At 38.5% G+C, this 72,089-nt stretch overlaps 3 long non-coding RNA genes and 1 other non-coding gene across 4 annotated transcripts; all 4 read right to left on the bottom strand.

Moving 5' to 3' along the window:
• Nucleotides 1–30,656: 30,656 nt before the first annotated feature.
• On the bottom strand, nt 30,657–32,772 carry LOC141594312 (uncharacterized). The gene is made up of 2 exons (XR_012522114.1): nt 32,709–32,772; nt 30,657–30,897 (listed from the first exon to the last, which is right to left on the bottom strand). It is a non-coding gene; the product is annotated as an uncharacterized LOC141594312 (long non-coding RNA).
• A 4,271-nt stretch (nt 32,773–37,043) lies between these two features.
• LOC141594313 (uncharacterized) lies at nt 37,044–47,632 on the bottom strand. The gene is made up of 3 exons (XR_012522115.1): nt 47,515–47,632; nt 38,970–39,042; nt 37,044–37,170 (listed from the first exon to the last, which is right to left on the bottom strand). It is a non-coding gene; the product is annotated as an uncharacterized LOC141594313 (long non-coding RNA).
• A 1,200-nt stretch (nt 47,633–48,832) lies between these two features.
• On the bottom strand, nt 48,833–49,767 carry LOC141594311 (uncharacterized). Its single transcript, XR_012522113.1, has 2 exons — nt 49,672–49,767; nt 48,833–49,047 (listed from the first exon to the last, which is right to left on the bottom strand). It is a non-coding gene; the product is annotated as an uncharacterized LOC141594311 (long non-coding RNA).
• A 459-nt stretch (nt 49,768–50,226) lies between these two features.
• LOC141597858 (small nucleolar RNA R71) lies at nt 50,227–50,333 on the bottom strand. The gene has a single exon (XR_012523071.1). It is a non-coding gene; the product is annotated as a small nucleolar RNA R71 (small nucleolar RNA).
• Nucleotides 50,334–72,089: the final 21,756 nt, after the last annotated feature.

Genomic DNA, 72,089 nt, shown 5'->3' with positions numbered 1-72,089 from the left:
AATCCTGATCACGTAAGTTACCACTCAACCAAGGTTACCTGTCACCCGAGCTTAACTCGCCTGCCCCTCATCACATTCTTCCATTCGCATGCCCAACACCTTCTGCCATACATAACCATATAGCTAACACTCACTATGAGAAACCGCCTCCCAAGACTATGTCTTATACTTCCTCACAACCATACTTATCAATTTTGTCTCTACAAAATCCGCCTCTTTAGAATTACCATCTCTCTAACATACCGTCACTCTTAACCATTAGTCAAAAACCATAACACTACCACTATCCGGACATTGAACCCTTTTCACTCATCTCTAAACATCACGATTTCTTTCCTATCTTTGGTTAACATCCCAAACAACGAACAACAAACCCATCAACAAAATTACCTCAACATTATTCCCAATACTATCTTATTTGTATTGTCATCTAACTCTCCACCAAAATCTCATATCATGCAGGTATTCTACCAACTTCTTGCTTTCCTTAATTCCTCAAAACTCAAAACTAATCATGTTGTTCTGGAACTTCTATATAACCATTAACTAACATCCTCATGATAATATCATAAATCTTGACGATTCCTTACTTCTATATCACATAACTCTGGTCAACATTTTTCTCAGCTTACTTTTATCCTTCTTTTCTCTTTACACTCAACAATAACAATTAATAGCTCAACTCCTTATTCTTTCTAGCTAACTCTTTAGTAATCCAGTTACCCTTTCATTGCTCCAAAACTCAAATTCCATTATTTTCTACCGACATCATCTCACTCTTTCTTACCATAGATATCCTCTTATTATGCTATCACTCACCCTTGCCACTAATTTATCCATAAAATCAACGTTCACTGTTCAAACAATTGCATCTCCTTTGTACCTCTCTAGAAATCCAAATTTATTTCATACCATTAATTGCCCAAGGAAGTCACACATTAGTTTCACCTCTTAATGAACCAAATCTCCCAATCTCACTCACTATCTGCAAATCTACGTCGCGACATGCCTCCATTAAGTTCGCTATATACCACTATTTCCAAACGACCTTTCATTACATATGTTCTTACTCAACACTATTTCTAACCATCTCCCTCCATAATTTATTATACATATCAGGTTGCTACTATCCACATCCTTTCTTTCACTCTTTTCATTCTCACGTTCCTTAAACTTACATCATGCCTTGCTCACATTCACTTACATTTTTATTACTCAACATACAATCATGTCACTCATCTCGTCTCACACAACATGCTCTATGCCTCAATTAAGTCTTACCAATCCCAACACATATAAATCATGTCCTCCCCACCGAACTCATACTCATCATAGGTGCCACTCTTTACACCACAAAATTGGGTAACTTACGCGTCAAGACCAACATACATGTAAAACAATGCATAACGAAGCAAAATGACGCCTTTGAATTAAACATAATATGCAACGAAGTCAAAAGATAAGCATATGACCCAAAACAGGGGTCACTAGATCGAGTACAGGCCACTCGATCGAGTAAGTGACTTACTCGGTCGAGTAGGTGAAGATCAGAAGCACGTAAACAAATTACCAGGGCTACTCGATCGAGTACCCAAGGCTACTCGATCGAGTACCCCACTACTCGATCGAGTATCCTAGTTACTCGATCGAGTACCCCAATTCTCAGCACTGTCCAGTTTTCGTAAAACAGTCATAACTCACTCATTACTTGGTCATTTTGGGTGTGTGACCTATCGTTAGAATCGTAAAAGGACAAGCTATCACCTCCAATTGGAATCACATCAAAATCATTTATGCATCTCAAGTTATAGCAGTTTTAAGACAACCTCTTTATCATCGAAAAACACGACTATTGATTTTTACTTCCCAAACGACTTAAACAACAACAAGGTAGACAAAACGACCCAGTACTCATAAAACCAATATTGCTAATCTCATGTTACCATCTTCAAAAATCAAGCAACATCATCCATCATGCACATATATTATTCAACTTACCAATCACATATTACCCACATGTTATCTCACATCTCCCAACATACTAAGCAACATTATAAACGCAACATGTGATATAGCTAAGCATGAAATTTTATCAAGCTTTTCATATAATCAACGAAACAGTGACGTCATATTATCAAATGCCACATAGTAATCATCCAACATGCTTTTCTATTCCAACAACAATTCTATACATATATTACTTTTCTTTCACATTCTCACTTCTCCTTCAACATCCAACAATCACACACTTCATTACATTGTTAACAAGTTAACCAAGCACACATATACTTGACAAACACTTTCCCCCGTGACCGGTTCAAAGTTGTAGGGCGACCCCCGCGATTTTAGGACGTCTCCCAAGCCTTTGCACTAGCTCCTACAACCTTTACCCCGGGTTCATTTTAATTGACTCCCTATGTTCATTAAGTTCATTGGTTACAGGTTTCAGGATCGTCGCTCTGATACCATTTGTAACACCCCCATACTCCAAGTGCCTTACCAGGACCACTCGGGTATGAAGACATCACCATCTCGGTTGCCCGAGGTATGATAATCAAATAGACAAAACAGAAACAACATTTATTATAAGTAGTTTAATGAATAACTACAATCCTCAAAACCAAACTGAAAGTACAATACAATATTCTCAAAGACTGTTCTAACTGAAATGTAAATAAACTAAGGCTACAGCGGAAGACTCCTATCATCTGTCGTGGCATCCCAGCTATCCCAGTACTCATCTCAATACCTGCTCAATATCTGCTCACCATCCCCGAATGGATCACCGCAGGTTTACAAAACAACACCGGGGTCAGTACTAATCACACAATCAATATAGATAACAATAACAAGATACACAGACAATTTGAACCGAATCACACACACACACACACACACACACACACACTCCCATCATCTCAATCTCGATCGTCCTTTGGACCACCGCCTCGCCGATGGGGGACGCGGCCGTTCCCACCTAAGCCCCGCTCATCGTACGAGCGATAACCCTGTCCATTAATGTGCACATCCCCTTTCGTGGCGGGTTCCACGAAGGGCGAAACTAGGGCGTGAGATCACTCCCGCAAGTGACCCCACTCAGCCGAGAACGCATCTCGAGAGCCATAGAAACCAATCACAAACACAATCACAATCACAATCACAATCACAATCATCGTATCACACAACTAACTACAAAGACATCACCAATATCCCATTATGGGACTAATCGAGTAGGAAATCCTACCCGGAAAGCACAACACGCAGACGGTATCTACAAATTTGTATCAAAACGGCTCCTCTACGAATTCTCCTCCTACCATACAACACATAGATGCTACCATTCAAATACTACTCATAAAAACCCCCAATTCCTAAATTAGGGTTTCATCAATCTTAACAAAACATTATATAAATTATATTAAAAGCTTACCCTCGACGCAAGGAATCCAACGACGCGAACTACGATACGAACTGACCGTCTGAACTCCGGGAATTGTCAAGAACGCGATTTGGAAGAAGACTAGTTGCTTTCTCTCTTAAACAGGTTTTAGGTTTTGTAAAAAGTGATTTAAAACAATTACGAATATGTTTAAATACCTTAATCGCGTAATTAACAAAACCCGAGAAAACTCCCCCGTAAAACCGGACACTCGATCGAGTACCCAAGGTACTCGATCGAGTACCCCCTTACTCGATCGAGTACCCCAGCTACTCGATCGAGTACCCAACAGGTCAGAAACTATTTTATTTCGCAACTTGCCCATACTCGACAGAGTAAGGGCTACTCGATAGAGTACCCCAAGACATATAAATACGGAGTATTACAGTATGCTTAGCATCCGATTCATGACAATCGATGACTATAATAGTCAATATTGACCTCCCCTTAGGCCGTGTGTTTGACCGTGTTTTGTCTCGGCCTTTGTGTCACTTTGGTTTGATTTTGTTTCCGTTTGTTTAATTATTGCGGTTTTATTTCAATTGTTATTGTTATTTAATTGTTGTAATTATTTCATTATAATTTCTAACTATGTAATTTGTACTTTAAATATGAGTCACGTTAGTACTTTATTTTAAGTCAAAATAATTTTACAAACCTTTGCTTTAGTTAGTTAAATTGAAGTATTTAACTAATTAAATGGAAGCGAGTGCGCAAAACGATGATGAGGCCGAAGTCCATGTTAGCCGTGGCCTCACCATATGGCACGAATTTCAACGCCTAAGTAGGCTATTTTGTGTCGTGTGTCGTATGTCATTTTTAGCAATTGTATTAAGATCGAGTTGTATCTTTAATTCAATTGTTTGCAAATCGAATCGACGAGAATCGTCTGGGTTGTAATAGTTTAGCTCCCCCACTCCCATCTAAGCCATGTTTGTGAATGCTTGTTAGCATACTTCAAATCAACCTCACATGCTAAATCACTTGGACAAAGTAGATTAGGTGCATTAAACGATTAGAAACCAAGATCGCCTGATAGGTTTAAAATGGTGTTTTCCACTCTCATTCAACGATCGTAGTCTTGTCCAATTAGCCATCATAGTCCTAAGTAGAGGCCGTTGTTGCAACGGGCAAGGGTGGGTATTTTATTAACGAAGTTACCATCACGTACTTTCAACAACGAACTCAAATATCGTTTTTTAAAATGGTTCCCAAATTTCCTTAAATTTGGTGGCGACTCCAAACCATTTTCAAACCCGTGGATATCCAAATCCCCACATCCACATTTTGGCGACTCCGCTGGAGAGTTATAACTTGAAAAGGAATATGATGGCTAATAGGACTAACACTATGATTCGTTTTGCATACATGCATTACCCATTTGAGACTTTAGGAGGACCACCTCACCCATTAGGTCGATTTCAATGGTTAGGAGGTGACGTCCACTATGCCGATATAAATATCAAGATGGTACCGCCGAAATATTTAAGTACTTGCTCTTACCATATTGCACACTTCTACTTATGGGAGGCTTGACTTTCTTTGATAAGGTGGATCATTGGCATAGACCCAATTAGAAGAGCGACCGAGACTTAGAAGAGTCTAGGTTCATGCACGATTAATATGCGAATGCTTATGTGCTATGTGATCATCTTCCATGCTTTTTTCGAAATATCAACTGTTTTGTCAAAACCGTTTTATCGAAAACCGTCCTCAAATAAAGCATGTTTTCAAACTCGGAATGCCGCCGAAATAGATGTAGGTTTTTTCGACCAAAATGAGCTTTTTATAGCCGGCATGCTGGCCATTTAAAATCTCATTTTCAAATCATCCATTTTCAAATCAATTCCGAAATGATTTCTCACCTTTCCCGAGCATAGAATATGTTTCGAGTCAAGTCTAGTCATGTTTGAAGGAAAACTAGATCTATATACTCAACATATTCATATATGTTTTAAGTTAATTTAATCATAAAATTAATTGGTGATCTTATGCATGCAAACAATAAACAATATAAAGAAGAAATCTTTATCTTACATTGGATTTTCGGTTTATTAGGGCACAAGAGAGATCTCCTTCTCTCTTGTTCTTGTGCTTTCCTTAATGGAAGAACAAAGATCCAAGTATAGGATCTCTCCCAAAGTTTAATACCCAAAGCACACTCTTAATAAAATTAATATTATGAATACTAGTACAATATTAATTTTGTAAGAAAAATTGACCCAAAATTATTTGGTTTATCTCCCAAAACCGGTTGAGAGAGAGGAGAAAGGAAGGTGAAATATTTTATCTCTCTAAAATATTTTTGATGAGTGAATGAATGAATGATGCCACAAATTACATTTTGTGTATAATAGGTAAAATAAGAGGAAAAACCAAAGTGGTTTTTCCTCTCCAAAAACCGGGTGGAAGAAGGGGGGGTAGAGGGAGCCAATGCATGCTCTAGTTGCTCTTCACAATGACAACTAGTTTGCATGGCTAGTTTAGTAGGTAATCATTTTGCTTACCACTAAAATAATTAACCTAATGTAATTCCTCATCCTTCCATTATTTCGGTTTACATAGATAATATGGACTCCATATTATCTTTGTCAAAATGTCAATTTGTCTTATGTCACATGTCATATGTAACATAAAATTGTTATGTATTTTTAACATATTAAAAATCAACGTATTGATAAATATACGTCATATACAAAAATCGACTTAGCAATTCGCAATTACTTGTACCAAAATATTTTACCAATTATAAATCACAATAATTTGTATTTATAATAATTCATTCAATTTCAATTGTTTCTTTAAACAATAATTTCATCTGAGTAATGAAACAATTCGGTTACTCAGACCGTATCCCATTTAATCAAATTTCAATGAGATACGTAAATAATACTTCCAAAATCGTCCGTCAATTTTAAATAATTTAATTGACTCGTAACATTATACGATCAATTAATTGATCAATTAAGAGTGTTGCCCTTTAGGTATGACCTAGGGGATCAACTGATCACCACCGTCGCACGACAGTAATGTCAAACTCTAGCCAGCCAATCATTACCGATATGTGTGGACCAGTTGACAGTAAATATTACTTCCCAATTATATTCTTTATAATGAGACTTAAACATGTGATCATCATGATCAACGGTTGTGATCGCATTATTGTCGGAGGACACATATTCCAACAATCTCCCAGTTGTCCTCGACAAGTGTGCGTCACCAATTCTCTTGTCCTATTACTATCTCCCACTCAATGCAAGGTGTCTTTCAGGTCGTACTTTCAAGTGATCATATCGAGAGTGGTTTCCTCGATCTGGAGAATAACTGATTGACCGTATTTATTCACCATGGATACAATCCGAGCGTGGCCACGCATTTCCAGTTCATTACTCCTCGAGTGGCCCTGAGATATTGTTATAACCCTGACTAGGGGTGGACAATTCCTATCGCACTCATTCCCTTCAACTAGCCACAGCCATCATAACCCAAAATATGCCCATTTGACCCCATTTACGAAGGTCATAGTAACACAAATCAAAGTTAATCTGAAACTGTGCCATATTAGGCGAATAGTCTTTAGTCAAAAGAATCGACTCATTTGAATACTATAGCAGCTCTCGCCACGACCAGGCTATATAAATTTGCCAGAACTCTATAAGCGGTCATAAGGCCCGACAAAATGTTCCTAACAGTCCGCCTATGTGATCGACTAGTCATACTCATATGACTCTATGACACTTGAACTTGCCATCAATCGCATCACACTCTAGTCACTTCGAGACGTCACCTCATGTAAGTAACTATGGGCAAATACAATGTTAATCCATGTTCACTTTAACGTGGTTCAATTGTCTCTACAACCCGTTTGGATATAACAATGTATAAGTTGAGTTAATAATAACTCAAACGACAAATGTCAACATCACACTCGGGTAGTCAATACAATATTACAACCTTGTGATGCATATCGCAAGTGTGTAAACACTTGTTGATTGCAATAGAAGTTTAACATGTTACGTGTCCATGTGTTCAAACTTCTTAATCGTATTATCCTTTACATTCATGTTATTTCTCATAGCATGAACCTTACCAAGTACACATCAAGGTTCCCGACCTTGGTTTCGGTTCTTTATCTTGAAAGAACTTCCTTATCGATTATCACATAACGAACAAATTTTTGATGAATGATATAACTTGTACTGATCAAGTGCTCCATCCACACTCAAAGCACTTAGGTATATGTTTTGTAGACTCTTGCAACAATTTGTCAAGATGATTAGCCTAGCACTTCTCACAAGTCCTAGCATATTAGGAAATATTAGTTTTGAGTAACTTCTTATTCAACTAAGTATCTTTCCAAACTTCTTATTTCTCCTTTTGGCTTGAAACGTTTAGGATTTACATAAATCTTTACGTGTGTTCGAATTTTCTATAATATGTGCAACCTCTTGACACATAACAGAGTATTCTGTCAAACACTGAAATCGCTCATCGAATTCTCCTCGAGAATTCATGACGTTTCTTGTATGGCTTGCCAACGAATCATCATGCTCTCAGCATATGATTCACCATTGGACATGTGCATGATTATTCTAATGGCGGAAACATTAGTTACAAATAATCATGAGATCAACCGTTCTTAGGTTCAATGAACGACTATGACTGCTAAGGTCAATTCCATTTTCATTTACATGAATAACCTATGTGTATGTTGATACGATGTGTATTTCTTAATACTAATCCAATATGTCTTGATGTAATTGGATTCATCATAGTCCATATTTATCCAGAATTGAAAACTCAAATACTTCTTTGTGAAAGAAGATATTAGCTCGTCATTCCTAATGAGTAATGAGTTGTAAACATTCAAAGGATGATAACTCCCACTAAATTCCATGTCTTCACATGATAATTTCTAAACTCCCACTTAATTCCACATGTTTCGAAATTGATTACTCAATTGAAAACATTTCAAAATTTGGAATGTATGTTGCTTTGCAAAGTTATTAAGATGAAGCCATATATGTTCCCATCATATCCTTTCAAAATTCCTATTTTGAAGAGGTCTCATCTCAACCTTATGGAAAGAGATTTTAATCTCTAATTCGTACATGTCATAATGATACGTAGTAATGTCATTGTTTAAATATAAATAATATCTAATACTCGTCCTTCAAAATATCCCTTTCAGAAGGAGGTTTAACCAATTCATTTTCATAATGTGGTTAAGTAATGACTTTTGCGAGGTTAAAACTTAGCTATTGAAGATATCGGTATATCAATCCTTGCAACTTGTTTATAACTAGTATGTTACTTTGATTCATTTAGGCTCTTAAGTAAATCTCAAGGTTGAAACTATTGGTCAAAATTTTTCATAAACTAGTCAAAACTCTTGTTAAGACTTTATATTAGTCATTTTGTTCCAAAACTTTCTTTTGGTCTCCTCGTGTAGTTATCTTGAGAACATACTCTTATGATTACTTCACTTGGTCTCTTTAGTCATATAGAACTTACTTGAGACCATAGATCTCATCTATTGGGTATACTATATAAATAGATATACCTTCATTCAAATCATTCTCTCTTGCGTAGATCTCATTTACACAAGTACACAAACTTATCTTGGTGTGAGTTGTGTCCTCATTTTTCTCCCACTCTATCTTTAGAATAAATACACTAGAGATTCAAAGATAGCATATGAGACACGAATAATGATGTTTGAAGTATAAGGAGAACTATCTCATAGGTTGACTAATAGTTTTAGATTTCGCAAGTGTACTTGGTGATTGACATTCCTTTAAAAAAAAAGAGTTCATAGACTCAAATTCACTTTGTAAATGATCATACACAAGCCGTAAGCATGTGGACATATAATGAATCCCGTCATTATATTTGTCTATTAGATCACTTTAAGTGAATAATCATATGTTTCTAAGAGCAGGCATTTAAATACGAATTTTAGAACAAAGGATAAAATGATAAAACGGGTGACTTGGGTTGCAAACCAAGCCACCATTATCCAAAATACAACCAATTATCCAAAATACCTTTCCATGTCGAACACGGAAACTTAAAGGTTCTAAAATCCAAAACATGAATAAAATAAGACAATAAAAAGCAAAGCTCCATGAAAGCTATTCCTAGCTTCTTGATGGTTTCTCATGCTTGCTTTTCCTTTCCCTTGTCTTTGCTTGGTGGAGGCCCTATTTACAATAAAAAGGGAGATACATTATCACAACTTTGTATCACAATACCATAGTTGAATTAGAAACATAAAAGAAAGGATAGTCATTTACCTCTTTACCGGAGTAATCTTTCCACCTTAATATCACCAAGGTATTTGGAACAATTTCTTTTCCAATGTCCAATACCATTACAATAATGGCATTTATCAAGAGGACCCTTCTTGATTTTTGAAGTGCTAGCATCATTAGACTTAGCTTTGGTGAAAGTGGGAGTTTGTTTCTTACCCTTCCTCCCATTCTTCTTGAACTTCCCCTTGCTCTTAGTGCTTATGTTAAGCACATCCTTTGGTGGGTTCACATTTAACCCCATGTCCCTCTCGGCTTGCACAAGTAACTTGTGCAATTCTTCAAGAGACACATCCTTGTCTTGCATGTTAAAATTCACCCGGAATTGAACATACGCTTTGACTTTGGATAAGGAGTGTAGAATCCTATCTACAATGAGTTCTTTGGGGATTTCAACCTTTTGAATCTTCAAGGTCTCGACTAGCTCCATAAGTTTGAGCACATGAGGGCTAACCTTTTGGCCCTCTTTGAAGTCGAGATCAAAGAATGCCGCGGCCGCCTCATATTGGACGATCCGCGGAGTTTGTGAAAACATTGTCACAAGCTTGGAGTAAATCTCATTAGCGGTGCCCATTTTAAAGGCTCTCCTTTGGAGGTCCGCCTCCATCGCAAATATCAACACGTTTTTCATTGCAGCGGACTCCTTATGGTAAGCCTCATATGCTTCCCTAGTGGCGGCGGTCGACCTAGTAGTAGGTTCGGGTGGAGAGGCCTCGGTAAGGTAACGAAGCTTGTCGTCACCTTGGGCGGCTAATTTGAGTTGGGCATCCCAATCGGAGAAATTTGACCCATTCTTTTCAAGTTTACATCGATCCATGAAGGATCGGAGCCATGATGAATTAGCGAGAGGCGTGGCGTTAGGGGTTGGTGTTGCCATTTGTTATGAGAAAAGAAGTGGTCTACAAAACAAAATAGAAGGAGTAAAACAAATGTCGTTTTAATAATAATACTCGCAAAAATTGTGATTTAAACAAGTTTTATTGCATTTTTCTAGTGACCTCTACCCAACTAGATAAATGAATCCAAGACCCAAATTCATATCAATTTAGGCACGGGGTAGCCGATGAAACCTTTATCAATATAACTTGGTGGATTAACCTTTTAATCGATTCTACTTTTAGAACTCTCGGTCGATAAATTTACTCTAATATTTATCTATAGCCCAAAACACATCCGACAAGGGCACGGGGTAGCCGATGAAACCCTTATCAAAAACTTTTGTTGAGTTCAATCAGAATTTCGAATAAATGTGTCCATTATCCAAACCCATATTAATTTGGGCACGGGGTAGCCGATGAAACCCTCATCAACATGAATTCGGTGGATAGACATTCATCACCCACTTCCCCTACGTAACAAGGTTTGTACCCCGGGGTGGCCGAGTGCACTCCCTCGCGAAATAGGTTTTCATGGTTTCTACTATTTGGTAAGGCTATGTCTCAATTGATTTGTTTTAACGAGAGGTCATGTCAATTTATTATCTATCACGTTTTAAGTGAACTAAAGCGGTGAAGTACGATAATTGTATTTGACACGGTCGATTAACTCGATTAGATGATGATGCATGTTTTAGTTATGGCGATTTAGCGATGCATGCGACATATAAATAAAATGCAAAGCATAAAAATAAATCCTAGTATGACCTTCCTAAGATAGAAAACTATTTAACTATTACATATTCGGAAACCAACTCCATTGGTCCCTAGAACTTCGGTTGTGGCACGCATCTCGAGGTAACACCGTCTTTATGTATCGCCATCTTGAATAAATCCGTCTTTGGGAACTCCGGAATAAATAAAATTACATAATAAATTACATAATTTCCTATTATACATTTGTAACTATAATAAAATAAATCTATTAAATTACAAGACGGTGATACGAGATCACAATAAAATTACAATCGAATCGATATTCCCATACATTTCGGGTAATACCAATTAAAAAACTAAGGCCATACTAAGTAAAATTACATAATTCAAAAATTACATAAAATAAAATTATGACAATCATAAAGAAAATGCAGCATTATAATATGTATGAACATGCCCAATTTTATGCTAAATCGCCTTTAAATAGCCAATATCGTATATTACTCGGTTCTTACGGATTTGCGTGATTTCAACATTTTATAATCACAAAAAATTACATAAATTCATATTTATGCATAAGTTAATTACCCTAACCTCTTAGGACTCAAAATTTAGTCTTCACTAATTATTTGACCATAATTAACTCATATTTCTAAAATTTGTTCATTAATGGACTTAAAATTATAATAAAAATTTATAAACTTCAAATAAGTCACAAAATTCCAAATAAATTCAAAATTCAAAATTTAAACTCATGAACATTCTGGAAAAATACCATGACACTCATAATGTTCAACAAAAAACTTAGGTTAAAAATTTCGAAATTTATCCGGAAAAACAATGTTGCGGTTTATCGGTTTTAACAAAAATAATCATAAAAACATGAGAAAAATTATATCCAACAACTTTTCAATTTTAGATCTGAAAAAGATAATAAAATGCAACATATGATGCTTTTCCTTAGTCATAGAGTATGTTTTATTAATATTTCACTAATTAAGTCACTATTTATGCTATTTTTCTTCAAAAAATCATAAATCATGCATAAAGACTTCAATATAGCCTATTATTTTACACACATCTTGTAAAATTGCATGTGACAACATACCAAATTTCTATGACCAGATTCGAAATTTATCTCATATTAACCTATTTTTCATCTAAATCCGATTTTAACAATGAAAAATCCATTTTTCAAGCATAAAAGTCCAAAAATTATGAAAATTTACAGGTCATCGCAAAATAATATATGTGACAACATATCCAAAAATCACTAAAAAATTCGAAGTTTAGCTAATTTTAGTCCGAAAATGACATTTTATTCATAAAATCATATTTTAATGCCATTATTATATAATATGAACAATAAAAATCCATAAATTAACCAAAATATCCTAAAAACATTTTAGGACCAGAAATTTTAACATGCATGATGATTTTCGTGATATATCATAATAACACAAATTAAACATGTTTTATATGTTAATCGTATAACTCGGAAAAACTTTTAACCGATTTGCATGCAAATAACCATGACTCTTGATACCGATTGAAGGAAAAGTAGATCAATATACTCAACATATTCATATATGTTTTAAGTTAATTTAATCATAAAATTAATTGGTGATCTTATGCATGCAAACAATAAACAATATAAAGAAGAAATCTTTATCTTACATTGGATTTTCGGTTTATTAGGGCACAAGAGAGATCTCCTTCTCTCTTGTTCTTGTGCTTTCCTTAATGGAAGAACAAAGATCCAAGTATAGGATCTCTCCCAAAGTTTAATACCCAAAGCACACTCTTAATAAAATTAATATTATGAATACTAGTACAATATTAATTTGGTAAGAAAAATTGACCCAAAATTATTTGGTTTATCTCCCAAAACCGGTTGAGAGAGAGAGGAGAAAGGAAGGTGACATATTTTATCAATCTAAAATATTTTTGATGAGTGAATGAATGAATGATGCCACAAATTACATTTTGTGTATAATAGGTAAAATAAGAGGAAAAACCAAAGTGATTTTTCCTCTCCAAAAACCGGGTGGAAGAAGGGGGGGTAGAGGGAGCCAATGCATACTCTAGTTGCTCTTCACAATGACAACTAGTTTGCATGGCTAGTTTAGTAGGTAATCATTTTGCTTACCACTAAAATAATTAACCTAATGTAATTCCTCATCCTTCCATTATTTCGGTTTACATAGATAATATGGACTCCATATTATCTTTGTCAAAATGTCAATTTGTCTTATGTCACATGTCATATGTAACATAAAATTGTTATGTATTTTGAACATATTAAAAATCAACGTATTAATAAAAATACGTCATATACAAAAATCGACTTAGCAATTCGCAATTATTTGTACCAAAATATTTTACCAATTATAAATCACAATAATTTGTATTTATAATAATTCATTCAATTTCAATTGTTTCTTTAAACAATAATTTCATCTGAGTAATGAAACAATTCGGTTACTCAGACCGTATCCCATTTAATCAAATTTCAATGAGATACGTAAATAATACTTCCAAAATCGTCCGTCAATTTTAAATAATTTAATTGACTCGTAACGTTATACGATCAAGTAATTGATCAATTAAGAGTGTTGCCCTTTAGGTATGACCTAGGGGATCAACTGATCACCACCGTCGCACGACAGTAATGTCAAACTCTAGTCAGCCAATCATTACTGATATGTGTGGACCAGTTGACAGTAAATATTACTTCCTAATTGTATTTTTTATAATGAGACTTAAACATGTGATCATCATGATCAACAGTTGTGATCGCATTATTGTCGAAGGACACATATTCCAACAATGTTAAGGGTTCAAGTGAACCGTGTCTAGTACACGACCCTAGTGGGTCACCCAAGTCACCTCTTGGGTCCAGATTAAGCCTTTCAGCCATTTGGTCAAAGTCAAACAACCAAAACGTCCATCCTAGACAACCTATGACGTTTTCCATGAGCCTATGAACCATGTTTGGTTCAGTCATGGGTTAGTCACACCAAGTCGATGTCAAGTCCAAGTCAAGAAGTTAGTTGAGTCGAGTCATTTCCCTTGTTAGGTCTCGACCCCTCTCCCATGTGAGCCTTTTACAAGTGAACCACTTAGCTCATTTTCTGGGTCTAGTTCTGTCTTTGAGTCAAGTTTGAGTCAATGGTCAAGTATATGAGTTGAGTCATAGTTCATGTAGGGTCGAAAACCTGAGTCATGCACCTCATTCACATTTGACCCCTCACAGATGAACCATGTGGTTCATTTCCTGGGTCTTAGTTAGTCATCAAGTTCACAGGTTAAGCCTAAGCCAAGTCCATCCAAGTTCATGTCAAGCCAGTTTGAGTTGAAGACCCAAACCCATTCAATTGAACCTTTCACAAACGAACCACCATGTTCGTTTCAAGTCCACCCACATTACGTCGAGGTCCATTTGAGTCGGAGACCCAAATCCAACACCATTTGCATTAGATCTTTTACAAATGAACCCCAATGTTCATTTTCATGTCCAATCCGGTCCAGTCCATTTGCATATCGAGTCGATATTTAGATTGAAACCTTTGTCGATTTACAAATAGCGTTGAAACTCTGTCAATTCCTGAACCCGAGTGACATAGTTTTTTTCCCGAAGTCAAAACTGAACTCCAAAAGTGGGCCAACTTTTTTAAACCGAGCATCTGAGTCGAATCTTGAAAAGAGAAAAGTTCAAAACCGAGGTTGATGATTATGAGTCGGAATTTACATTCGTGTCTTAGCCTGAGTCTAGTCTAAGGCTTGTTTTTTCCTACAACCATATCAAACTCCTTCTAGTATCAATGAAATTGATCCTATTTCCAATCCCGTTTCCATTATCAAATCAATGAAAATGCACAACGCACTCGAAGGGTGCCCTTGGGTAGAAACATGTATTCCGTTGTAAATGGTAGGGTACCTTAGGACCCCGTGTATGTTTCCTTTACCTATTCCATGTCTGGCGGTAGAAAACCTCCATCAGAACCAGTGCTTATGACAAGCTGTTAGATGATTCTATGACAAACCCAAACTAGTTCCTTGTTTTCCATATCGACGACGGAAGGTAAGCCCATTCCCCAACAAGATCATCTTATCTCGAAGAGAGAAGAGACCAACTCGTTCTAACAAGGAATTGTTAGTTCTGACCCAATTAAATTGCCGAATCGCAGTTTTCAAGGTATATCTATTTGTGACCAGGAGAATGAGTAGAAGACCATTTTCAAAGAGAGAAGAGAAAAAAAAAAGATGAAAAGGAATGAAAAGATGAGAAAAAGAAAAAAGGACGAAAAAAAAAGCAAAAAAAAAAAGCAAAAAAAAAAGAAAAAAAAGAAAAGAGAAGAAAAAAAGAAAAAGAAAAAGAAAAAACTGTCGAAGTTACAAAAGCAAGTTGTGGCAGATGTCGAAGTTATAGAAGTGGGTACTCAAAGATGTCAAAGTTACGGAAATGAGTAGTCGAATATGTCGAAATTACAGAAATGAGTGGTCGAGAATGTCGAAATTGCAGAACTCAGAAGTTGATATCGAAGTTATGGAAGCCAATAATCAGTGTGTAGAGCGGAAGCCGAGTACCATAAGGCTCTTGGTTGAATGTCGAAGGCATAAAAGCTAAGAGTCGGTATGTGAAGTAGAAACCAAGTGCCAAAACACTTGTAGTCAAAATTCAGGGGGCGAAGCCAAGATAATAAGTTAGTGCCATTCGTAACATTTCTACCCCTAAGTCCTTCTCGAGACAGTTGCAAGGGAATAATCAGGGATTTTGAGGATTCATCTAGCTTGTTTCATTTCACCCAAGCCTTTAGGGTCCAGACATGAAAATTTGAACCCACATCATTTTCCTACCCATTTGCACTCGGGTTTCATCAAACCCGAGACACCATTTGCAACCACATTAGCAGTCATAGCCCTTGGCCTTAGCACCACAAAACAAACCTTCAGAATGATGGTTAACCATTCAAACTTGTTATTACCAAGCTCCATATCCCAAAAGATCCAAGCCTTTTACACCTAACCCCAGACACGGGATTTGACGGTACTTTACAGGCTAGAACGGGATACGACATGATATCTTAGGTGAAACCTTTGAATGTGTACACATAAACAAGATGCCAAGTTTATGCACCACAGATCGAACTACGTCGGATTTGATTTCGCTTCTCGCGAATACGTAGGCAGTCCTTCAGAACAAGGGATTCAATACACCCATCATCCAAGTTGTCATCTTATGGTTTCTTATGGGTCTTGTCCAAGTCCAAATGAAGCTACCTATATTTGAGTCAGTCTTAACACTCGTTTCAAGCTAGGATAAGAATATAGATCCAGGTGAGTAGTTGTCAAGTCTCAGAATGAGCTTTATCTGACGATGTTGGCAAAGATGTTCAAATTGATAGTTGGTCCACGTTTCGACAAAGACTTTGATTAGGGAGATTATGAGACCTTCTTCCCGTGTCTAGTTCAAGCCACGTGTCATCCATTTCGAAGGATCTTGCACATTTATGAGTCTGTCCGTCGATAAGATTTTATCTCAGATCAAGTCAGTCATGGTCAACGTTCAAATGTCAAATCATTCATGTCACATTCGAGTCGTTCATGTCATATTCAATTCGTATTCAGGGTCACACTCGAGCCGTATTGGAAATGCACGGCACAACAAGCACACCCATCATCACCCAAGTGTCCAATTCAAATTTGATTTTAACAGAAGTTAAAAAAAAAAAAATCGTTTTTTTTTTCGAAAATGTGTAAGGGCTTACAAGTTGCGGGTCGAATACCCATTTCAAATGTTATTGTGGGTCTAAGACCCATTTTAAATTTTATGGCGGGTCGAAGACTCATTTTCAAATGTTATTGCGGGTCGAAGACCCATTTCAAAATTTATTGTGGTCGAAGACCCAATTCGAAAGTCATTTCGGGTCGAAGACCCATTTCAAAAGTTATTGCGGGCCGAAGACCCATTTCAAATGTTATTGCGGGTCGAAGACTCATTTCATATGTTATTGCGGGTCGAAGACTGTTTACAAAAGTTATTGCGGGTCGAAGACCCAATTCGAAAGTCATTACGGGTCAAAGACCTATTTCAAATGTTATTGTGGGTTGAAGACCCATTTTAAATGTTATTGCGGATCGAAGATCCATGTCTATTTAAAAATTCAGATCGAAAATCCATTTCCATTTGAAAATGTCCGGATCGATGATCCATTTCTATCTGAAAGTTCGGATCAAACACTCATTTCCATTAGAAAAACTGAGATCAAAGATCCAATTCCATTTGAAAAGTCGGGATCAAAGATCCAATGCTAGTGAAAGTTCCGGATCGATGATCCATTTGAAGATTTTGGGATCAATGATCCATTTGAAAGTTCTGGATCAATGATCCATTTAAAGAATTGGATCGACAACCCATTTTGTTTCAAACATTTTAAGAGTTCCTGGTCAACGACCCAATTTGTTTCAAATGTTCAGACTTCCGGCCTCAAATTTCAAATGTGTTTGTAGGCTTTTTCAACATTTCACGAGCCAGAATGGCTAATCTATATTTTTATCCCCAGCGAGTCCATACTTTAATTAAAAACCCGTACACACTACGGATTTTTTTATGTTTTATAGGCTATGACTTGCCCATATTATTTACGGGTTAATTCTCAAGTCAGAAACTCGAAGCATATCTATCCATCTTTCTTCTCTATGAAATTTAGAAAACGTTAAGTCTAGGAGAATCCCATTTTTCAAAATGAAAGGTTGAGTCTAGGCGAAGCCCATTTTCAAATGAAGTGTTGATTCCGGGCGAAGCCCATATTCGAATGAAATGATTCCGGGCGAAGCCCATTTTCAAGTTCCGGGCGAGGCCCATCTTCAAATGAAATGTTAATTCCGGGCGAAGCCCATTTTCAAAAACTGAAATTTAGCTCCGGGCGAAGCCTATATTCAAATGAAATGTTCCGAGTGAAGCCCATTTTCAAATTTTAGCTCCGGGCGAAGCCCATTTTCAAAATGTCAATCCCGGGCGAAGCCCTTTTCCATATGCAAATCGGGTCAGAAACCCAATTCAATGTTTTAGTTCGGGCCTCGAGCCTATCCATGTTTTAGCTATAATTTTCGAAAGTTCGGGATAACATTATGTGATTTCTGTTATGATATATGTCCAAGTTTAAGCAGGTACGCTTCAGCTAGGCATCCTAAAGTCAGAAACCTTAAACCTAATGCAACTGGGGGCTCTGTCGCTTTCAAGCTCCAGAAATCGCCATAATGATGTACGGAGAAGTCTCCACTAAGTAAAGTAATCCGTGTCGGGTTACTAAGATGAAAATGTTCCCCATCGGAATGCAACCAGTGATATTACAACAACGCTGCTCAAAGTTGGAAACCAATGATGAAAACTATTAACTCAAGTGGGTGACAGTATGGGAGAAGTATCTCTAATGTATAATGGAAAACCCCTCGGGAAAGTTCCATTTGGACATAGTTAGCATAATGCATGCCAGTAGTATTTGGGTCGAGACAGCAGAATGCCAAGACCAATGTTTGCCGAACTACGATGCGGGTTTGATTCCGTCACAACGGATACTTAGGCGCCTAAGGATAAGGCTCAATCCACCATATATGCAAGTTTATGGGTCGACGACCAAAGATGATGATTTGATGCAACAGAAGCAAGAGTCAATCCCCAGCAAAGTTTCAGGTATGATCTCTTCTTATGGCTGGTGAGCTTACATACGCAAGTCTAATTGACTCTAAACGTGTAACACCCTCACATAGCAAGGTGCTTTACCAGGACCACCCTAGCATGAGAGACTGTTACCATCTCGGTTTCCCAAGGCTAGTATATCAAAAGTAACCATTCTAAAACATTTATTAAAGTATACAAAGTTAACGATTACATTGTCTCAAAACCAACTCAAAAGAAATGTATAAAAAAAATCCCATTACAACTGAAATCAAAACAGCTAAACTCGTAACAGCGGAAGCTAGACTCCAAGTGATGACATCCTATCTTGTCCCCGTAGCTAAAAACAACCATCACCTGTCACAATCTGCTCACCATCCCCGAATGGATCACCACAGGTTTACAAAATAACAACGGGGTCAGTTTACTGCATAATTTAAATAAGACAAAATACAACAATGTTAAAAGCAACTGTTCCACCATAATCTCCATCTCACCATCACATCTCATAACTGACTACACACTTAAGTGTGTAGCCCTGCCAGATTATTGCCTTGATAGATAATCCCCACCACCAGTGGGGGACCGCAGCCTTGCCCACCTAAGCCTCGCTCATCACAACGAGCGATAAACCATGTTCCTTAATGTGCACATCTCCTCCTTGTGGCGGGTTCGACAAGGGGTGAATCAAGGGCGTGAAGTCACTCCCGCAAGTGACTCCACTCAGCCGAGGGCCCACCTCACAATCGTAATCAATCCATCACAACTCCAATACTCCAGAATACAATCAACCAACAATATTAATCATATCAATTAAATCACAACATCAATCTTAATTCAATTACGCAATCAACTGATCAGTAGGGAAACCCTACCTTAGCACAAATCCGATTACGAGTCAACAAGGAAGCTAGAATTGCTCTTCTACGAAATCTCCACCTAACAACAATGATACAATCCAATCACAACATGCAAAACATCCCTTTTACCCAATTCCAATACTAGGGTAAAACCCTAAAAAGGCAAACAGACAAAACTGTAGGACTAGTGGCTTACCGAAGCAATCGACGCAAGAGAGGAATGAACAAGGATTCATGAACAATCAACGAACTTGAGAGAGATTAGAAGTGATTAGAGTCACGTCGAATGTTTTAGGTTTTGTTAAAAATGAAAAGTGAAATATTAAATCTTAATTTATAACTCTAATCGTCTTTAATCAAACCGCGGAAATAATTCCCGTCAGATCGGATACTCGGTCGAGTATTGAGAATACTCGGCCGAGTATCCTTTACTCGGTCGAGTATTACCATACTCGGCTGAGTATTCCTCGACAGTAGCCTAGCCAGAAACACACGACACATTACTCGGCCGAGTAACATGACTTAGAAAAACGTGGTAATACAGTCTTCCCTCCTTAAAAATGAACTTCGTACCCGAAGTTCATACCCAACCTATAAAACATGAAAACATAACACTAACTCCAGCAACCATGCTTACTTCCACAACACGACTCACGATATCGTCTCAACTACAGCATAGCCTCTCGATACTAACTCCATAATACTATCGAATACCAACAACATAAGTGTTACCAACTCAGTCTTGCTTCCATAACGCTCACTAGCAAACTCAATACCAAGACAATCCACCAAATAAGATCAACCACCAGAACGGAATGTTACATTTTGCCACCCTTAAAACGAACTTCGTCCTTAATGTTTACTCATACACATAAACATCATCACCCAATCTATCAACACTATCGAAGTTTACTCACACTCATAAACATCATACTACTACAAGCACTGCCATTACCTGTAATAAAATCAACCACAACACAAATCCATCCTTTATTCTACTCCAACACTCAAACTTCCAATTATACTACAACATGTACAACCATCGAACTCTCTTTGTCGTATCCTACTCCTCTTAAGATAAATGTTATGTCCTCGTAACTCACTAATACTAGATCCTTAGCTATATCTTCTCATTATCTTCATCACCACCGCATGTCAACGATAACCGCCTATAGCCTCAACACCTACCTACATCCATTCATATATCCAAGGCTCTCTTACTCTAGCCGTTCTCATACCTCAATTCATTCGGCACACCACCTAACCTATACCACAAAATCCTTAGCATAACCATTATCGTAAAACGACATACTTCTTTATACATGCACTTATCTCCACAATCATAACTCACGATCCACAATTGTTACACACACTCACACTAGATCCTCAAGTTCTCCTGTTTATTGTCGTAAAAATCATCCATAACTTAACATAATACTAGTTCCCAACACCTATACTCACTGTCCCAATAAAAATTATGAACCACTTGTCGCTTCCAGCTCAACGCACACACATTTCACAAAACTCTTGCCACAACTATGTCAACCACACCCTCATCTAAAACAAGATCGAAAGTACTCTAACAACTTCTCACCACTGTGTCTTATGAATAGAATATCACTATACCATGACAATAATGGAAACATATGCAACTTTCTTCCATATTATACTCAACCCTCACTACCAAGCCAAAACTGGTAAGAAACATTAATAAACAAAACAACAATCTATATGCCCAGACCGATACTGATAGGAAACAACAGTAAACAAACAACACTCTATGTAACTGGTATATACTTTTGAAAGTTCTTCTCATCAGTATCCCGCCTACTCCACCACATCCGATCACGGCATTGCAACACCGCCACAAACAGCAACACCCCGAAAATACTCGTATCACAATGTAGATACGCAGTATCTGTCAAATCCCCAATAAACACCTGTTGATTATCGGACTACAACATGCTTAGGAATCGACACGTTTAATCGATAGTTTTGTATAACTATACGTCGGAAAACTCAAAACGATTTCGAAAACAAAACATTTTCAATACTTTTGAAAAGTACCTGGAATGTTTTATGCACGACGACGAGGTCGCAATGACACTAACTAGGGTCAAAACCGAAACCGGACCAAAAATCGACTCAAAATTCAAATCCCGACTCCAACAACGAGTCAAACACAAAAAAAAAATATCACAAAGCTTCCATGTTAAGTATACCCGGTATATTTGAATGGTCAAGTACAAAAATCATGCCATCCAAAACCTAGGATAGAACAAATCATGATTTCAAATGCGTGATAGTGACAAGACAGCTCGAAGATCTGCGAAATGGCTCGCGCCTCTTCGAGTAGCCCATGCGGCCACGTTTCTCAAAACTCATACAACCACTCAATATTCTATAAATACCCGTCAAATGCCACCATTTGAAGGTATGCGAGTGTCCGCCCCCTCATTTCTCCTTTAAAATTCTAGACTCGACTTCTGAAGTCACAAACCGACACGTATTTTCGACCTACCGATGGGAAATACAAGCCATACACATTGTTTGGTACCGTCTTCGTGCATTAAACCACTTGACCGACCATCTCGACCAACTACACAAGCACTAAACTAAACAAAACACTCTTTACATTGCTAAAACGGTTTTCAACCGAGTTTTCCGACCTAACGAGTTTTTACACTTCCGTCGATTTCTCGTCTTCAACCTAGCATGCAAGTATGAGGATGTAATAATCCTCTTCTTTCATGTCTTTTTATCTGTTTTTATGACCTTAACATGCTAAAACTTGCATAACATGGTCCAAAATACGGATCGAATGCGCCAAAACCGAGTTTTGACCGGAAACAGAAGGCCTTAGTCACCACTAGGTACCTCGCGCCTGAATGGTGTGTCCAGGTCAGAACTCAAACGTGTTTGAGTTCATTCTTTCCATTTTTCATTTCATTTTACAACCGGTTTTTACCGTTTCAAATCATTTTTATGATAAACTTTTTAACCATAAATCATTTTCACCTTAGTTCTTCATACTATGACGGTTTAATCCGTGTTTCGGTGATAATATTTGGTTAATTACATTTTAAAAGGTATTTTAAAACCTTTTATTCATTTCTTACATTTCAAAAACAACCTCATTAGTCATACATGCATAATCATCCTTGGTTCCACATACCATGTCGGTTTTAAGCCCGAGTACGATGATATACATTGACTAATTATAAAACAATGAACTTAGCACAATTAGTTCATAACCATTTTTCAAAACTATTCATATCAAGCTAGCAAAATTGAACCCGATATTGAATATCGTCAATACAATGATTATTCAAGTCCCGTTCTTCATATTAACACAAAAGCGGTCTAAACGACCTTTTCAAATAAAGACGGGTTCAAATACCCCTTTGCAAACCGTTTTACAAATGTTTTCAACAGTCAGAAAACATCCCCTTGGATCGTCTGCTGTCTCGCGTCTAAACATGCCAACTGTTTTCCAGTTTTCAAATCAGGACAGGTCCCTTTGCATCGCCTGATGGCTCGCGCCTCAATAGGTGATGTGACTCGTATTTGAGCACATTTAGTCCCCGAATTAACCTCGTTCCCATGCTTTATAGTGCATAATTAGGTCATTTACTATATTTAGTTTCCCATTTTGCATATTCTTTGAGGTTTTGTCTCCTTGGTAGGAAAGGATGGCTAATCTTGCATTTACAAGGCGAAATGGAATTAAATTGATCGCATCTAATGACCAAGCATTAAAGATAAGACCAACACCAGAGGCCTAAGTAGATAATAAAGTGAAATGGGCAATGATGAAAGGATCCTTGCATGCCCGGAATGATCCTTGTGGATTGTTAAGGAGGAAAAGAAGAGAAGCTGTCTGCCCAGGAATCCGAGCGGATCAGGCACGATCCGGGTGTCTCACAACAGCATGATCCGGGCGTCTTGTGCCCAAGACGAGCGGCCTGCAGCACCTTGATCCGAGCATCTTCACCAGGATCCGAGCGGATCCTAAGACAGAAGAGCCCGTGCCTTACCTCAAGACGCACGGATCGTGGCAAGACTTGCACGGGAATATGCTCATTTCCTTCGAGAGGAGCATTTCCTCAACTTTTATTAGGGTCTTAATAGTCATTTAAGCCCTTAGTAACCCTAATCTTTGTACCTAATCTTTCTTATAAATACCCCTTTGTACTACCTAGATTAACATGCTCTCTTAGTGATATCTTAATCCATCCTTAATCATCTCTTAATTACTCTCAAATTAGTTGTAAAACAATTTATCAATATTAATTATATCTTAATCTTTCCTTAATTTCTCTATTGTTCTTCATTTATTTTGGGTAATTAGAAGATTATTTGGGTTTATTTGGGAGATTGACAACCTTCCATTAATCATCAAGTACTTCTATTATTCATTGCTTTATTATTTGGAATCATCTTCATAGGTATAATTCTCTTTACCCTTGTTTAATTATTGCTTTCATTTGTTCATCATGTTTAGCTTTGTTAGTTTGATTGACAATCTTATTAGCATGTTGAACTTGATAATGAGTGAGTAGTCTTCTAGCTAGGCTTAATGGGGAATTATGGGAAAAAAACATGGGGAATGATTCATGCTTAATCTAATATGTTTTCATAATTAATTTGCTTGCTTGTTGAGATTTCAACTTATGCACATGTTATGTTTGATGAAATGCGAGCCTATGAATCCTTGCATTTTTTACCCATCACCTATCTCTTCAATGAGGCTTGTAAGCTTATACACCAACTCGAGCCTCATTAGACCATGCATATAGTTGAATATGAAGGATTGAGTCGACTTGTAGGTCTTGTACAATCTAATCGATTCGGCTCTGGGACCCAAACCTTCTTAGGGATTGTAAGCTTATACACCAACTCGATCCCATTACAACAATAAGTGCTTGCATATAATTGAGAACATGTTTGTATGATCAACTCCCATGAATCCCCTATGAACCCATGACACCCTAGTGCTTTTAATCAATTGTTTACATATCCATTTATTTACCTTGCATTGTTTTCATTACTTTACTTTTACCTTGTTGATTAGTTTAGTGTATCTCCTACCTTAACCCAAATTGTGACACCCTAAGACACAACCATTTGCAATTGAGAATCCTATATCAATACCTGTCCCTTGGGATCCAACCTTTACTTGCCTCTTTTTACTAAGAGTAGTTTGTAAAGTTATAAATATTGTTTTGGTTGGTAGCTTCTGACGACGAGTTTAATCCACACCAAAAATGGCGCCGTTGCCGGGGACAATGTTAAATTGAATTGATTTTCATTAATTGTTTTTAGTTGTGTCTTTCTTTACCATGGGGAAGTAAAACTCCTCAAGGTTGTTCTAATTGTTTTCAAGTTGTTTGATATTTTGCATGACTAGGAGATCAAAAGATAATTTATTGCCTATTGATTTCGAAATTGAAAGGACTTTAACCAACAATAGAAGATGTGCTAGAGGTATTTCAAGAGTTGTAGGTATTGGTAAGATTGTGGACATTCAACCAAATAACATTGAGTTTACCAACCCTTTTGCAAGAGAAGGAGAGGATAACCCAATACAAAACCCACCACAAAATCAACCCACAATGCCTAAATTTTCATCACATTCCGTACCAACCGAGGAGAACCTACCAAATGGTACTCCTACACCACAACATCTAACCGGTAATTTCATTGCCAAATTCGCATTCATACAATTAGTTGAGAGAAGTCAATTTGGAGGGATGCCTAGTGAAGACACTCATTCACATATGGAGACTTTTTGTGACTATTGTGATGCGATATCTCAAACCGGAGTTACTCAAGACCAAATCCGATGGGTATTATTTCCTTTTTCTTTGATTGGTACCACGAAGCTGTAACGCCCCCGAAAAGCAGACAGACAGCTCAAAATAGCTCTTTTATTTAATAAACAGACATCAGCGGAATAATAGGGCGTCACCACCGTATTTCCCATCTGGAAAATACAAGGCTATTACAAGAATAAAGATAAATACAAAGTTAAAGTTAAAAAATAATAACTCTATTACATATTCATCCTATTAGGTCATTGATTCTATTTGAAATTTCTCACACATGTCCTTCCTCGACACTTGTATCTGAAAAAGAATGAAAGTAACGGAATTAGCCATCCACATGCTGAGTATGACTCCGATCACCTCCACCGACCCTACTTACCTGCTGATGTGAACATTATTTACGCACATTTAGTCCCCTAATTGAGCCTATTTTGCATACTTTTATAACATTTCATGACCATTTTATCCGTCAAATCCTTCCTATTTGCTTTCCTAGTGCATTTTACATGTTTTGTAGGAAATAAGATAATAAGGCGGAAATTCCCGTATTTCGTGCATATTTGGAAGCTTATTGACGATATTTGATGGACTAAGTATGAAGAGGAAGCAAGAATGGTGACCAAGGAAGAATAAATAAAGAGTATATGGAGGAATCTTAGGCTTAAAAGCAAAAAGAAAGGGAATAACAGCTCAACCCGCGCGGGTCAACTCTATCTGGAGCAGGATACTGATGAACCCGCTCGGGTCATTTTCAACCCGCTCGGGTTGAGGCTCAGGACGTCCATATTTTGCTCGAGACGGGCGTATTCCTGGACAGGAGACTTTTTCCTTGCTACGTGAACTACAATCAGCCCGTCTTCACCCTTGACGCCTTGATTATTCGGCAAGCAACAACGAAAAGAGAAGCCCTTCTCTCCAAAAATACCGGGTCCTCCTTGCTCAACTTAAAAAGTGTAATTACTAGTTTAGCCCTTAGTTAACCCTAATGCATCCTCCCTAATTTCCACTATAAATACCCCATTAGTCTAATTAGAGGGGCATGTTCTTGTTATCAATAATTAGTGTAGTTAATATCAATCAAATCTCTCTTTAATATTGTAATCAAGTATTAATCAAGTTTTAATCCAAGTTTTAGTTCTTTAATCTCTCTTTTGTTCATCCTTTATTTTGGGTAATTGAAGATTATTTGGGTTATTATTGGGAGATTGACAACCTCTCAATCAAGCATTCAAGTACTTCTTTTATCTTTGCTTTATTATTGGAATCATTAGTAGGTATAAATCTCTTAATCCCTTTTTAATTATTGTTAATTACTTTCATTTGTTCATCATGTTTCATATTGTTGGTATGATTGACAACCTTGCTAGCATGTTCAACATGATGATGAGTGAGTAGTCTCTTAGCTAGGGTTAATGGGTGATTAGGGGAAACCAACATGGGGAGTGATTCATGCTTAAATTAATATGCTTTCATGTTTTATTTGCTTGCTTGTTTTGATCTCAACTCATGCACATGTTATGTTTGATGAAATGCTAAGCCTATGAATCCTTGCATTTACTATCATCTCCTATCTTTTCAATGAGACTTGTAAGACATAACCCAACTCGAGTCTCATTAGACCATGCATGTTGTTGAGTAGGGAAGATTAAGTCGACTTGTAGGTGTTGTACAATCTAATCGATTCGGCTCCGGGACCCAAACTTTCCTAGGATTGTAAGATATAACCCAACTCAATCCATCACAACAATAATTGCTTGCTTATAATTTGAGAACATGTTTGTATGATCATATCCCATGATTCCCCTATAATCCCATGACACCCTAGTGCTTTTTAATCAATTGTTTACATCTTTCCTTTTGTTGCTTGTTTATTGCCTTTATTAGCTTAGAATCATCAACCCATTATAATTGTGACAACCCTAAGCATAACCATAATTAGATTGAATAATTTGAGTAACCACCGTCCCATGGATCGACCTCGACTTACCACTAGCTAGTTGTATGTTGAGTATTATAAATGTGTTTAATTGGATGAGCGACGACATCACCCCATCAAAATGGCGCGTTGTTGCGGGACGGTGTTGTTTATTTGAATTGTTCTTTTGTCTAGTTTTAGTTGTGCTTCTTCTTGAGGAATTTTGGTTCCTTGGGAATTTATTTCTTGTACTTGTTCTTTTTCACATGCTCAACATGTCTACATTCACTTTTTGGCAATATGAAAATGAATCATTTGATAAATATGTTGCAAGATTTGAAGATTATATGACTCATGCTTGGCATCATGGTTTTACTATTTCGAATTATGAAGCATGTTGTGTTGTTTATAATGGCATGAACCTTGAAACCCGCAACTTGGCATTTCACTTGAGTGGTGGTAGGATATGTGAGATGAGTTGTGAGGAATTTTGGGAATTTGTTGAGTTCATGACCACCCATTGTCTTAAGCAAACTATACATGACATCTTTGAGAATGCCAAGGAAGGAATGGAAGTGATAAAAGCCACATTTCAAAAATTCATTGAGGAAAACTATGATGAAAATGAGATTTGTGAGGATGAGAAACCTTCCTATAACCTTGAGTCAACCCACTTTGTCCACAAAATTACCCCACTTTGGGAAGATGGAGTGCTAGATGAGGAGAGTGATGATGAGGAGGAGTACATTCTTGATTGTGAAACTAATGCTTGGATGCCGTCATCCTACTCTTCTTGTGTTTCAATGAAATCAACCTCCATGGAATTTGATGTTAATGGGCAAAGTGAGAGTGATATGGATGAGAGCTTGAGTGAAAACTCACCCTTTGAGGATGACATATTTGAGGGAGACAATTGTGTTGAGCTTGGTGAGCCTTGCTATGACAACCCCTTTGATAATGGACCTTGTTGGGATGAGGAATTTGATGAGGACATTTGGGAACCTCAATTAGACACTCTTGAAATCACCTTGGATGATAATGAGAGCACTTGCATTGAATGTGGTGATTTTGACTATTTGGAGGAAGAGTTGAGTGAATTGCCAACCAACTACCCACTTCATGTCCCTTCCATCCATCATTTTTCTTATGATTTTTGTCATGATGCCCTTGATATGCTTGTTCGGTCTTTTACTTGGGCATTTTTCAATTGCATAATCTTGTGTTGCTATGAATGCCTATTCATGTCTCACTCCCAAGAATTTGACCGACTTCTACGTGCTTTGAGTGCTAGTGATAATTTTCTATGAAATTGTTAATTGATAGTCCTTGGTTTGATGGAGTTCCTCAATAACCATTAATTTGTATATATGCATTTAGTGTAGTTTTGCATTCATTTAATTGCATGAGAGATGAAAGGGAAGGATCTCATATTTTTAATTGAGTTTTTGAAGGAAATTCATAAAAATGAGAAGATGAAAAATGTCAAGAAATGAAGAAAATGGAAAAATTGGGCTTATGAGTAAGTGTGTTATCAAGGGAAAGGTCTTGGGCCGAGATCACAAAAAAGACGTCCATCCCGAGATAAATCCGGGCGGGTTGAAGGCCAAGAAAAGAAGAAAAATTCTCTGCCCAAGAATCCGGGCGGATTTTAAGAAATACGCCCTTCTTTGCTGTCAACCCGAGCGGGTTGAAACTATCTGGAGCGGGTTCACAGCCAACCCGAGCGGGTTATTTATGTCCCGAGCGGGTCCACCCTCTGATTGCTGGAATCTCACAGAATCACGGGCAGAATATTACTACCCCACCCGTGTTCAGCCTTTGACTCGTGAATGCATTGATTTTCAGCTATAAAATCCACTCTACACTCAAGCTCACCTACCATCTTCATCTTCTACCTTCAAACTCAACCTCAACTGTAATACTCCGTATTTTAATAATAATTTATAAGAATAATTTATGTAATTTAATAAGTGATTAAATGACATTTCTAATAACAATTACAAATAAGACGTTAATTAAATAATAAATGAAGTAAGCAAGTCGGGAATTGGGTTTAGCTAATAATTGGACCTTGGGCCGTGTGCCATATTTTGGTGGATCGAAATTTAGTATTATAATATGGATGTGATCGGGATTTGTATCGGGAATTAATAATAAATAATATGGAAATAATAATAATAATAATAATAATAATAATAATAATAATAATAATAATAATAATAATAATAATATAATTTATAATGGTAATTCCTATAATAATTATAAAAAGGTAATTATAATAAGTTTCCTAATTGAACTCACATACTCTTTAATCTTACCCTATAAATACCATAATAAATCTGAAAATAATTCATAAAAGAAGAAGGAAGAGATCTAAAAGAAAGAAGAATAAAATTAAAGAAGAGAAAAGCAAAGGAATTAATTCGTTATCGCTTCAAGGTAATATTTCAGACCGTCTTATGTATATACTTTGCGACACTATAACTTGTTATCTAGACCACCATAGATCAGGCCGTAAGTACCGTTGTGACCGTGGATGACCAAGGGGGGCTGTTATTGGGGTTTTCGAATGGTGGTTATGGGTGGTTGGTTACACGCTGAACACGGGTTTGAACCCATTACCGTGACTCTTTCTGACCTGGGCTTGGTAGGGTTGGGTCATGGTGGTTTGGTCGACCACGGTGGGGGTGTTGGTAGGGTGGCTGGTGGTGGTTGGTGTTGGCGGTGGCCGAAATAGCGTGAAACAGGGTGAAAACAGGGGATGCGCGTGGCCGTCTTAAGACGAGCTTTGTGACTTCGTTAGTTGACCATTGGGGAAGTGGGGACCACCCCTGGAGTCACCGTGGGACATTTGTGTCAACGGTGGTGGCCGGATGTGGTAATGGTGGCTGTGGTGGTATTGGCGAGGGGTTATTTACACGGTGTTGTCGAGGTCGGGTTTTCGGCAATTAGTCATGTTCGTGATTGTTGCTGCTAGGGCGTGAGTGTTCATGTGACACCCCTCGATAGTGCATGAAAATTAAAGCGGAATTTTCGAGATTTTTAAAACCTTTAAAGTTTAAAGTGTGAAATCCACCATAAGTGATCAAACGAAAATGAAAAGTAAGATGAATAAGTTTTACAATTAATAAAAACGAAGTGCGTTGGGGAAAAGATATCCCACGAATAAACACCAGTTTAACGATAGGTGAGTCTAAGCAACTATAACTAAGGTCCAAGGTTCAACGTTCTCGCTAGCTCACACGTCTTCCCCATAATCTGCATCACAAACCTGTCATTCATGTAAACATGAACGCCACAGTCAGTGGGGAGTAACTCAGGGTTCTCCCAGCCACCATATGTTGAAATGCAAATAAGCAAGAACTTAATTAAACATATTGATCATACATTATACTTGAATAATAATAAACAAGGGGATATAAACGATAATCATAGTGAGATAGACATATTGCATTCTTAATGAGATAGGCATGGTACATCATATTAAACATGCATTTAAGGAAACTAAACATGGATATGAGATTAGGCATTGAATCATATGGAGAAGGTAAACAACGGATCAATTGAATAGAGAATACATGGATGGAAACCAATAGCCATTAATTTGAAAACCTCTTAACAACCATAGCACGGGATGTGGCTACTAATGTCACATTCATACTTATGGCTTGCATCTCACCATAAGAACGAATGGGAACATCAATCCCGGCGATCATATCGCAACTAGGGGCTTACATCTCACCACTAGTATCCGATAGGACCAAGACACTCGCAACAATCATAGAGGACGTGCACTCTCGTATATAAGAACACGCCAATGACCGTAACAAGCAAGACATTTACAAAGGATTGACTCAAAACAAGACAAACCCCTAGACTCCAACCTCCTGGTAGGACGACGATCATAATACGGTCCTAGTCTAAATCGGCGGACTCTCGGGATGGACGACACCCGGTCGACATACAATCCCAAATCGTATCCAAGACTCGATCCATGACACCTAGCCGTGCCCCAAGGTCGAGTAACCCCAATCGGAACAATGGTACCTAGCCGTACCCCAAGGTCCGAAGAGGCGGAAGGAAGATAGCCCAACTCGGAAACAATGGCACCTAATCGTGACCCAATGTCCGAGGGCAAATAAATAAGGAATGTCGAGTAGTCGCACAATGTAAAACGTCACACTCCGATCACAAGTACGAGTAACAATAGTTTGCATGAACATAACATCAATAAGTCTTATATTAACCAAATACCAATAAGGAAGAAGATACATGCATAAACCATTGATCATTAGAGGTTACAAGTGAAAAGGAGCTCACGGGGACTCTCGGCCGGTCAAGAGACCGGCACGGTCCACCGGGTTGGGACAACAAGCCAAAATCAAAATTTAAATAAAACTTACAGTGCACTCCCAGTAGGTCAAGAGACCGCCGCGGTCACCCTACTGGGACTACGACCAAATTTCCAAAAACACATAAAACCTTGATGCACTCCCAGTAGGTCACCCATTTCTCGGTCACCCGGCTGGGAATACAGCCAAATTTCCAAAAACACATAAAACCTTCAGTGCACTCCCAGCCGGTCACCCGGCTGGGAATATGCCCAAAACTCAAAATCACCTAAAACCTTCAGTGTACTCCCAGCCGGTCAAGGAGCTCTGGCCGGTCACCCTACTGGGACTACGAGCTTTCTAAAATGTGTTCAAAACTTACAGGATCTCCCACCGGTCGACAAGAGGGCTCCCATCACCCTACTGGGACTACAAACACGCGGATTCAATGCAAAACACTTCTAAACCATTTGAAACCAACAAAAATCGTTTCCCATCAATTGTTTACGTATCCTATCATGATTCTAACTCGGAAAAACAACATATTTGAGCATGTGAATGGGTAATTTCGGATTCAAGAGATGTAGCATGAGAATTTCATCAAAACATGTGAGAATTGCAAACAAGCATGATATTCAACATCCAAATTAGCACCAATCATGAAAGATACAACTTTTAACATTCATGTGAGATTATAACTACAAAAACCACACAATTTTAACATAAAAGTCGAGTAACCCATCACCGTTACCTTTTTGCACTTCAATCTTCTAAAGACTCGTCAATGATGTAGCTATCCTCCTCCGGGTTGTCCAAGTTCTCCCCTAAACACAAAAATAAAGGTATTAAGTCAAGAATCCACATCCTTGTAAGATAAGAATTTCGAAATAGAGGAAAAGATGGTGACTTTCTTACTTAGAAAGAAGGGAAATGAGAAAAGGAAGAGAATGGCGCGAAAAGGAACGAGATTGGTGAAGAGTTGAGTGAGTTATGGTGATTTTAGGGTTGAGAGCAAAGGGTTTAACAATGGTGGAGTGTTTGTTGAGGAATTTCAGAAATTAGAATGAGGGAGATGAAGTTGTGAGGGTTTAGTTGAGGGTTTTGTGTAGAGAAAAGAGGGGAAAAAGGCCCATGAGTCAAGATAAGCCCAATAACTCAAAATGAGTCGGTATCCACTAGAATTTTCGTCCCAAGTCTACTATAACTCGAGACGGAGAATAATATTATTAAAATCTACACTATCATTACCGTTACACGGCTAAGACGATATTTTATGAAAATAAGCTTTAAATAATAATTATTTAATAAAAATTACTTAAAAGTTTATTTAAAAATATAGGGAAAGCGCGGGGTGTTACAATCATCCCACCTTTTAAAAACTTTCGTCCTCGAAACTTGAAAATAGAAGTGAAAAGTCATATAAAAATAAAACCGGAGTTTTGAAATCGGTAACCAAAACATTAAAAGGTTACTTATCGTAAGAATCAAAATCCTTTCAAAAGCCTCACATAAACTTTTTCCGATGTAACCGATTCTCATCAAAGGAACGGAAGTGCTCTCGTTGCGCATTCAAGAACACCACATTCCAAATCAAAGACATGGTCAAAAGCAGATCATTTGTATAAATCGAAAATTAAAATACTTTCAAAAACATTAATGAAGAGTTTTCAAAAGTATAAGTCTCATTCATGGAACGAAATTGCTCTTGTCGTGCACACAAGAACGCTAACTTTCCAAGTCAAGGACAAGTTTAAAATGAAAATCATTCGCCGACAAGCATAGAACAAGTTATTAAACGTTTCAAATAACGAGTTCTAACATCCTATCAACGTCAAAATCAAAAGAAAAGGCAATTCACTCAAATTTTCTTTTGCAAAGGTCAAAATGGAAATAAAGGTTTCATTTCTAAATTCAAAAGGGAGGCAAATTCCTGAAAATAGAATATTAAAATCTTGACAACGAAATCATAAGTAGATCAAAGTCAGTTAGAAATTGAGCAAGGTTAAAAGTAACTCGGGTCTAGCAATTAAAAATCAATAAAAAGAAGTTATACTCGTAGAACAAAAGGAGAACTAAATCAAGTTCTCATTTTCAAACCTTTAAAATAGGGAGGGTTTTGTAAAAGTAACATAAATTTTTAACAATGGATCAAACTGGTAGCTTGAAATGTTTAGAAATAGTACGAAATGAAGAAAACTTTGACATCATGAAAACAAAGTACGCTAAGAGGGTTCAAACTTGACTAACAAAAGAGCTATGATGAACTTCCTAGGAGAAGAGTTGAAATCGAATCTACAAGGATATCAAAGATAGAGTTTCACAAGTTACGAGTATCACATTTAAAGGAGGAGCATGATGAAGCGAAGAAGAGAGGTATGAACGGAAACGCTTATGCTTAAGGAAGGAAGGAATTTAAACAACAAGGAAACGCCAAAAAGTGAAATCTCAAATGACAACACGATCCTAGACGGCTTCTAAAACTTCCTAATAAAGTAAATCTCACAACCATATTACCTCCAAGGATTACTCAGGATAACTTACGTCACTCTACATCTAAGCTATTCCATAAAACAAGGTACTTCACCACATTTGTGATTCCATAACTCTCAAATATAAATCATCTATAAACGATTTCCAAGAAAGATCAAAACTACTAAAACAGTTACACACCTAACCAACTATCGACTACTAGGAGTTCTCACTATGTTAAAATCCTCAATCAAAGGTCAAAATCTCAAGGTCTTTATACTTTCTAACACTCCAAACCAAACTCTTATCCACACCCGAATTCGCAAACATAGATGATCACATTCCCCAAATCATAAAGACCACCAACCAAAAGTAAATAGGTTTGTCATACAATTTTTCCTACCCAACTCAACTCAAGTTCCACTAATCCAATTTTGACGAAATCAAGGCTCACAAAGAATCCTCAAAGAGCACCTCACTCACTCTACAACGTAGCCAACAATGCCATCACTCTACTAAAGAAACAAGAGCAATAACTAGGTCAAGAAATGATAGGAAATTTCAAGGGATATAGGAACGTGACGAGGTGTGAGATCAAAGGAGTCAATGATAAAGGTAACTAGTTAACACCAGTAAGAGATATTAGAATTAGAGGGGTATTCAAGGCAAGGAAAAGACAAGTAAACTTTTATACTTAAGAAATAAATCTAATCAAGGTATGAACGAAGGGAAGGAAGATGATTAAAGACACGAAGGGGGATTTCAAGGCTTAACCCAAACGTTTTCTAAGACTTATGGTTCTTGCTAAAAAGGTCACGCCTATTAGAATATTGTACCATCATAACCAAATGACCAAATTCCAAAACGAGGGTCAAGGTAAAATAAACGCTCGTATAAGGGTTGAAAAATCGGTTAGATCCCTCGTTCACCTATCCTATCACATATTAGGGTTTCCCTAAAGTAAGTCTACCACTCAAGTATAAAAGTACCCATTTATCTCAAGTACTTGATACAACCTCAATGTTTTAAAAACCAAAAAAGGAATTAACAACGACTTCTCAAGGGACAACTAACATCAAATTGCATCACCAATCTATACGGAATCATTAACATCTAAAAATGGGTTTTCTTCCAAATTCATATCCTAAACTTATCTCATGTTTACTCCTAAGGTAACGACGCTCAACCTACTAAGCTTTCAAATCCCAAACATAAACAACAAAGCCAAGTTCTATAACTTTAATCACATAGGCAACTCATTCCTAACACAAAGAATCCACCAATCAATTATACTCACTTGGTCAAGGCACTAGGTATAAGAATCACTAAGTATTTATCATCACATTACCTAAGTCTTTCTAACATCACGACCTCTCAAAACCGGGATTAAGGGTCAAACACAAACAAACTCCACAAAAGCCAACTTATCTGACCGAAGTTAACATTCCATAAGGCAAAAATGAAGGTATGCAAGAGGGGCATTATAAGGAGAAAAGGTACAAAGACAACTCCCAAGATATGGAATAAGAGTTGCGAAAGGCATAGAAGCGCAAAGACAAGGGAATATGACAAGGTTCTCGAAGAGAGGGAGGTATCTTCAAGACGGTAAAGACATTCTTCAAGAGAAAGAGATCCATCTGCAAGATGTTAAGTAAGGAGAAACAAAAACGAAGAATAGGTCGAGTGAGTACTAAACTAGTTCCCAAGGTTAAGAAAAAGAGAGCTTAGAAGGGAAGGATAAGCATCACGGGATAAAAGTAAGGGAAGGTGGATCGAGGATAGAAAACACACCCATAGCGGTGTCGGGAGGAACAACGGCTCCGACTTGATTCTCGACAAGAATGACTCTTCTTGGCTCGGCATCCGGAGCATGAGGGAGAGGAGGAAGGGTAGTCTTCTTCTCGGGGCAATTCTTGAAGAGGTGTCCGGGCTTCTTGCAATGGTAACACTTCAAGGGCATATCATAGCATCCAATCCCGGGGTGATAAGCTTGCCCACACTTGAAGCACTTGCGGTTCTCCTTAAGCCTATTAGTAGACGTAGGGACTTGCCCTTTTGGCTCTTGCACTATTGGCTCTTGTCCTCCATGGTCTTGTACTCTTTGTCCTTGGACTCTCGGCACCAACCTCTTCTTGTTAGGAGATGACGAAGATGAGGGCACAAATGGCCTCTTGCCACGGCGGTTAGAGCGATGATTAACTTGAGCATTAGCATTCCGTTGATTCCGAAGAATTAGAGTAAGAGCTTCCATGATAGTATTCTCCACCTTGGTTGGTCGTACCATCTTCTCAAGACTCCAAAAAAAAGTCAACCATGTTAGCACCTAACAAATAGCATGCACAAAGAGACTACCAACTTAGGTCCTTAGTTCTACCCATCTCTCGTTCATTATTTGGGGTCAAGTTCAATTTAAATTCAGGGTACACGTGTGTGCGTCGGGAGCAACACATGCTCTGATACCAACTGTGACACCCCTCGATAGTGCATGAAAATTAAAGCGGAATTTTCGAGATTTTTAAAACCTTTAAAGTTTAAAGTGTGAAATCCACCATAAGTGATCAAACGAAAATGAAAAGTAAGATGAATAAGTTTTATAATTAATAAAAACGAAGTGCGTTGGGGAAAAGATATCCCACGAATAAACACCAGTTTAACGATAGGTGAGTCTAAGCAACTATAACTAAGGTCCAAGGTTCAACGTTCTCGCTAGCTCACACGTCTTCCCCATAATCTGCATCACAAACCTGTCATTCATGTAAACATGAACGCCACAGTCAGTGGGGAGTAACTCAGGGTTCTCCCAGCCACCATATGTTGAAATGCAAATAAGCAAGAACTTAATTAAACATATTGATCATACATTATACTTGAATAATAATAAACAAGGGGATATAAACGATAATCATAGTGAGATAGACATATTGCATTCTTAATGAGATAGGCATGGTACATCATATTAAACATGCATTTAAGGAAACTAAACATGGATATGAGATTAGGCATTGAATCATATGGAGAAGGTAAACAACGGATCAATTGAATAGAGAATACATGGATGGAAACCAATAGCCATTAATTTGAAAACCTCTTAACAACCATAGCACGGGATGTGGCTACTAATGTCACATTCATACTTATGGCTTGCATCTCACCATAAGAACGAATGGGAACATCAATCCCGGCGATCATATCGCAACTAGGGGCTTACATCTCACCACTAGTATCCGATAGGACCAAGACACTCGCAACAATCATAGAGGACGTGCACTCTCGTATATAAGAACACGCCAATGACCGTAACAAGCAAGACATTTACAAAGGATTGACTCAAAACAAGACAAACCCCTAGACTCCAACCTCCTGGTAGGACGACGATCATAATACGGTCCTAGTCTAAATCGCGGACTCTCGGGATGGACGACACCCGATTCGACATACAATCCCAAATCGTATCCAAGACTCGATCCATGACACCTAGCCGTGCCCCAAGGTCGAGTAACCCCAATCGGAACAATGGTACCTAGCCGTACCCCAAGGTCCGAAGAGGCGGAAGGAAGATAGCCCAACTCGGAAACAATGGCACCTAATCGTGACCCAATGTCCGAGGGCAAATAAATAAGGAATGTCGAGTAGTCGCACAATGTAAAACGTCACACTCCGATCACAAGTACGAGTAACAATAGTTTGCATGAACATAACATCAATAAGTCTTATATTAACCAAATACCAATAAGGAAGAAGATACATGCATAAACCATTGATCATTAGAGGTTACAAGTGAAAAGGAGCTCACGGGGGACTCCCAATGGTCAAGAGACCATTGCGGTCCACCGGTCTGGGACAACAAGCCAAAATCAAAATTTAAATAAAACTTACAAGTGCACTCCCAGTGGTCAAGAGACGGCCGCCATCACCCTACTGGGACTACGACCAAATTTCCAAAAACACATAAAACCTTGCACTCCCAGTAGGTCACCCATTGTTGCAGTCACCCTACTGAATACACCAAATTTCCAAAAACACATAAAACCTTCATGCACTCCCAGTAGGTCACCCTACTGGGAATATGCCCAAAACTCAAAATCACCTAAAACCTTGGTGTACTCCCAGCCGGTCAAGAGACCCACTGCCACCCTACTGGGACTACAGCTTTCTAAAATGTGTTCAAAACTTACAGGATCTCCCACCGGTCAAGAGACCATTGCCGTCACCCTACTGGGACTACAAACACGCGGATTCAATGCAAAACACTTCTAAACCATTTGAAACCAACAAAAATCGTTTCCCATCAATTGTTTACGTATCCTATCATGATTCTAACTCGGAAAAACAACATATTTGAGCATGTGAATGGGTAATTTCGGATTCAAGAGATGTAGCATGAGAATTTCATCAAAACATGTGAGAATTGCAAACAAGCATGATATTCAACATCCAAATTAGCACCAATCATGAAAGATACAACTTTTAACATTCATGTAAGATTATAACTACAAAAACCACACAATTTTAACATAAAAGTCGAGTAACCCATCACCGTTACCTTTTTGCACTTCAATCTTCTAAAGACTCGTCAATGATGTAGCTATCCTCCTCCGGGTTGTCCAAGTTCTCCCCTAAACACAAAAATAAAGGTATTAAGTCAAGAATCCACATCCTTGTAAGATAAGAATTTCGAAATAGAGGAAAAGATGGTGACTTTCTTACTTAGAAAGAAGGGAAATGAGAAAAGGAAGAGAATGGCGCGAAAAGGAACGAGATTGGTGAAGAGTTGAGTGAGTTATGGTGATTTTAGGGTTGAGAGCAAAGGGTTTAACAATGGTGGAGTGTTTGTTGAGGAATTTCAGAAATTAGAATGAGGGAGATGAAGTTGTGAGGGTTTAGTTGAGGGTTTTGTGTAGAGAAAAGAGGGGAAAAAGGCCCATGAGTCAAGATAAGCCCAATAACTCAAAATGAGTCGGTATCCACTAGAATTTTCGTCCCAAGTCTACTATAACTCGAGACGGAGAATAATATTATTAAAATCTACACTATCATTACCGTTACACGGCTAAGACGATATTTTATGAAAATAAGCTTTAAATAATAATTATTTAATAAAAATTACTTAAAAGTTTATTTAAAAATATAGGGAAAGCGCGGGGTGTTACAGTTCAGGGTTTTGGGGACAGTGTGGCTGGTGGTTGGAGGTTATTGGGGTGCGTCATGGTGCAGGGTGGTGGCGGTTGGGTGAGTGGTTGGCAACGGTGGGGCTAGGTGGAGTCGGGTTATTTTGGAGTTGTATGTGTGGGTGTTTGTGATAAGTGTTACACGACTTAACGGGGGTTATACGTTGGTTTGGGGTTTTTGTCTTATATGGGTTTAGCTTTTATTTACTTGAGTCGGGTTTTAATATCGTAGACCTTAATAATAATAGTAATAATAATTAATTAATTTGAATAATGAATATAATTTATAATTATTGAATAATAATGGAAGGTAATAATAAATAATTTAATCATAATATTTTGTTAGGTGATGGTTTGTGAAGAAATTATAATCGCGTCGGATTCCTTTATTTATTGGGTTGCTTGAGCTGCTTTATTGGTATCGCTTATCAGGTAGGAATTTCCTACTCAACTAGGTTTTATTGTTAAGTGAATGAATGTTTAAATATGACGATTTATGAGGTTAAGGTTAATATTGTGATTCACTATTGGAAGTAGAGTAATGGAGTATGTTAAGATGTTGGTTGAGATTGATGACGGGATTTTTATTGAGTTTTGTTGTTGGTTATATTTGATATGGAGATTTGATTATTCAGTTGAGCATAACACGGAGGGTGTTACTGCCAGTTGTGCATAACAAGTGATTGTTACTGCCAGTTGCGCATAGGAAGTGATTGCTACTGCCAGATAGTTGTGCATAGTAAGTGATTACTACTACCAGTTGTGCATAGTACGGGGGGTACTACTGCTAGTTGAGCATGGTACGAAAGTACTACTGCCAGTTGTTGAGTTGAGCATAGCACGGTGTTAAGGGAGTTGTGCTACTGCCAGTGATGTAAGTGAGTTGTACGAAGGAAGTGATGAGAATTTGAAGGATGTTTAATTTGGTTGGATTATTATTGTTGTTTAGTTTATTCCTACTCAACCTCGTGGTTGACTGTGTATTCGTGAACACCTGCGGTGAACCGTTTTATGGGGAGCAGATTTGACAGGTACTAAAGATTAGCTGACTCGGGAGCATTGGGATGAGAGTAGAGATGTCAATTTCACCCGCATCCATCAAAACCCGATCCACCCGATCCTAAAAGATGGATGAAAACCCGATTTAAATGGATGGTGGATGGATGACGGATGAAACGGATGTGGATGACGGATGGGTTGGATGAACAAATTCCACCCGCCATCCACCCGCCATCCATCCATCACCCGATTTTATTATTTTTTATTTAATTTTTTTTACATATAACACATTATTAAGATATAAAATATTTAAATTTTCATATTTTTCTACTTTCAATATAAATATTTTGTAAGCCTACCCACTAGAAAGTTAAACTAAATTAATTATCTAACTTTATTTTTGTAGAGAAAAAAAAAATCATCATTTTTTTAAACTTGAAATTATAAATGCACAACACTCGTTTATCACCCGATCCACCCGTTTCATCCATGGATGATGGATGGATGGATGACGGATGATATGTTTCACGGATGACGGACGGGTTGGATGAGATTTTAAAAAGACGGATGGATGACGGATGAGGCTTCACCCGACCCGAACCCGATCCATTGACATACCTAGATGAGAGCTCGACTTGGACCATAGTTGAAGTCTAGATCACATAGAATAATTATATCACTTTATTTATATCCGTTGCGAGTTGTAATTATTTTTATATTAAGTTTTAGTTGTTTAAGTTGTAATAAACGTATTCACTATAGTTTTAATTTAAAGTACTTTGTTTGTTGTACTTTGTTATTCACTATCTCGGGAAACCGAGATGGTAACGCTCTCATTTACTTGGGAATGTCTAGCTAAAGGCTCCCGAATAAATGGGGGTGTTACATCAACTCACAAAACTCACCCAAATAACCATAAAATCCAACCAAATCACCATCTAATTACTCTAAAAATCATTCTAAACCATTTCTACACAATAAAAACCAACTTTCCAACCTTCTATTTGCTCAAAATCACCCATTTTCATCATTTCAAAAATTGGAGCTCCAAAAATCCGTGAGCAACAATTGATTTTCGGGTTTGATTTTTGCCTTCTAGCTTCACTACATTGCTTTTAGTGTTCTAGTAAGGTATTTTCAAGGTTGTTTGGCTCTTATTTGTGAAGATTTGTGGCATTCTTGGTTAGTGATACTTGGTGGATTTCAAGACTACAACAATGAATTTTTGGGGCAAGAGTAAGGCTACTACTTCTAAGGGATCAAAAAGAAGAAAAGGAAGCAATTCTAATGCTCTACCGGAGTACCAAATGCAAGAAGAGGAGTTAGTGCCGGAGATTGAGCAACTTGATGATTTCCCGGAGGTAGTATTCATCAAAAATGAGCATAGGAAGCGATTTTTGAAACTACTTGGTAAGGAGTTCGAACCCACTCGTTTCATTTGTCGTCAAACTTTGGATAAACTTGGTATTGAAGGACGAACCGAGTCCTTATTTAGAGAAATGGGTCTTGAGACTTTATTTAATATGCATGAGGAAACATATCTTAGCCTCACCTTAGAATTCTTGTCTAGTCTCAAAGTATTTGAAGGAGAGACATATGGGGTGTCTTTGGAATTTAGGTTGTGTAATGAGACCCATCAAATGCATTTGGGTACCTTTGGTGAAATCTTTGGGCTTGCGATACCCGAGACCGACCTTGAAAAGCCCGTGGGGTTCACGGAGTCACATTTGTGGAAAGCAATCACCGGGTTGGAATTAGAGGGTTTTAAGAGGTGTCATGCCTTTTACATTCATCACCCGGTTATTAGAATGTGGCATCAATTTATAGCGGGGACTATTCATGGTAGAAGTGACACGGGATGTGTGAGTCAACTTGACATGACTTTTCTTGAGTCATATTTGAATGTCCAAGGTTTGCCAAAGTACAACTTTAATCCCGCTCTTGAATTACTTGTCCGATTTCGAAATCTATCAAAGGGTAGGACAAAATCAAAGGGAATTGTGATGGGTGGTCTTGTGACTAGGATGGCCGATGTTTTATGTCCGGGATTTAATGATGATGGGAGGTATGAGGCTCTACCCGGAGATACTTTACTTAATGAGAGGGTCATCTTTAGGCATCACAAATGGTGCAAACATAATGATTTGGGAGGTATTGATTGGTACACCAAGGGAAGCACTACATTCACCCTTCCTTGTTGGGACCTCCCTCCTATCACACCTAGGTCGAGTTACCTTGCACCCATGCCGAGCTACCTCCTCCCCATTGAGAGGATTATGGTTCCACCACCTAGGAGACGTGAGGAGGCACCTTCTACTCCTTCCCATGCACCACTACCGTCCCAAGGTCCAAGCCTTGAATTTCCACCATTCCTTCATGGTGTTCGGCCCTCATATGCGGAGATACCTCCATACCCCCATGTCTACCGGCCCTTTTCACCTTCTCCCCCTCGCCCGAGTAGCCCGCCATCGGCCATGGATATATTGATGGGTATGATAAGCAACATGGATGTTAGGATGCACCGAGGGCAAGAAGACAACTATTTGGCCCTCTATCCTCAATATTATCATATGGCACAACAAGGGTTTATTGATCCTAATGGTCCTAGGCCTTCTTGGGTGCAACTGCACCTTGTGTTCCCAAACCAAGGCTTGAATGAATATGACTATAGAGGAGGAGAGGAAGAAGAAGAAGAAGAAAGTGGAGATGATGATAGCCTTAATGATAGAGGCTTTGATTGAGATCGTGATTGTAAGACCCTTCCTTCCCTATTTCTCATGTATAGTATTCATTGTAATATACCTCACATGATTAGATTAGTTTGTATTGTATTTATCCCACATGATTCATGTAGATAGTTGCATATAGATTAGAATTCATGCATAGTTACTAATGGCCAAACCTATTCTTTTCTACACTAGAAATGGTGTTTAAATCGGTTTGGGGAGGTTTGATCATAGGTGACCATAGTTTACTAGAAATCATGCATCACATAGTATAGTTTAGATTGCATTCAATTGTTATATATATCATATAGAATTGCATTTAGTTAGAGCATGCATTCATTCATATCATATCATTGCATTTGTACTTTATTTCAAAAAAAAAAAAAAATCAAAAATCCAAAAAACATGTATTTCTTTTGTTTTCCTACTCCTACATGTACATTGAGGACAATGTCCAAAATAAAGTGGGGGATGGGAATTTATATTCCAAAAAATGATAAAAATTTGAAAAATTGAAAAATCCAAAAACAAGTTCATTTCCTTTTTAGTGTAATCTTGTACATATTGTTTTGTATATATTGTGTTTGTCCATCCTTTTTCACATTGATCGACTACGCCACATCCGAGACATGAGGATATTGAAGACCGCATGGTATGATCTTTCCAATCTCCTTTTTCCTCTTTATGTTAATGACTATGTGGCTTTATTTTGATTGATGCGGTACAACAATGTGAACCTAGGATTGCATTTAGTTTATTTGGCATATTAGTTGGTAGAATCATATGCATTAGGATGTTTATATGTTAGTTGCATCATGGCATGTAGTTGCATGTTAGAAAAATTTTGCGAAACCGTCTACTTGGGAAGCTTGACAAGTGAATATAGGCCCTAGTAGATGCTTTTTCTTCTTAAGACTTTGCTTGTTAGAATACTTGTAAAACACCCTAGGATGTGTCATGCTAGTATCCTTTGACCCATGGATTAAGGCCTAGTCAAGAGTACCTTGTGGTGTGATAACTCCTTGGCTACCGTTTATTCCAAGGTGACCCTTGAAACCATGCATCCATCATTCATCCATGTTCTACCATACATTTTGTCATCAAAGGGAATGGGCACAAAAAAAAAAAAAAAAATCAATTTGAGTTCAATGAAATGAAAAATGAAAGAAAGTTTGCAAAATTGCATCAAATGAAAAGAGGAGCAAAAATAGACTCCTAAAAACTTCAAATATAAGGCACCCTCGTTACTAATTGGGGTGACTTTGAAAATGTTCAAAAAGAAATGCAAAAAAGTTGTCAAGTGTTGAAATGCCAAAAATAAAAAAGAAATGGCAAAGAAAGTGTTCACAAATGTCAAATGCCAAAAGAAATTGGGGGGAAAAACAAAAACAAAAGCAAACTCCCAAGTGAAACTCAAATATCTATTGATCCCTTTATCCATCGTATCCATTTTTGTGCATGGTAGAGAGGGGACGACCCTTCTTCTTGTCTAGGCAAGAGGGGGAATTCCGCGATCCTCCAGTGTTTCTAACACCGTAGGGAGTCTACTCTTGACAAAAGCATTTAACGATTGAGGACAAAGGTACCCTAGCTTGACACATTTTGGAGGTGATTTATTGGTATCCTTCTAGGCTTAGTAGTTTGAACAAATTGCATCTATGAAGGATTGTGTACCCTTGAATTGCTTCCCTTGTAGATAATTTCCGCCACTTAGATGAGGAAAGTGGCTATTCTTTTTGTAGATGCATCCATTATGTGATTTTGTGTGCTTAATGTTTGGATGTGTCGCCATTTTGGCAAGACCCACCTTGCCTTGCAAGAAGGCATCCTACCTCATGGTTGTCTTGTTGTGAGTTGAAGGGGCGGAGTGAGACCCGCTAATTATCTCATATCGACTTTGTTATTAGGATAGTTTAAATAAAGGTCTAGTTTTTGTCACCTCTTTACTCGGGACGAGTAAAGGTTAGGTTTGGGGATATTTGATGTGAACATTATTTGCACACATTTAGTCCCCTAATTGAGCCTATTTTGCATACTTTTATAACATTTCATGACCATTTTATCCGTCAAATCCTTCCTATTTGCTTTCCTAGTGCATTTTACATGTTTTGTAGGAAAGAAGATAATAAGGCGGAAATTCCCGTCTTTCGTGCATATTTGGAAGCTTATTGACGATATTTGATGGACTAAGTATGAAGAGGAAGCAAGAATGGTGACCAAGGAAGAATAAATAAAGAGTATATGGAGGAATCTTAGGCTTAAAAGCAAAAAGAAAGGGAATAGCAGCTCAACCCGCGCGGGTCAACTCTATCTGGAGCAGGATACTGATGAACCCGCTCGGGTCATTTTCAACCCGCTCGGGTTGAGGCTCAGGACGTCCATATTTTGCTCGGGACGGGCGTATTCCTGGACAGGAGACTTTTTCCTTGCTACGTGAACTACAATCAGCCCGTCTTCACCCTTGGACGCCCAGATTCGGCAAGCAACAACGAAAAGAGAATCCCTTCTCTCCAAAAATACCGGGTCCTCCTTGCTCAACTTAAAAAGTGTAATTACTAGTTTAGCCCTTAGTTAACCCTAATGCATCCTCCCTAATTTCCACTATAAATACCCCATTAGTCTAATTAGAGGGGCATGTTCTTCTTATCAATAATTAGTGTAGTTAATATCAATCAAATCTCTCTTTAATATTGTAATCAAGTATTAATCAAGTTTTAATCCAAGTTTTAGTTCTTTAATCTCTCTTTTGTTCATCCTTTATTTTGGGTAATTGAAGATTATTTGGGTTATTATTGGGAGATTGACAACCTCTCAATCAAGCATTCAAGTACTTCTTTTATCTTTGCTTTATTATTGGAATCATTAGTAGGTATAAATCTCTTAATCCCTTTTTAATTATTGTTAATTACTTTCATTTGTTCATCATGTTTCATATTGTTGGTATGATTGACAACCTTGCTAGCATGTTCAACATGATGATGAGTGAGTAGTCTCTTAGCTAGGGTTAATGGGTGATTAGGGGAAACCAACATGGGGAATGATTCATGCTTAAATTAATATGCTTTCATGTTTTATTTGCTTGCTTGTTTTGATCTCAACTCATGCACATGTTATGTTTGATGAAATGCTAAGCCTATGAATCCTTGCATTTACTATCATCTCCTATCTTTTCAATGAGACTTGTAAGACATAACCTAACTCGAGTCTCATTAGACCATGCATGTTGTTGAGTAGGGAAGATTAAGTCGACTTGTAGGTGTTGTACAATCTAATCGATTCGGCTCCGGGACCCAAACTTTCCTAGGATTGTAAGATATAACCCAACTCAATCCATCACAACAATAATTGCTTGCTTATAATTTGAGAACATGTTTGTATGATCATATCGCATGATTCCCCTATAATCCCGTGACACCCTAGTGCTTTTTAATCAATTGTTTACATCTTTCCTTTTGTTGCTTGTTTATTGCCTTTATTAGCTTAGAATCATCAACCCATTATAATTGTGACAACCCCAAGCATAACCATAATTAGATTGAATAATTTGAGTAACCACCGTCCCATGGATCGACCTCGACTTACCACTAGCTAGTTGTATGTTGAGTATTATAAATGTGTTTGATTGGATGAGCGACGACATCACCCCATCACCTGCTTTGAGTAATTTACTCAAATCACATCTCACAAGTATAGAAAATAGGTCATATGAACACATTCGGATAATTATATACAGTCGAAGTAAGCTATCAGGTTCTTATTTCATCATGCAACACAAATTCCACTCTTATACCGGTCTACCATTACTGAAGTGAGACACATTACGTATGGAGTATAAACTCCCCTAGGCTAAGCCCTCCTCCATGTACACAGGATCCCAGGTCTAAGACCCGTGTAAACCCCCTAACACTTTCACCAGTAATAATCAGAACCGTAGTTCACATGGGGCCATGCCCCCTTCCATGTACACAGGATAAATTTATAATATCATCTCACTCCCGTAATTGTATCCCGAATGCTATAATTGGCCAATAGTACATATACCAGAAGTATTAACATGACAGTCATATGTTCAGACAAAGACAGATAATAACATGTGAGTAGTATAATAATAATATAACAATATACGGTCGATAATACTATACAATAATCAGTACATTATTACTTATTTCTACGATGAAGGGTCCCGAAATCATACCTTATCATCTTTACAAAGACTTAATAGACCACTTCACTTTAGTTGAACAACATCTATTTTCCCATGCTACTAATATACGTACAAGGTGTTCTTGTGGGTTAGAATTTTATTTGTTTCAAAGAGAAGTGATGGCTGCCTTTTCTACTACACTATGTCGGTTGGTTTATTAAGATAAGCTTGATTGTTGTGTCATACTTATCTATTTCCAAATCGATAAATAACAAATCAACTTCCTTTATTTGTTATTCTCCTAATATCTTCGCCTTACTTAACCATTAAGTAACATTATAGATAAACATACATGCGTTATATTACACCAAAAAAAAAGGGCGACTTAGTCGAGATAGTTTTAAACTCGGGTTACTACATATCCAACTATACCGAAGATATGTTTAATTTAATCGGATATTAGTCTACACGGGTAATAACAGTCTTATTTTTCTCGGGATATTACATTCTACCCTCCTTAAAATACGTTTCGTCCCGAAACTTGAAAATGGAAAATGGAAAAGTTTAAACTTCGATTTTTCGAAACTCGAGAAAATTTACAAGATTTTAAATTAATATAAGTCTTTTTGTCTCATTTACGAAATTAGTAAAAACGTAAGTCTTATATTATATGGAACACAAGAATTCCTGTCGCGAACAAGAATTCGAGTAATCCAATTCAAAGACTAACTCAAATCATGCGTTAGTAGGTGCTAAACTTGTTATTAGATATCTCCAATAACAAGTAATAACATAACAACAACCGCACAACGGCAAGGAGAACAAAAATTGAAATTTTCATTTTCCAATTCTTAGTAAAGTAATTTTTTTTTTGTAACTATCTATATATAACATAAAATTTTAAAAATACTCCAAAAATTAAATCGAACTAGTTAAAAATTTTCGTAAAATGTGAAACAGTTTGACTATAAAACTTCAAAATCACGGAAACAACACCCAAATTAATGAGCAGGAAGGCAAAAAGTACAAATTTTAAAGGTAAAATGTCCCGAAACTTGAATATACTAACTCCATAAGAATAGAAATCTCATGCAACTACATGCAATGCACGCACAAGAAAAACAGATTACCCAAACTATACATCATTAAGGCAAAGTATGAACTAATAAACAAGTCACTTAAACAAGTAATCCGAGAGACTTTATGTCTACCCCACTCTCTTTTAGTCGGTTTCTATATATGTGTTTGATACAAGTTTTATACTAGACCCAAGAATATATTTCCCGCTAGACGTATGGCCGAAGGCTCAGCACGCGGTTACAAGGTTGCTCTGATACCATTTTGTAACGCCCCCAAAAAGTAGACAGACAACTCAAAATAGCTCTTTTATTTAATAAACAGACAACAGCGGAATAATAGGGCGTCACCGCCGTATTTCCCATCTGGAAAATACAAGGCTATTACAAGAATAAAGATAAATAAAAAGTTAAAGTTGAAAACTAATAACTCTATTACATATTCATCCTATTAGGTCATTGATTCTATTTGAAATTCCTCACACTTGTACTTCCCCGACACTTGTATCTGAAAAAGAATGAAAGTAACGGAATCAGCCAACCACATGTTGAGTATGACTCCGATCACCTCCACCGGCCCTACTTACCTGCTTTTAGTAATTTACTCAAATCACATCTCACAAGTATAGAAAATAGGTCATATGAACACATTCGGATAATTATATACAGTCGAAGTAAGCTATCGGGTTCTTATTTCATCATGCAACACTCATTCCACTCTTATACCGGTCTACCATTACTGAAGTGAGACACATTACGTACGGAGTATAAACTCCCCTAGGCTAAGCCCTCCTCCATGTACACAAGATACCAGGTCTAAGACCCGTGTAAACCCCCTGACACTTTCACCAGTAATAATCAGAACCGTAGTTCACATGGGGCCATGCCCCCTTCCATGTACACAGGATAAATTTATAATGTCATCTCACTCCCGTAATCGTATCCTGAATTGTACAATTCGCCAATAGTACATTATAACAGAAGTATTAACATGACAGTCATATGTTCAGACAAAGACAAATAATAACATGTGAGCAGTATAATAATAATATAACAATATACGGTCGATAATACTATACAATAATCAGTACATTATTACTTATTTCTACGACGAATGGTCCCGAAATCATACCTTATCATCTTTACAAAGACTTAATAGACCACTTCACTTTAGTTGAACAACATCTATTTTCCCATGCTACTAATATACGTACAAGGTGTTCTTGTGGGCTAGAATTTTATTTGTTTCAAAGAGAAGTGATGGCTGCCTTTTATACTACACTATGTCGGTTGGTTTATTAAGATAAGCTTGATTGTTGTGTCATACTTATCTATTCCAAATCGATAAATAACAAATCAACTTCCTTTGTTATTCTCCTAATATCTTGGCCTTACTTAACCATTAAGTAACATTATAGATAAACATACATGCGTTATATTACACCAAAAAAAAGGGCGACTTAGTCGAGATAGTTTTAAACTCGGGTTACTACATATCCAACTATACCGAAGATATGTTTAATTTAATCGGATATTAGTCTACACGGGTAATAACAGTCTTATTTTTATCGGGATATTACATAAGCAATGGCTAAAGAGCCTAGAAAAGGCTACCCTTGGTATTGATTCATGGAAGAAGTTGGCACTTGCTTTCTACAAGAAATTTTATCCTCCGGAGAAGACTAACATGTTGAGAGCCCAAATCACCGGGTTTAAGCAAAAAGATGAGGAATCATTGTATGAGGCATGGGAGAGATTTAAGGACACTTGTTGTTCTTGTCCACACCATGGACTTAGTGAGTGGTTCCTTATGCAACAATTTTGGATTGGTCTATATGAAGATTCCCGCAATATCCTCAACATGGGATCAAATGAGATGTTTACCGAAGATGATGACAATCAAACATAGGCCAAAATCAAAGAGATGGCGGTTCATAATTCACAATATAGTAGGCCTCGAAAGGCTACTAGAGGAGGAAAGCATGTGGTAGATTCCATCACACAATTGGGTGCTCAACTAAGTGCTCATATTGACACCATCAATTTGAAGTTTGAGAAGGCCATGGCTAAGCTTGATGAAGCTTCCAAATCACCCAAACAACATGTTAATGCTATGGTGGCATCATCCTCAATTCAAAGTGGAGTATGTGAGAGTTGTGGAACTTTGGGACATGACCAAAGTGAATGTAGGGGAACAAGTGAATGCTTTCCAAGCATACAAGAGTGGCACCCCTTATTCCAACTATTACAATGAGAATACCAAATTCCATCCCAATCTTTCATACAAGAGCCAAAATGTTCAAAGCCCTCAATCAACATACACCCCACCTCCAATGAGAAACCAAGCTCAAAGACCCTTTTACAATCAAAGCCAAAGTTATCAAAATCAACCTTCATACAATCAAACAAATGACCAAGGCTTTGATGTTCAAAAAGCGGTCCTCCAAATGCAAAAGAATCAACAAGAATTTTTCACTCAAATGCAAAAAGATAGCCAAGCAAAAGACATCACCATCAACAACATACTAGCCCACACAAAGATGTTAGAAACTCAAATGACTCAATTAGCATCTTCTAATTCTCAAAGACAAAAGGGGCAATTACCACCTCAAGGCAATCCCCCAAGACATGAATCGGTGAATGCCATCCATTTTAGGAGTGGTACAAGGTATGAAGGGCCGAAGAACCCAATTGATGAAGATGTTGTGAATACTAGTGACAAGCAAAGAGTTGTGGAGAACTCTAAGGAAGAAGAAGAACCCACCACCAATGAAGTTTCAAAGAAGAAGAATGAAGAGAAGGCTAAGGAGAAAGAGCCTATTGTGATTAGACTTCCATTCCCAAGTCGTCAAGCTAAGCCTAAGTTTGATGAACAACTTGGAAAGTTCATGGAGATTGTGAAGAACTTAGAAGTCTCAATCCCATTCACGGAATTGATCAATTATGTTCCGGCCTATGCGAAATACATGAAAGATATTCTTACCAAGAAGAAATTCATCCGGAAGCTAGAGACTATTGCATTCACTAAAGTGAGTAGTGCTATTCGACAAGGAAGTTTCCCTCCAAAACTCAAAGATCCAGAAATTTTCTCTATTCCATGCACCATTGGCGACACTACAATCAACAAAGCATTATGTGACCTTGGAGCAAGTGTAAGTGTCATACCATACTCGGTGTGTAAGAGGCTAGGAATGGGAGAACTCAAATGCACCAACATTACGCTTCAAATAGTGGATCGATCAACAAAGATACCTCTAGGGATATGGGAGGATGTGCCCGTAAGAATTGGCAAATTTTTCATCCCGGTAGACTTTGTCATTGTAGACATGGAGGAGGATTCCAACATTCCTATCATTCTAGGAAGATATTTCTTGCACACCGCGGGAGCGGTGATTGATGTGAAACATGGAGAGCTCACACTTGAAGTGGGAGATGAAACAATCACTTTTAGTCTTGATAAGACAATGAGAGCTCCCCGATTACATGAGCCATGTTTTAAGATTGATGATTATAACCGAGAAAGTGATAGAAAGAAGTTGGCATCTCAATGCAAAGATCAAGCTATGGGTAAAGAATCACCACCCATATGGAAGAAGAAGGTGGATAACCTTCAAGATGCTCTATCTGGAGAGCATGGAAATTTCCTCAACAATGAGAGCTTGAATAGCTCACCACCAATCATGACAAGAGAAGAAGAAGGCCTCATTGGTCATGACAACAAGAAAGAGGAGTTGTTTCCATCAACTCATGATACCATTGGGAAGCAAGCTAGTGAAGTATGTGGTCTATGGGATGACGAATTCGAAGGATTGGTCAATCCCTATATTGGCAATGCTATGACCTTATACCAAGGCTTTGGTGACCATCTTGACTCAAGTCACCACTATGAAGAACACAATGTGCAAAGGTCTATTGAAGATCTTTATAATGATAATGAACAAGCCTTCGACTACTTTTACAAGGTGTTGAGCAATATCAACAACACCTTGGCTATGCCCCCTTGACATCTCATTCAAGAGTGAGAGTTTGGTGGAGTCCTCCCTAAACCACCATTTGTAAATATTCTAACCCTTAACTTGCATTTTACTTCTTGTATTGCATTTTTGTCAATGTTGGATTTTCAATTTCATACTATGATCAAGATTTTCATTATGAGAGAAAGTGAGGGAGGGATTTTAATGTGCTTTGATGTGTAGTGTTTGCCTTAGTGTGGGGATAGCAATTGCCTAGGCTAACAGAACCTTCGAAAGTGCACCCACAATGTAACAAAGGAATGAAGAAAGAATAATATGGGAAATGAAGACCCCCACGGGTGGACCTGAACTCGTGGGTGCAAGAGAAGATCCGAGCGTCCCCAGAGGGAACCCGCTCGTCTTGGGAAAAATCCGAGCGTCCTGGCTCTAAGACGCTCGTCTTGTGAGTGCTGAATTTGAAAAATTAGGACTGTTTAAGAATCTCAGCAGATTACAAACAAGATGCCCATCTCAGTCTGAAGCCGCTCGTCTCAGGAACAATCTGCGCATCCTGGCTGCTTAAAAAATTATCAGTTCCCACTGTCTATAAATCCGAGCGTCCCCAAGTGAATCCGCTCGTCTCCTGTAGAAATCCGCCCGTTTTCTGAAGAATCCGCGCGTCTCAGCACGGGTTAGAAATTCCTGAGCTCGCTGTTTAAGAATCAGAGCGTCTTCAGCGAAATACGCCCGTCTCCTACTGCTGAATGGCTATAACACGAGATTAAAACTTCCTTCCCCAAATCATTTCTATCTTATTCAAACACAAACACACTGTAACACCCCCATACTCCAAGTGCCTTACCAGGACCACCCAGGTATAAGGACGTTACCATCTCGGTTACCCGAGGCAATGATAATCAAATAAACAATAATGAAACGATATTTAAATAGTAATACTTTAGCGAAAGGTTACAATCCAAAAACCAAACCAAATACTAATACATGTTCTCAAAACGGCTGTCTACTGAACTAACTGAAATGTATATGAAAACTACTAAGCTACAGCGGAAGACTTCTATCATCTGATCGTGGCAATCCCAGCTATCCCAGTACTCATGTCATACCTGCTCAATATCTGCTCACCATCCCCGAATGGATCACCGCAGGTTTTAAAACATTAACCGGGGTCAGTACTATTTACACAAGAGGTATAATCAACAATACAGTAACCAACACAACTCAAACAATCATACACGATCAAGCACTCCACTCCATCTCCGTCTCCGACCGTCCACCGGGACCACCCGCGATGGGGGACCGCCGTTCCCACCTAAGCCCCGCTCATCATACCGAGCGATAACCCTGTCCCATTAATGTGCACATCCCCTTCCGTGGCGGGTTCCACGAAGGGCGAAACTAGGGCGTGAAGCCACTCCCGCAAGTGACTCCACTCAGCCGAGAACGCATCTCGAGAACCACAGACAAACAATCACAATCACAATCACAACATCGTCTGAATCAACCAATTATACTAATTACAGCACAACACCACACCACATGTAAGTAATACCGAGTAGGGAAACCCTACCTGGAAAGCACAATAGTCAGACGATCTCACAGCTGAAGTCAAAAAGCTTCCTCTACGAATCCTCCTCCTAATTATACAAGCACATAATTACTATTATGCACATAACACAACAAAATCCCCAATTCCCAATATTAGGGTTTAACTAACTTTGACGAAATATAATAAAAACGGTATAAAGGTCTTACCCTCGACGCAAGGATTACAACGGTGTAAAGACAAGTGAAATCCGACCTTCCAAGCTCCGGGATTTGTTAACAATGCGATTAAGGTGATGAACGTAGTTTGCTTTCTCTTCTCACAGTGATTTAGGTTTTAGAAAAGTGGTGAGAATGAATGACGAAAAGATTATATACCTTAATCGCATAATTAACAAAACCCGAGAAAACAACCCCCGTAAACCGGCTACTCGATCGAGTAACCCAGGTACTCGATCGAGTACCCCCCTACTCGATCGAGTATCGTAGTTACTCGATCGAGTACCCAACAGGTCAGAAACTATTTTATTTCGCAAAACTCCCTTACTCGACAGAGTAAGGCCTACTCGATAGAGTACCCCAAGACTCATAAATACGGAGTATTACCGTCTTCCTTCCTTAAAAAGAACTTCGTCCCCGAAGTTCAAACCAACACAAAACAAAGACTCACACTACCACAGTCCCGACTCAACAATCGAAACAAACTCAATATAAAAACTTGTTACTAACTCAAACTCAACCCGACTCAACGACAACAACTATACCGACACAACATAAAAAGGGTATAAAAACTCTTAAAAATTCTTTGCGATCATCTCCTACCCCCCCCCTAAAATAAACAAGGTTACGTCCTCGTAACCAAACATACCTGATCAAAAAGGAAAGGGTAGCGCTCTCTCATGATCTCCTCTGCCTCCCATGTAGCTTCCTCTGTCTCGTGGTTAGACCAGAGGATCTTAAGCAACACTGTCTCACCACTCCTAGTCTTCCTAGCCTTCCGGTCAAGGATCTTCTTAGGTACCTCAAGATACGATAAAGACTCATCTAGTTCTATGCTCTCTGCATCTAACACATGTGACGGGTCACTCACATACTTCCGCAGCTGCGATACATGAAACACATTATGCACTCTCTCTAAAGCAGCAGGTAAAGCCAGATGGTAAGCAACCTCCCCAACTCGCTCTAAGATCTCATAAGGACCGATGAACTTCTGACTCAGCTTGCCCTTCTTCCCAAATCTCATAACCCCACGCATAGGAGACACTTTGGAAGAACCTTATCCCCAACCCGAAACTCTATATCCCGCGATGTAGATCCGCATAACTCTTTTGTCGATTCCGATTTGCTCTCATCCGTTCCCTGATCATCTTAATCTGTTCAACCATCTCATGTACCATCTCTGGTCCTAGAACCACTGCCTCAGCACTGTCGTCCCAACAAATCGGACTCCTGCATCTCCTCCCGTACAAAGCCTCAAACGGTGCCATGCCAATGCTAGTGTGATAGCTGTTGTTGAAAGAAAACTCTATCAAATCCAACCTCTGTTCCCAGCTACCACCAAAGTCCATCACACAAGCTCGTAACATATCCTCAAGAGTTTTGATTGTTCTCTCAGTCTGACCGTCTGTCGCGGGATGAAAAGTCGTACTCATCTTCAAAGTTGTACCCAAAGATTCCCGCAACTCTTTCCCAACCGTGATATAAACCTCGCATCTCTCGTCGGACACTATGTCCTTAGGGACTCCATGTAACTTAAGCACATTCTTTCGATAAACCATAGCCAATTGTGCTTTAGTCCATGTATCTTTCATTGGAACAAAGTGAGCTGACTTGGTCAGTCGATCCACTATCACCCATATCATGTTATTACCCTGTTGACTCTTTGGTAAACCCACGATAAAATCCATAGAAATGGATTCCCACTTCCACTCAGGTACCTCCAAAGACTGAATCTTACCTTGTGGTCGTCGCTGTTCCCCTTTTACTCTCTGGCATGTCAAACAACGGGCCACAAACTCAGCTATTTCTTTCTTCATCCCAGGCCACCAAAATGTGTTTTTCAAGTCCTTGTATAGCTTGTCTCCGCCTGGATGTACTGAATATGGTGTACAATGTGCCTCTGTCATGATTGTCTTTTTCAGCTCCTCATCATTAGGGACACACCACCTACCTTCAAACCTCAAACTACCATCTGGGTGAATAGAAAATCGGGACACTGTCCCTTTCTCTACTCCAGCTCTCCACTCAACCATCTTAGGATCTAAAGCTTGTTTACCTCGAATATCATCATAAAGATCGGCTGCACCCGTCAAATCTCCCACAAAGACATCTCCTCTCGAATCATATGTATCCCAAACTTCCCCACCTCATCTCTCAACCTCATCAAAGATAGAGCTGTACACAGGAATGTACACTCTTCCTACTCAAAGCATCTGCAACGACATTGGCTTTCCCTTCATGGTAGATAATATCCATGTCATAATCGCCAATCGACTCCATCCACCTCCTCTGTCTCATGTTCAACTCCTTTTGAGTGAAGATGTACTTGAGACTCTTGTGATCAGAAAATACCTTAAAGGTCGCCCCATAAAGGTAATGTCTCCAAATCTTGAGAGCAAACACCACCGCACCCAACTCTAGATCATGTGTAGGGTAGTTCTCCTCATACGGCTTCAATTGCCTAGAAGCCTAGGCAATCACCTTACCGTTCTGCATCAACACACATCCCAACCCATTCTTTGAGGCATCTGTATAAACCTCAAAGTTCTCAATCCCTTCAGGCAATGCTAAGATAGGAGCTGTGGTCAAACGCTCCTTTAATGTTTGGAACGCCTTTTCACAACTCTCATCCCAACGAAACCTGTTCTCTTTCCTCATCAAAGCTGTCATAGGTCTAGCTATCTTGGAGAAATCTTTCACGAACCGTCTGTAGTATCCAGCTAAACCCAAGAAATTCCTAATCTCAGCGACATTCTTTGGTGCTTCCCACTTTGTCATTGCCTCAATCTTTGCCGGATCCACAGCTACTCCCTCCTTAGAGATCACATGCCCCAGAAAAGCAACTTTCTCCAACCAGAACTCACACTTGGACAGTTTAGCATACAACTCATGGTCCCTCAACGTCTGCAACACGATCCTCAGATTCTCCCCATGCTCTTCCTTAGTCTTAGAGTAGACTAAGATGTCATCGATGAACACCACCACGAACTTGTCCAAAAACTGTCTGAAAATTCTGTTCATCAAATCCATAAACACGGCCGGTGCATTAGATAATCCAAACGGTATCACTACATACTCATAATGACCATACCTCGACGTGAAAGCTGTCTTTGGTATGTCCACCTCTCTAATCTTCACCTGATGGTACCCCGACCTCAAATCAATCTTGGAAAAGACTGATGCACCACTCAACTGATCAAACAGGTCATCTATCCTTGGCAAAGGATACTTGTTCTTCACCGTCACTCGGTTCAGCTCTCTGTAATCTATGCATAACCTCAAACTCCCATCCTTCTTCTTCACGAAAAGAACTGGTGCTCCCCACGGCGATACACTAGGTCTAATGTATCCCTTCTCTATCGATCATCTAAGCGCTTCCCGAGCTCCTCCATCTCTTTAGGACCCATCTGGTACGGTGCCTTAGAGATTGGCCCCGTCCCCGGTTTCAACTCAACGGTGAAATCTATCTCCCTCTTCGGTGGCAACCCCGGAATCTCGTCAGGAAAAACATCGGCAAACTCTCCCACCACTGGTATCTCGTCAACTGTCGGACTCTCTATCTGGTCATCTCTCACATGGCACAAGATCAAAGGACATCCCTTCCTCAGATAAGACTTCAACGTGATAGCTGCAATCAACTTAACTTTGGGTTTGACTAAAAACCCACGATAAGACACACTAACACCCTTAGGCCCTCTCAAAGACACTTTCTTTTGATGACAGTCTATCTTAGCTTTATACTTTCCCAGCCAATCCATCCCGGCTATCATCTCAAAACCGTTAAAAGGAAACTCTAGCAAGTCTACAGGTAGGTCGACTTGCCCAACTATCATAGACACATCCCTAAACAACCTCCCACAAGATACAGACTCTCCCGAAGGTATACAAACTTTCTCACTTATAGACTCATAAACTCTCAAACCCAACCTTTTAACATGACTCGATGATACAAACGACTGGGAAGCCCCCGAATCAAACAAAACAAAGGTATGAATACAGTTAACAAGAAAGGTACCAGTGATAACATGTGCATCCTCCTCAGCTGCTTTCTTGTCCATCATGAACAGCTTTCCACTTGTCTTCTGTCCACCTCCCTGGACAGTACTGGCTGATGTGGCCGGCTTAGCACCCGACTCCTGATTGTTGTTGTTGTTGTTCGTAGCTGGTTTCTGATAAGAATTACCGCCGTTGCGGTTACCTCCACCCTGATAGCTCTGGCTCCCCCGGTTAGACCATGACCCACTTGGTCTGTTGCTCGCATAACTCTGTGCCGGTCCCTGAGAATAACTTCCCCGACCCGTCCCCTGAAAAGCTCCAGGCACACTCGTGCACTCATGTCTCTTGTGGCCGACACCGCCACAGCCAAAGCAAGTCATACCCCAACTGTTACTGCTACCCCCACGGCCACGCCCGAAGGAAGCCCCAACACTAAACCCTGACCCAGCAGAAAACCCCTTAGCTTGATTGTGGTTGCCTTTCTTATGACTAGATTGGCCACCACCCTCACTCTCAGCCTTTCTTTTCTCAACACCAGACCTCTCCTGAGCCATCTCCACTAACCTCTCAGCCCTCCCAGCTCTCTCATAAGCGTCCTTAACATCAGTAAGGACTCCTACAGGGAGCTTATCCATGATCCTAGTGGTCAACCCCCTCTCAAACCTCAGCGCCAGATTCTCATCACTCAATCCCATGTCCTCAGCATACCTAGACTTCTCATTAAACTGCTTATAGTACTCAGCCACAGACATGTCAGATGTCATCTTGAACCCATCGAACTCCTCTCTCAGCTTGCTTCTCACATGCTCTGGCACAAACTCTTTTCTCATGGCCCTACGGAACTCATCCCAAGGTATAGCAGGTAAGCCTTGGTTAGCATACATCTCTCTGGCACTCACTTTCACCTTATCCCACCACTCACCACCGCCTCTCTCGGATAGAACGCAGCTTGCTCTACTCTCATCTCATCAGGACAATGAACCGGTTCAGATATTCTCCATCTCACGATGCCAGTTGTCAAGAAGGTTTGGTTCTCCGGTCCCTTTGTACTCCTTTGGGTTGAACCTAGCTATGTAAAGGCTGATCTTAGAGTGATCAACCTCCTTAGCCTTATTCACTTTCTTTAAGGCCTCAGTAAGAGCATCCTGGTGCTCCAACATCTTAACAATATCATCCGTATTCATGGCCTCAGCTCTCGCATAGTAAGCGTTTCTCTTAGGCGGCATCTTGAAGCTATATATAAGAAAGGGTAGACATAAACACATGTACTAAACCTCAAAACACGAAACCAGGCTACCCAGGTGCTACTCGATCGAGTGTCCCAACCTACTCGATCGAGTAAGAGGCTACTCGATCGAGTGCCTCCCATACTCGATCGAGTACCTCGACTCCAGAACACAAACAGACCTTCTGACCTCTAACATACTCGACCGAGTAGCAGGCTACTCGATCGAGTGACCCCCTACTCTTGACAAAAGCATTTAACGATTGAGGACAAAGGTACCCTAGCTTGACACAACTTAGAGGTGATTTGTTGGTATCCTCCTAGGCTTAGTAGCTTGAAGAAACCGTATCTATAATGGAGTGTGTACCCTTAGATTGTTTCCCTTATAGATAATTTCCGCCACTTAGATGAGGAAAGTGGCTATTCATTTTTGTAGATGCATCCATTACTTGCTTTTGTGTGCTTAATGCTTGGATGTATCGCCATTTTGGCAAGCCCCACCCTGCCTTGCAAGAAGGCATGCTACCTCATGGTTGTCTTGTTGGGAGTTGAAGGGGCGGAGTGAGACCCGCTAATTGTCTCATATCGGTTATATTAGTAGGTTAGTTTAAATAAAGGTCCTAGTTTTAGTCACCTCTTTACTCGGGACGAGCAAAAGTTCGGTTTGGGGATATTTGATGTGACTCATATTTGAGCACATTTAGTCCCCGAATTAACCTCGTTCCCATGCTTTATAGTGCATAATTGGATCATTTACTTAGTTTCCCATTTTGCATATTCTTTGAGGTTTTGTCTCCTTGGTAGGAAAGGATGGCTAATATTGCATTTACAAGGCGAAATGGAGCTAAATTGATCGCATCTAATGACCAAGCATCAAAGAGAAGACCAACACCAGAGGCCTAAGTAGATAATAAAGTGAAATGGGCAATGATGAAAGGATCCTTGCTTCCCCGAAATGATCCTTGCGGATTGTTAAGGAGGAAAAGAAGAGAAGCTATGTGCCCAGGAATCCGAGCGGATCAGGCACGATCCGGGCGTCTCACAACAGCATGATCCGGGCATCTTGTGCCCAAGATGAGCAGCCTACAGCACCTTGATCCATGCGTCTTCCCCAGGATCCGAGCGGATCCTAAGATAGAAGAGCCCGTGCCTTACCTCAAGACGCACGGATCGTGGCAAGACTTGCACGGGAATATGCTCATTTCCTTCGAGAGGAGCATTTCCTCAACTTTTATTAGGGTCTTAATAGTCATTTAAGCCCTTAATAACCCTAATCTTTGTACCTAATCTTTAGTATAAATACCTCTTTGTACTACCTCGATTATCATGCTCTCTTAGTGATATCTTAATCCATCCTTAATCATCTCTTAATTACTCTCAAATTAGTTGTAAAACAATTAATCAATATTAATTATATCTTAATCTTTCCTTAATTTCTCTATTGTTCTTCATTTATTTTGTGTAATTAGAAGATTATTTGGGTTTATTTGGGAGATTGACAACCTTCCATCAATCATCAAGTACTTCTATTATTCTTTGCTTTATTATTTGGAATAATCTTCATAGGTATAATTCTCTTTACCCTTGTTTAATTATTGCTTTCATTTGTTCATCATGTTTAGCTTTGTTAGTTTGATTGACAATCTTATTAGCATGTTGAACTTTATAATGAGTGAGTCGTCATCTAGCTAGGGTTAATAGGGAATTAGGGGAAACAAACATGGGGAATGATTCATGCTTAATCTAATATGTTTTCATAATTAATTTGTTTGCTTGTTGTGATTATTTCAACTTATACACATGTTATGTTTGATTAAATGCGAGCCTATGAATCCTTGCATTTTTTACCCATCACCTATCTCTTCAATGAGGCTTGTAAGCTTATACACCAACTCGAGCCTCATTAGACCATGTATATAGTTGAAAAGGATGGATTGAGTCGACTTGTAGGTGTTGTACAATCTAATCGATTCGGCTCCGGGACCCAAACCTTCTTAGGGATTTTAAGCTTATACACCAACTCGATCCCATCACAACAATAAGTGCTTGCATATAATTGAGAACATGTTTATATGATAAATTCCCATGAATCCCCTATGAACCAATGACACCCTAGTGCTTTTAATCAATTGTTTACATATCCATTTATTTACCTTGCATTGTTTTCATTACTTTACTTTTACCTTGTTTATTAGTTTAGTGTATCTCCTACCTCAACCCAAATTGTGACACCCTAAGACACAACCATTTGCAATTGAGAATCCTACATCAATACCCGTCCCTTGGGATCCGACCTTTACTTGCCTCTTTACTAAGAGTAGTTTTTAAAGTTATAAATATTGTTTTAGTTGGTAGCTTTTGACGACGAGTTTAATCCACACCAATAGGATGCCTAATGCAGGTCCTGCTTCCTTTCCAGCACTTGCCTAGGACGATCCCGACTTTGGTTAACCCGAATACAGGACGGATCAGATAGCAAGACTACCTCTTTACTTCGTATTTACAAAACGTCTTTCTAAGACAAATGGATCACGTTATGCACCATAAACCTGACTCGGTAAATGGATGTTTAATTTCCGTCTTGCATGCAAATCAACACTAAATCCAACTTGACATCAATTACTTTATATTTGGATAAACAACCGATATAGAAAGCCCACATGTTAGGTTTAAACTTGTGGATGCGCATGCATGCGTTTACCCGTTTTATCAACTTTTGCATTCAACCAACCAAGATCAAACATTAGAGGCCGCTTCCGCGGGCGGGATTGCGTGTCCGATTAAAGGGCTTCCCATTATGTACCTTCACCTTTTACTCATGAACTTTGGATAGTGGACGACTTTATCCAGGGCGAACGAGAGTCATTCTAGAGATAAGATGCTAAAGACGAGCGACTCCTTATCTTTAGTACCTAAGTCAAACACCGCTTTTTGCCTTGGTTGACCTAGGTATAAAGTGGATTCGAACGAGTTCCAACAATCCCACAAATGCTTGGTGGTAACTCCGAACATCTCTTACATCATTTCGAGACCCTTGCCAAGACGAAACCGACCGATCTAAAGCGACTCGGAGCATTTTTACGCCACCAAGCGTGGCTTTCAAACTGCTGCACATCCACAGATTGGCTTGGCGTGTAGGTGACCTATGTCCACACACAACAGGAAGTACTGTGCCCAGATCTCCACCCGAGGCACAACAGCCACATCGATAGTCATCGCAACTTATACAATCCCATAAACACTGGCTCAGTACAACTTCCTTGACCAGAAGACTTCCTTAAAACCGCTTTACTAGATCACAACGCAACATACTACACGGAATAACAGATAATAACGTTATGAATATCATCCATACTATTACTCATGGGGCCGGAACCTCACACTATCACTTACAGATATCATACATACACATGCAAGTATAATAAGCCATTCCAGATGACCCAAATTACCACTTTTTGAATATCATCCTATTAGGTTACCGTACACAATATATGACGCAGAACACTCATATAACTACTTATAACTATCACACCATACCATTACTCGTGAGGTTAGAACCTCACACAAACATTTACACACATCACGGACCCATAATCGAATCTAACTAGCCAATCTTGATCACGTAAGTTACCACTTGGTAATGGATATCTCTCACCCAAGCTTAACTCACATGCCCTTCATAACATGTCCTACCATCCGCACAATTATCACCACCCAACAAACGTAACCATATCATAAGTACCCAAATACTAGCAAACATCCCCTATATCCATATTTTATACTCCCTCACATTCATACATACCAATCAGGCCTCCACAAAATTAACCTCTTTTGAATGGCTAACTTCCTTATTTAACATCATCCTTAACCACTAGTAACAACACTACGACACCACCATCTTTCATGCAACTACTCTTTTACTATCACTTCTAAATATAACAATTCATTTCCTCTCTTTGGTTATCATCCCAAATAATGAACTTCAAATCCATCAACAAAATTTACCTCAACATTCTTTCCGATTCTATCCTTAATTGTATCGTCACCTAACTCTCCACCAAAATCTCATATCGTACAAACACTCTACCAGCTTCTTACTCCCTTAATACCTTAAAACTCACGACTAACATATCATCCTAAACCCCTATATAACCATTAACACACACCCTCTCATGATGCTATCGTACATTTGCATGATTCCTTACTTTCATGTTTTATAACTTTGGTCAACGTTCTCCCAACTTACTTCCATCCTTCTTTCCCTTTTTTTATTCTTTTTTTTACTCAATAATACCAATTAATAATTCATCTCATTCCTTCTTCTACCTAACTCTTTAGTAATCCGGTTACCTTCTTGTTGCTCCACAACTCAAATTCCATTAATTCATATAAATATCTTCTCATTCTTTCTTATCACTAACCCTTTCCCGTCATACTACTCACTCACACTTGTCACCATCAAGTCCACACAACTAACGGTTACTCTTCAATTAGTTGTATCTCCCTTTCGTATCCTTAGAAAACCAAAAATTCACCTCATACCATTAACTGCCCAAAGAATTAAACACTAGGCTTACCTCTTGATAATCCAAATTCCCAAACACGACCACTATCTACACATCGCGACATAACTCGATCTCACTATACACCATTCGTTTCCATCCATCTATAATGATCTTCCATCACATATATCCTTAACCAACACAATCCTAACCGCTTCCCTCCATAAATCCTTACACATCCCAATTTGCCACTATTCGCATCCCTCATTTCAATCTTTGTATTCTCACGTTTCTTTACACTTACATCACCCTTGCCCATAAACACTTACTTTTATTACTCAACATGCGACTATATCACCCACAACATCTCACAAAACATGCTCCCTACCACGATAAGCTCATCGATCTTCCATTTCCTTTTCCACTATCCCTCACAACCACATATAATTCATGTCCTCCCTACCCAACACATATCTCTCACAAGCCGGCATTCTCCACATCATAGCATCTGGTAACTTACGTATCAAGACCGTCACATATGTAAAAGAATGCTTTAAGACCCAAAACATACGTGGCACATAACCTATGACTCAAAACATATGTAAAAACGTAGCCGCCGACTCAAAACAACCGCCCAAAGAGGTACTCGGTTGAGTACACGACGTACTCGGCCAAGTACAGGACACTCGGTCGAGTAATGAGACTACTCGGCCGAGTTATAAACTCCAGAAGCTGAATAAAATTATCACAGAAAGATTACTTGGCCGAATATGGGTTACTCGGCCGATTATGAAAGTTACTTGGCCTACTCGGCCGAGTTCTGGCACAGTTCTCAGCAACATCCACGTTTTTTAAAACAGTCATATCTCACTCGTTACTTGGTCATTTTGGGCGTGTGAGCTATCGTTAGAATTGGAAGACGACAAGCAATCACCTCAAATTGGAATCACGGCAATATCATTTCTAGAACTCGACTTATGACAGTTTTAAGACAGCCCTTCCTTAATCGGTCTTCATATAAATTTGCTCGGGGACTAAATGTGCTCAAATATGAGTCACATCAGTGACCCGTGAGAGTCAATTATCAAAGGTCTTACAAGGTCGATGGTTCAGCTTTGTTATAAAAATCGTGCAACTCATTTGCATTTGATAGTTTTTGCTATAAGTATTAGTTTGCTTCAATTAAATTTGTTTAGGTAGACTATTTGTAGCCGGCTCTGAGTTTTTATTCCGTTCCATTAGTTGGTTGCATACAATTTGTTTGGGGACAAGCAAATTTTTGGTTTGGGGAGATTTGATACGTGCATTTTATATAGTCTTTTTAAACCTTTTATGTACGTATTTCTATGCAGTTCCCGTAGTTTCCATAGTTTTAGGCTACGAAATACCCCAAATATTCTACTTTGGTTCGTTTGGCTTTAATTGCAGGAATGGACCTGAAAGTAGCGGAATATCGCCTTTTACTGTCCCGTTAGCATGCATTTAGGAGATGGAAGAATTGGAGCGGAGATATCACTGTCTCGGGATGTGTGAAGTCACCTTGGAAGGAAGATCATACGTCCTTTGGCCTATTTCAGTAGGAATGTACTCGATCGAGAAGTTTGAGTGGCTGATATGCTCGATCGAGAGCTTGTGGATGGTGAACAGTCTTCGATCGAGACCGTGCTGAGCTCGATCGAGGAGTGGCTTAATGGAGGTCCTCGATCGAGTAGTCTAAGTACTCGATCGAGAGGTTTTTGTTGGGAAGTGTTCGATCGAGAAGAATCAAGTTGCTCAATGGAGGTCCTTGATCGAGTAGTCTAAGTACTCGATCGAGACGTTTTTGTTGGGAAGTGTTCGATCGAGAAGAATCAAGTTGCTCGATCGACCACTTTTCTATCTGAACGCGAGATTTTATCGCATGAACTTATCTATTTTATTATCTTTAGTTACGTGTTTTAAAATAAATATATTTCCTATATAAAGCAAAGACGTCATTAGGTTTAGGTTATTGAATTTTTACCTTAATCATTCAGCTTTTCTGTCATTAATTTTGGATCTCGTTCGACGTTACTTCGCTCTATATTTCCGGATCTCAAGCTTTGTAATTCATTTACTCTCTTTATTCAATATAATTTTTTTGCAACTTTAATTTATTGTCCATTAATTTCTATTTTTGTTAGTTTTGCTATTAAGTTTATGTTATTTCTTCTTAATAATCTTTATATCATGTTTTCTATTGCTTTATTAATCGTTGTTAGTTTTATGATCGCCATGAGTAGCTAATTTCTTAGTGCTAGGATTAGGGGAGCCATGATAGCAAAGCAATGATGTTATAATTAGATTAGGAGGTTTTATTGTGAAAATTATTTCATAGCAATATAATTGTAATTGTTTAGTTGAGTGCACGCTTCTAAATTAATTAACCTGGTTAAATCAGACCTAGATCTGAAGATTGGAATGAATAGACCTGTTATGAACAATATACTACCCTAATGAGGGCGGAAGCTAAGTTAGTAGTGCTTTAGGGCGGATAGCGGACCGGGAGGACCTTACTTCACCCTTCTCACATCAGACCGACTGACCTTACCCTTAGCAAAATTGTGTGATATCATGGTGAACGGACATCCTATCATCTTTTACTCTTTTTGATCACATCCTTTCATCCTTATTAGTTTTTATCGTTGTCTCTCTCATTACTATTTATTCCGGTTTATTCGATTAGAAATAAAAAAGAAACCCCCCAATTTGTGACCGTGACGGACTAGATAACAAGTAGATACAATAGCCTCCCTGTGGAGTACGATACCCGACTTACCTCTGCTATATTAGCTAGAGACGGTTGGTTTATTTTTGATAGGGTTGCGATAGCCGTGTCAGTCCCTATATGACATGGTATAGAAAAACTACCCAGGTCAGAAAGCTTAGGAGGGGTCCTATTCTGAAGAAGTGCGCTGCATTCTTCAGTCAAAGCCACAGTTTCAAATTCATCTATATTCCTCTTACATAAAAGAATTTCTTTCACATTATTTTGAGTAAGAGGGTACCTAAGTGAGTAATTCGGCAAACGACATGTTAACTTTAAGACTTCGCAAAAGATCGGTAAATCTGCTAAATTGCTGTCCCGTCTTTGTCCTCCGTAGCCTGCCGGGGAATGGAACTAGGGGCTTAAATGAATTATCGTCCTTCGTAGTTTTATCGTCCAAATTAGATTTAGACGACAAATTATCACTCTCAGCATTAATATTGCTCGATCGAGCAACTTCACCACTCGATCGAGGGCTTTTCTCAGAAATTTTGCTCAATCGAGCAGTTTCGGATGCTCGATCGAGTGGCCCGTTTTCCTCAATGCTCGATCGATCATTTTTATCCACTCGATCGAGCATTTATTCAGTAAACTTGCTCAATCGACCGTCAAGAACCAGTCGATCGAGTACACCAGGTGAATTAATCACTTTTTTGTCAAGAGACGCCTTCCCCTGAACAGTTGCTTCAACCTCCGAGTCTGAAAATGCAGGATTCACAATAGGTAGCTCGAGTCCTTCATAGCGAGGACTGCTCCTGGTATGAACAACATATACCGTCTCGGGTTACCTAAAAGTTTGCTCGGTAATTACCTAAGCTAAATGAGTCTCAAGTCTCTTGATAACGGTATCTTTAGCTTGTATAATCTCTTGTACTTGCAACGCAAGTGTCTTAACTATAGATGTCAATTCAGAAATCTCTTCATTCTTTTTAGTAGGGGAAGGGGTTTGTTGTTGCGGCGGCCAAACAAAGGGAGGCTTTTGATAGCCTCGTTGCTGAAACAGATGTGACGGCACATATGTCGGTTGTTGCGAAGGTGGGGTAAAGTTTGGGTAAGCCTTACTGTGGTTGCCATAGGAATGACTACCTTGTCTACGCTACTTAAACGCATAGACTTCGACGTTCTCCGCCATACAAATAACAACATTATGCCCCGAAGCACCACATCTCTCACAGTAGGCCACCTGTTGTGCCATAACATGGAATTGAGGTGGACCACCCCATGATTGTCTATTCTCCAGCTTGTCAGATCTTGCATTCTGAGCTTCAAATTGTGCTATAATTCTGGAGACGTTAGACATCTGGGTAGAATAATCAAAGGTACTCAAGCCTTCCCTTTGACGCTTTTCTCCAAAAATACTGTCTAAGTAGGACCCGTAGGACCTATCAGAACAAAACTAGAAGAAAAGATAAGAACTGCCTCAAGGAATAAATTCCTTGAGGCTAAAGACAGACAAAAATAAAGCAAGTAAATAAACTAGTTGCCTCCCCGGCAACGGCGCCAAAATTTGACACGGCTGTCGCAACCCTATCAAAAATAAACCTAACTGGCGCTAACTAATATAGAAGAGGTAAGTCGGGTATGGTACTCCACAAGGAGGCGGTCACTATCTACTTGTTATTCTGTCTGTCTATGGTCACAAAATGGGGGTTTGATTGAGTTGTTTTGACTAAACTAAAGAACTGAAATAAAAGCAATAAAAGTAATAACAATTAAAAATAACAAGAGCGTAAAGGATTGAGATCAAATATTTATATATAGAGAGAGAGAGATGCCAGGATGTCGGTTCACCATGATATTACGCAAATCAGTTAAAGGTAAGGTTAGTCGGTCTGATGTGAGAAGGGTAGTGGAAATGTATTTCCGGTCCGCTATCCACCATAGATTCTTACTAAATAGCTTCTGCTCTGATTATGGTAGTCTATTGTTCATAAAAGGATTCATTCAATCTTCCGATCTAGGTCTGAATTTAACCGAGTTAATTAATTCAGTTGCATGAATTCAACCTAATAGTTACTGTTATATTGCTATAAAATAATTCTCACAACAAAAACCTCCTAAACTAATTAAAGCATAATTGTTTTACTATCATGGCTCCCCTAATTCTAGCATTAAGGAAATTAGGTACTCATAACGATAAATAAAACAATAACGATTGATAAAGCAATAATAAATATGGTATAAAGAGGATAAAGGGGAAATAACATAAACTAAATGAAAGCAATTAAGAACAAGAAACTAGATGTTGCAAAAGGAATTAAATTGAGTAATAAGAGAGTAAAGAATTACACCAGTTGAGATCCTGAAATATGAAAAGCAACGTTAAAACTGAATGATTAAAAGATGATTAAAAGGTAGCTCATTAGATAACCTAAACCTAATTACGACTTTCCTTTATATAGGAAAGATATTTATTCCCTAAACACGTAACTTAAAATATCAAAATAATAAGTTCACGCAAGAAAATCTCGCGTCAGATCACAAACTGGTCGATCGAGTACTTTGAAACTCCTCGATCGACCATCCTCCAGCCAAAACCTCTCGATTGAGTAAAAAGACTACTCGATCGAGGAACACCAATATGCCACATCTCGATCGAACACAGCATGGGTTCGATCGAGAACTTCTCATCAACACAATGCTCTCGATCGAGCAACTTAGTCAGCAAAACCTCTCGATCGAAGGATATACCACTGAACCAGCCATATGACGTATGATTTAGCTTCCAGTACGACTTCACGCATCCCAAGACAGTAGCATTCTCGCTCTAATTCTTCCATCTCCATAAATACAAGCTAAAGGGACAGTAAAAGGCTCAATTCTGCTTCTTCCGGGTCCATTCCTGCAATTAAAGCCAAACGAACCAAAGTAGACTATTTTGGGCATTTTGTAGCCTAAAACTACGGGAATTGCATAGAAATACGTGCAAATAAGACTTAAAAAGACTATATAAAATGCACGCATCACCAAGATTGCATGATAGGTTTAAAATGGTGGTTTACACTCTCATATAACTTTCCTAGTCTTGTCCAATTAGCCATCATAGTCCTAAGTAGAGGCCGTTATTGCAACGGGCCAGTGTGGGTGCTTTATTAACGAACTTCCCATCACGTACTTTGAACAACGAACTCAAATTTCGTTTTTTAAAATGGTTCCCAAATTCTCTTAAATTTGGTGGCGACTCCAAACGATTTTCAAACCCGTGGATATCCAAATCCCCACATCCACACTAAGAGTTTAATTAAAGTAAAAACCAATCAATAATATAAATGTAAGTGTCAACCTCGCTCTTTTTCATCATTCCATCTTATATTAATTAACATGTTTTAATGTTCAACGAAAATGCAATATAATTTTTAATTTTTTGTAATTTTAATATATTTCCTCCTTAACATACCATGCAATTGCATGGGATCTAAACTAGTATTATTTATTTTTCTTATTGTTTGGGGTTTACTTATTTTGAATAATATTTACGGTATTTGTATGATTTTAAATTGATTAAAATATCGTAGAAATCCTAACTTTATTTGGAGGATTGTTAAATCGTGTTATTTTTAATTTGATTATTAATAAAACAAATAAACAAAACAAAATTTTCAATTATGAAAATTATTATTAATAATGATTTTTCCGTGATAGAGTGATGATAATTGAATAAAATTAGCCAGAGATTCTTTTTTTTGTTACGTAATAGTTAAGTAATATAACTAATCTGTTATATACATAGTATTTTTTTCTAATTAATCATTAATTAGAATGTAGGTTGCACGGACACAGCGGTATTTGAGCATTCGCATGTTGGACACCGTGTCCGACACAGACATGCCTGAAAACGTCTCCAACACGCCAAAAACAATGTCTTCGGTTTGTATTCAAATCAGAAACATTTCGGACACAACCCAACCATGCCGGACACGATGCGTTTTTAGGGGACACGCCGATTTGCCTTTTCAAAACAAATCCCCAATTTCAATTGACGACTTTACTAATTATATACAAAACCAATACCCATTCATTCCTTCTCTAGCAACGACACCTAGTCTAACCGCCTGCCTCGCCTCGACGCCGTCCACACCTTGCCGTCGGCCTCTCCGTTCCGCTGCCCACAGTCCATGTACGAGTACAAAATATGTACCTTCCTTTCTCAGTTTTCCCTAATTTCTCAATTTAGGGTTTGAGTTTAGATTTATAAAAATAATGACTAATTGATGATTGAGGAATTAGTGGACTCACGATTTTGATGCTGACTTTGCTATTCACGATTTTGATACTAGATTGTTTGAGATTTGAGAATGAATTCATTTCTAACATAAACAATTTGACAGAATAAGGCTTTTGGGATTGATTCGTTTGATTGTTTGTTTATAATATTAAGTTAGGTTTTGATATTGATGGTTTGTTTGTATGCTTGGTTGTGGTGTATGCTACTGAAGTAGTGATGAAGTGAATGAGATTAGAATTAGGCATTATGGCATTTGAGAATGCCTTGCACATGGCTAATCTATGTGGGATTGTGTGGTAGTTCCCGATTTACCTAGCTATGTTGTTGTATTTCTTATTTAATTTATTTATTTTGTTTTGTAATATAGAATTTTGTAAAATAAGTTTGATTTTGAATGTATAATCCATTAATGCTTGTTTGCTCATTTTTATGTCGTTGTGGTTTTTAAGTGAGCAACGACGTTTAGAGGTTAGTCATAAAGGGCTTTAAATTCCCCTTATTTTAATATGTATATTGATTTTTTTTTTTTTTGCCGTGTCCGTGTCCTAAAAAATCCGAAGTACCGTATCCCGTGTCCGTGTCCGTTTTCGTGCAACCTAGATTAGAATATGTTAGCAGTTACTACATGCTGCTGTGACGGTTGTATGTCATTCTGTGTTAATATTTCGAAAGCGGCCATTGAATGTCATTATAGTTCATATTGCGATTGCTTGAGGTGATGACTAGTATAGCCCAAAGTAGGATGGTTTACGATTTGTGTATAATTAATTTTTGTAATGTTTTACAATTTGTGTATATTAAGTTTTGTAACGGTATACTATATGTGCATCATTAGTTTTTGTAATAATTTGCGATTTGTATATCGTCAAATTTTGTAATCCTATAATTTAGTTAGTTAAATTATTTGTATTTTAATACATTTTTTTAAAACCACGAATGGAGTTCAAAAAGATTATCAATGATGGCGATCAAAGAGATTCACAAGAGCTTCAATGAAGATGGTTTTTACAAAGCTAGTTTTAGGGGCCATACAATTATACGAGGATCACGTTTTATTTTTTCTTTAGTTTCTCGCGTTTATC

This window comes from Silene latifolia, chromosome 8 (assembly GCF_048544455.1).
Source record: "Silene latifolia isolate original U9 population chromosome 8, ASM4854445v1, whole genome shotgun sequence".
NCBI lineage: Eukaryota > Viridiplantae > Streptophyta > Magnoliopsida > Caryophyllales > Caryophyllaceae > Silene > Silene latifolia.
Note: the sequence above shows the minus strand (reverse complement) of the source record. Positions and strands in the feature narration are given on the sequence as shown.